The 70,949-nt window shown below is 46.0% G+C and overlaps 3 protein-coding genes and 1 long non-coding RNA gene across 12 annotated transcripts in view; all 4 read right to left on the reverse strand.

The window, feature by feature from the left end:
- Nucleotides 1-3,984: 3,984 nt before the first annotated feature.
- Nucleotides 3,985-7,296, reverse strand: LOC121841172. The gene is made up of 2 exons (XR_006080174.1): nucleotides 6,973-7,296; nucleotides 3,985-6,523 (listed from the first exon to the last, which is right to left on the reverse strand). It is a non-coding gene; the product is annotated as an uncharacterized LOC121841172 (long non-coding RNA).
- Nucleotides 7,297-10,701: 3,405 nt separating this feature from the next.
- On the reverse strand, nucleotides 10,702-24,924 carry LOC112236966 (aryl hydrocarbon receptor nuclear translocator). 6 transcript variants are annotated; one of them, XM_042307831.1, is made up of 19 exons: nucleotides 24,644-24,924; nucleotides 23,658-23,751; nucleotides 23,428-23,475; nucleotides 23,272-23,316; nucleotides 22,390-22,603; nucleotides 21,123-21,336; nucleotides 20,555-20,657; nucleotides 20,407-20,472; nucleotides 18,720-18,805; nucleotides 16,714-16,790; nucleotides 16,488-16,622; nucleotides 15,807-16,033; nucleotides 15,291-15,413; nucleotides 13,336-13,417; nucleotides 12,901-13,097; nucleotides 12,626-12,800; nucleotides 12,003-12,174; nucleotides 11,749-11,885; nucleotides 10,702-11,631 (listed from the first exon to the last, which is right to left on the reverse strand). In XM_042307831.1, the coding sequence occupies exons 1-19, from the start codon at nucleotides 24,678-24,680 to the stop codon at nucleotides 11,548-11,550; spliced, it is 2,316 nt and encodes a 771-aa protein (XP_042163765.1). In that variant the 5' UTR covers nucleotides 24,681-24,924; the 3' UTR covers nucleotides 10,702-11,547. The 6 variants fall into 6 exon arrangements, with proteins under 6 accessions (XP_042163765.1, XP_042163757.1, XP_042163774.1 ...); XM_042307823.1 differs by having other exon boundaries at nucleotides 12,003-12,177; XM_042307840.1 differs by lacking the exon at nucleotides 15,291-15,413.
- A 6,146-nt stretch (nucleotides 24,925-31,070) lies between these two features.
- Nucleotides 31,071-55,520, reverse strand: LOC112236968 (ceramide synthase 2). 2 transcript variants are annotated; one of them, XM_042307845.1, is made up of 11 exons: nucleotides 54,945-55,520; nucleotides 42,117-42,290; nucleotides 41,028-41,145; nucleotides 38,559-38,677; nucleotides 37,585-37,642; nucleotides 37,070-37,120; nucleotides 34,351-34,443; nucleotides 33,522-33,650; nucleotides 33,112-33,218; nucleotides 32,760-32,913; nucleotides 31,071-31,228 (listed from the first exon to the last, which is right to left on the reverse strand). In XM_042307845.1, the coding sequence occupies exons 2-11, from the start codon at nucleotides 42,287-42,289 to the stop codon at nucleotides 31,097-31,099; spliced, it is 1,134 nt and encodes a 377-aa protein (XP_042163779.1). In that variant the 5' UTR covers nucleotide 42,290; nucleotides 54,945-55,520; the 3' UTR covers nucleotides 31,071-31,096. The 2 variants fall into 2 exon arrangements, with proteins under 2 accessions (XP_042163779.1, XP_042163782.1); XM_042307848.1 differs by lacking the exon at nucleotides 54,945-55,520 and adding an exon at nucleotides 50,509-50,587.
- A 14,322-nt stretch (nucleotides 55,521-69,842) lies between these two features.
- LOC112240948 (CUGBP Elav-like family member 3) overlaps nucleotides 69,843-70,949 on the reverse strand; it is a 71,089-nt gene continuing 69,982 nt past the window's right edge. For all 3 annotated transcript variants that reach the window (XM_042307870.1, XM_042307861.1, XM_042307865.1), the window contains one exon: nucleotides 69,843-70,946. The gene's annotated coding sequence lies outside the window, so the exon portion shown is untranslated. The remainder of the gene's footprint in view (nucleotides 70,947-70,949) is intronic.

Here is a 70,949-nt window from a genome sequence, read left to right on the forward strand (position 1 = left end):
CTCCACATATGGCCCTCTATTTCTAGACGTCCCTCACACAGTGCATGTGTGATAGAGAAGCTGGACCTGAGTGGCCTATAGAACAAGGAAAGGGGTCACAGTGGAGCCCTGAATAGCCCAATAGTTCAGAATTGTCTAAACCACAAACAAACTTCCTCTTTCACATTCTATTCCTGTTCAATTGCCCATTGAGCAGAACTAGGCTAAAAGTGAATGCTGTCCACCCTATAGAAACACTGAAGAATGCCCACATTCCATCTCAGTACTAAGTTCTTCCTGACCACGGCACTGCTCTGATACTTTCACAATGCATCCTTACGTGCTCCTATCCTTGTGATGGAAGTTTTAGACTACATATTCTGCAATTCTACACATTTTGCAATAGGGTGAAGAGAAATGTTTGCAGTTTTTAATATGATATCTAAGTGAGAGTGACTAACATAATCAATAGGGCCCCCCGGTCCATGATTACTACAAGTTTAGATAGCTGGACACTAGACTAACTTACCAATCTAAAAAATGTTAGCAGACATGGCTAATTGAGTGAATGTCATTGACTGACATAACAAGAGAAAAACTACTGTTGCACAATCAGAGTTCAAAATTGCACCTTGTCTATTCTACTAACTTTATTTAACTTTATTTAACTCTCTGCAAACTGGAAACGATTTATCCGGAGGCTGCATTCATTGTAGCTGGGGATTTTAACAAGGCTAATCTGAAAACAAGACTCCCTAAATTTTATCAGCATATCGATTGCGCAACCAGGGGTGGAAAGACCCTGGATCATTGTTACTCTAACTTCCGCGACGCATATAAGGCCCTGCCCCGCCCCCCTTTCGGAAAAGCTGACCACGACTCCATTTTGTTGCGCCCTGCCTACAGACAGAAACTAAAACAAGAAGCTCCCACACTGAGGTCTGTCCAACGCTGGTCCGACCAAGCTGACTCCACACTCCAAGACTGCTTCCATCACGTGGACTGGGAGATGTTTCGTATTGCGTCAGACAACAACATTGACGAATACGCTGATACGGTGTGCGAGTTCATTAGAACGTGCGTTGAAGATGTCGTTCCCATAGCAACGATTAAAACATTCCCTAACCAGAAACCGTGGATTGATGGCAGCATTCGTGTGAAACTGAAGGCACGAACCACTGCTTTTAATCAGGGCAAGGTGTCTGGTAACATGACTGAATACAAACAGTGCAGCTATTCCCTCCGCAAGGCTATCAAACAAGCTAAGCGCCAGTACAGAGACAAAGTAGAATCTCAATTCAACGGCTCAGACACAAGAGGTATGTGGCAGGGTCTACAGTCAATCACGGACTACAGGAAGAAACCCAGCCCAGTCACGGACCAGGATGTCTTGCTCCCAGGCAGACTAAATAACTTTTTTGCCCGCTTTGAGGACAATACAGTGCCACTGACACGGCCTGCAACGGAAACATGCGATCTCTCCTTCACTGCAGCCGAAGTGAGTAAGACATTTAAACGTGTTAACCCTCGCAAGGCTGCAGGCCCAGACGGCATCCCCAGCCGCACCCTCAGAGCATGCGCAGACCAGCTGGCCGGTGTGTTTACGGACATATTCAATCAATCCCTATACCAGTCTGCTGTTCCCACATGCTTCAAGAGGGCCACCATTGTTCCTGTTCCCAAGAAAGCTAAGGTAACTGAGCTAAACGACTACCGCCCCGTAGCACTCACATCCGTCATCATGAAGTGCTTTGAGAGACTAGTCAAGGACCATATCACCTCCACCCTACCTGACACCCTTGACCCACTCCAATTTGCTTACCGCCCAAATAGGTCCACAGACGATGCAATCTCAACCACACTGCACACTGCCCTAACCCATCTGGACAAGAGGAATACCTATGTGAGAATGCTGTTCATCGACTACAGCTCGGCATTCAACACCATAGTACCCTCCAAGCTCGTCATCAAGCTCGAGACCCTGGGTCTCGACCCCGCCCTGTGCAACTGGGTACTGGACTTCCTGACGGGCCGCCCCCAGGTGGTGAGGGTAGGCAACAACATCTCCTCCCCGCTGATCCTCAACACTGGGGCCCCACAAGGGTGCGTTCTGAGCCCTCTCCTGTACTCCCTGTTCACCCACGACTGCGTGGCCATGCACGCCTCCAACTCAATCATCAAGTTTGCGGACGACACAACAGTGGTAGGCTTGATTACCAACAACGACGAGACGGCCTACAGGGAGGAGGTGAGGGCCCTCGGAGTGTGGTGTCAGGAAAATAACCTCACACTCAACGTCAACAAAACTAAGGAGATGATTGTGGACTTCAGGAAACAGCAGAGGGAACACCCCCATCCACATCGATGGAACAGTAGTGGAGAGGGTAGCAAGTTTTAAGTTCCTCGGCATACACATCACAGACAAACTGAATTGGTCCACTCACACAGACAGCATCGTGAGGAAGGCGCAGCAGCGCCTCTTCAACCTCAGGAGGCTGAAGAAATTCGGCTTGTCACCAAAAGCACTCACAAACTTCTACAGATGCACAATCGAGAGCATCCTGGCGGGCTGTATCACCGCCTGGTATGGCAACTGCACCGCCCTCAACCGTAAGGCTCTCCAGAGGGTAGTGAGGTCTGCACAACGCATCACCGGGGGCAAACTACCTGCCCTCCAGGACACCTACACCACCCGATGCTACAGGAAGGCCATAAAGATCATCAAGGACATCAACCACCCGAGCCACTGCCTGTTCACCCCGCTGCCATCCAGAAGGCGAGGTCAGTACAGGTGCATCAAAGCTGGGACCGAGAGACTGAAAAACAGCTTCTATCTCAAGACCATCAGACTGTTAAACAGCCACCACTAACATTGAGTGGCTACTGCCAACACACTGTCAATGACACTGACTCTACTCCAGCCACTTTAATCATGGGAATTGATGGGAAATGATGTAAATATATCACTAGCCACTTTAAACAATGCTACCTTATATAATGTTACTTACCCTACATTGTTCATCTCATATGCATACGTTGATACTGTACTCTATATCATCGACTGCATCCTTATGTAATACATGTATCACTAGCCACTTTAACTATGCCACTTGGTTTACATACTTATCTCATATGTATATACTGTACTCGATATCATCTACTGTATCTTGCCTATGCTGCTCTGTACCATCACTCATTCATATATCCTTATGTACATATTCTTTATCCCCTTACACTGTGTATGACAGTAGTTTTTTTTGGAATTGTTAGTTAGATTACTTGCTCGTTATTACTGCATTGTCGGAACTAGAAGCACAAGCATTTCGCTACACTCGCATTAACATCTGCTAACCATGTGTATGTGACAAATAAAATTTGATTTGATTTGATTTGATTTGATTTATTGTAACTCTCAATAGTAAGTTGAGACCCCGACTGAGTTCCTAAAAATCTGTTTTATTTCTCCTTTTTTTTGCAGGCCTACAAAAGCCAATCCATGTTGTAGGCTGATGGGGTGTATTACATGTTTACATGCTCATAGTAAAGCACTTGCCTGCCAACTCGGAATGTGCTGCTTGTGTGTGACCTCTCAGATGAGGTCATGTGGTTTAACCCCTGCTTTAAGGCCTATGGTGCTGGCTGATGATGCTGGCTGATGATTCTGGCTGATGATGCTGCTCTTCAACATTCTACCAGATCAACCTTTATTGATAGTGCATATATTCAGCATGGTACAATACACTTTTTCAAATGAAGTACAAGGTAATGAAATGTTGACGCCAACATTAGGCTGGGGCCCACAGCCGTAGACAGATCCCTGACTGACACACAGGAACAGGCAACACCGTCCATAACATACATATGACAAAACAAATGACCAGTCTTTCAACTGTTCAGAATAGATGTCGTGAGAGAACAAAACATGGCAGTCTTTTAACTGTTGTGAGTGAAACGTCATAGCCCAGGACCAGACCTGTATACATGGCAGTCTTTTAACTGTTGTGAGTGAAACGTTATAGCCCAGGACCAGACCTGTATACATGGCAGTCTTTTAACTGTTGTGAGTGAAACGTTATAGCCCAGGACCAGACCTGAATACATGGCAGTCTTTTAACTGTTGTGAGTGAAACGTTATAGCCCAGGACCAGACCTGAATACATGGCAGTCTTTTAACTGTTGTGTGTGAAACGTTATAGCCCAGGACCAGACCTGAATACATGGCAGTCTTTTAACTGTTGTGAGTGAAACGTTATAGCCCAGGACCAGACCTGAATACATGGCAGTCTACACCCCCTAGAGTCGATGTCTGTGCCCCCCGCTGAAATCTAATTAGAATCATTTTTAAAAATCCCCATCAAAATCCCTCTGTTTAAAGATGTACTATTAAGAAATCACTCTGCCATTTCCTGGTTGATAAACTGAAATTAGGTAAACTATTAGAATTTTATGACAAAACAGGCAGTCATTGTGTAGAGAATCATAGTACCACCTAAACTGCTGTGTTTTATGACAAAACAGGCAGTCATTGTGTAGAGAATCATAGTACCACCTAAACTGCTGTGTTTTATGACAAAACAGGCAGTCATTGTGTAGAGAATCATAGTACCACCTAAACTGCTGTGTTTTATGACAAAACAAGCAGTCATTGTGTAGAGAATCATAGTACCACCTAAACTGCTGTGAAATATTTTTTCAATAACCAAAAATATTGCTTGTGTACAAAACTGAAAGTAAAAGACGCAAAAATAGCACACATAGAACAGATCTACAGCTTCTTAGACTTGATCTATAGAGATCTATATAGTTATTGATCTATATAAGATCTATAACTCATATCTCTATGTGAATTTGGTTGGGTTGCCCAAAAAGTTACATATTGTAGCTTTAAGCTAGAGATATGTAGCCTTTTGGATGGGCTGCGTCTCAATTCACCTCATGGCGTCCTTCCAACGGCGTCCTTCCGCATCTGTGGTGGAAGGTGACCAAGCTACTGTTTGTCAGACCATGAGACATGGCGGAAATCGTTCTTCTCACAAAAACGTCTGTAGCGTCCGAACGGTTTGGCCAACAAACTAATACGACCCCTCTATGGAAAGATGAGACTCTCACCAACATGATGCTGTTCTCAGTTTTCTACGACCCCCGCAAGTCGGTACCACCGATCTGCCAACTTCTGTCTGTAGCTTCAGAACAGTTTGGGCTACTCACCAATGAATGGTAATATATATGGAAGTATACGGAACAAAAATATAAACGCAACATGCAACTATTTCAAAGATTTTGCTGAGTTACAGTTAATTAAGGAAATCTGTCAATTGAAATAAATAAATTAGGCCTAATCTATGGATTTCACATGACTGGGCAGGGGCGCAGCCATGGGTGGGCCAGGGAGGGCAATAGGCCCTCCTACTGGGGAGTCAGGCCCAGCCAATCAGAATGAGTTTTCCCCACAAAAGGGCATTATTACAGACAGAAATACGCCTCATTCTGGCTATGGATACGGAGAACATCAACACAATAACATCAACACGCCAGAGGATATACTTCCATTGGACTTCCACTGGACTTGGGGCTCTGCTGGGAGTTTACCTCATATTTAGATTTTATTATTCTGCTTTTGCCACTACAATCATAATAAACACTGAGAACAATAAAATATTGTGTTATTGTTGTTTTTGTTATTACCTTTATTAATAATAGGGGAGAGGGGTCGTTCAAAAAATGTACCCCAAAGGTTCTTCAAAAGGTTCTCTGAGGATCCATTAAAAGGGGTTCTTTGAAGAATTCATAGCGGTTCACCCACACATTACATTTGAAGAACCCCTAAAGGATACTCCAGGAACATTTTCTTTTTAGAGTTTAGGACAGACACTTTAAAACAAACTTCCTTTTGATGTATTGTTTGACTATCTGCCCCCCCATTAACTGTTCAGAAAAGGAGTTGTGAGAGAAACATGAGTATCAATGAAGATGCCAGCCACATTCCTGATACTTTGAAGCTTGAGCCCTTCCCTTTCTCCGTGCTGCCACATCCTGCAGCGTTATTGTCGGGCTTGCTCCCCTCGCGGTTCCCCTCGAAGTGGACCGGCACACACCTGTTCTCCAGCACCTCACATGCCAGGATCAAATGCTTGGTCTCTTCCCGCACACTGGACACACCGCAGGTCCCAGTCTCACTCCTCACTGTTAGAAATGTGAACGGGCTTTGGCTGATGCACAGGTTCCCCTGGTACCTCTTTCCCCCAGAGCTGGAGCAGACCGCGTCCACCCTCTCCCGGTCTTTGGGATGGAGGAAGGACTGCGTGGGTCTTGAGCAGTCATTTTTTTCACGTAGATACTTCTCCCACGCGTTGCGGTCCGTCGTTAGCGGGGTATTTGGACGCACATGCCGGTATAGGAACTTTTCATGGCAGTTATTGCATCGGGACCGTTGACAGGGTTCGACATCACTGTAGCCACTCACCCCCAGGTTGCCCAGCAACAGGCAGATGGAGAGAGAGAGGATGAGAAGTTTAAGGTTCTTCATCCTTTAGAAGTCTTGAAGCTGCAGAGAAACAAATAGCTCAGTGAGTGAAGTGGCTTGTAGCCCCCCCCCCCCTCATTTAAATATGCACTGGAACTGAATGGGGTCGTCCCTATCTGATCCTCGGCTCCCTGTCATTCTCTGACCCCGTTAACACTCAGAGCTTCTACAACTGTTCTACAACCCATTGGTTATTCAATCAAAATGAAATATATAATGTGAACAGGATCTCTCTTCCTCCCATCTACAATCAAACAGGGTTCCAAAACAGGCCATTGTTTACACGTGCACATTTAATCTGGCCATATTAGTCAGGCAGGCTGTCTGCACTGAGGAAGGTATTCACACACAGGAAGGGCTTGAGTCTGACTCACACACAGTTCTCTCACACACAGCTCTCTCACTACTATTTACACACGTATCCCTCTCTAACACACAGAGATATGGGTATACATGAAGTTGTACATTACCTGGTTATGGATCCGTAATGTCTGCTGCAGTGTGTCTCTGTAATGGAACTCTGTTCCAGATTGGTGGAGAAGAACTTCAGCCCTCAGCTCACACGTCTCATTCTTTTATTTTCCTTACTGGACTGTAGACGGGTGTGTCCCCATGTGTACGTAACGTCCTGCTGCGTGTCTGCGTCACAGTGTGCATGTCTGCATGTCAGAACGGGTTAGTGTGTGTGTCCACGGAGCTAGTTAAAGGCAGGGGTTTTGCAGGGTTGCCTTTATTCTCTGTTGCTGAAGGGATCAGGTTTCAGCTAAAAATACTGTCCAGTGAGGAATATGGGTGGGGCTAGCATATGTAGGATGCATGTGTGCCTGTGTGTGACTAAGATTTGTCACTACATGCTCTTCAAGACCTGAATGAGTTAGTGTATGTTAGTGCTGGGCTAGAACAAAAGCCTGTTCACCCTGTATCTCTCCATGGTTGGTGACGCTGATGGTGTTTTTTAGCCATCTAGTTCATTGGTACTAAACACATCTAACGACAGAGTCTGTGGAACAACTAGCCTATGATGAGCCAAACGATGAGGGAGAATGAGAGAGAAGCTTATTCTAAAAAGAGCAACCTTTCACTACGTATGTTTCCTATCCTTCTCTCTGTTCCTCTCTTACGTGGTGAAACCATCTGTGTTTCTATAGATGGACAGAGGATGGATGGATTTATGGACTGTCTCTGTTCCTCTCTTACATGGTGAAACCATCTGTGTTTCTATGGATGGACAGAGGATGGATGGATTTATGGACTGTCTCTGTTCCTCTCTTACGTAGTGAAACCATCTGTGTTTCTATAGATGGACAGAGGATGGATGGATTTATGGACTGTCTCTGTTCCTCTCTTACGTAGTGAAACCATCTGTGTTTCTATAGATGGACAGAGGATGGATGGATTTATGGACTGTCTCTGTTCCTCTCTTACGTAGTGAAACCATCTGTGTTTCTATGGATGGACAGAGGATGGATGGATTTATGGACTGTCTCTGTTCCTCTCTTACGTAGTGAAACCATCTGTGTTTCTATAGATGGACAGAGGATGGATGGATTTATGGACTGTCTCTGTTCCTCTCTTACGTAGTGAAACCATCTGTGTTTCTATAGATGGACAGAGGATGGATGGATTTATGGACTGTCTCTGTTCCTCTCTTACATGGTGAAACCATCTGTGTTTCTATAGATGGACAGAGGATGGATGGATTTATGGACTGTCTCTGTTCCTCTCTTACGTAGTGAAACCATCTGTGTTTCTATGGATGGACAGAGGATGGATGGATTTATGGACTGTCTCTGTTCCTCTCTTACGTAGTGAAACCATCTGTGTTTCTATAGATGGACAGAGGATGGATGGATTTATGGACTGTCTCTGTTCCTCTCTTACGTAGTGAAACCATCTGTGTTTCTATGGATGGACAGAGGATGGATGGATTTATGGACTGTCTCTGTTCCTCTCTTACGTAGTGAAACCATCTGTGTTTCTATAGATGGACAGAGGATGGATGGATTTATGGACTGTCTCTGTTCCTCTCTTACATGGTGAAACCATCTGTGTTTCTATAGATGGACAGAGGATGGATGGATTTATGGACTGTCTCTGTTCCTCTCCTATATAGGTAGAGACCATGTGAACATACTGAACATTCTAAAGACTGTTGAGGACAAAGTCATGGGTTTTATGCATATGACTCAGACCTCATTTCAAATGTGAATTTGAGTATGTTATTTAAATGTTTTTTTTCTGTGTATTTTGGTATTTCCAAATACACAACCTAAAACAAATACTTTTATTTGAACGTTTATTTGTAAAAAACCAAGTAGTTGACCAAATTGTATTTGAAAGTGTTTTCAAATACTATTTAAATACCTGGGAGTGTATTTGAGTCAGCGTATTTGAGTTCTTCAAACACAATCCCATATTAAACTACTTGTTTTTTCAAATAAAAGGTTATCTGAATACTTGTTTTGAAATGTATTGAAAAGTAATTGAAATACCTGAAAGTGTTATAACCCAGGTCTGATGACTAGGCCTACACATAGGAGTGACGTTGTACAATCATCATATTTCTCAAAAGGAACAGTTCCAGTGTTACAGCCCCCAGAACCCTAAAATAAACAAATATCTACCCACAACTTCTTGACAATATAACAATTTAATAGAAAAACCAAACACTTCACTTTCTCTTGTTTAACATTTCATATACATTCCTATATTTGTGTATCTGTGTGCGCTATATAAACTGCAGCTCACGTCATTGTAAAAACCTGGACAGGGAACAACCAAAGTGGTTTAAAACAATAACAAGACAACAGTCATCAAACTGCCATTTTCATCGTGTGACTATTGACACATGATGGGTTTACATACAATTCACATGTTTCGGCAAGTCTGTGAATTACACTCACAGACATGTATACATTATCAGACTTAAAATGAAAGACCTACACAATAACAAAACAAGTATTTCAGAACCTTAAAATTCACAGCCCTCTGTTGCCCAATCAGAATTCTTAATTCCCTGTAGAAGAGTGTTATAGTGACTTACTAAACATCACAATCGATTTCAGAAAACAAATGTTTGATTCAGATCATATTTATGAATGTCAAACTATCTCGATATGGATGAACTTTGATTGAATCTACTGCAAAAAAAGAAAAAGTGTATTTATTGCCAAACTCACAATCAACATCTACAGCTTAATTGATTATTGGGTCATGTGTTTGGAACATGATTAGGATGACTTGAATTTCAGGCCAAACATCATGGCATGATTCTGTGTCATATTGAATGAGGAATCTTGTCAGTTCTAAACAAGACCTTTCTGTCCTGAACAAGATGCCCTGATCAATATACATCAAAAACAACCTATCACGAAGTAGCAATGGAGATGGCTACAAAACAGGAAGAGCCAATCAAAAGGCCAGAAAATAAAAACATCAGTTGGGGAAAATTTCAGTCAATCAAATCATTACTATTTCCTGTGTATTTCCATATTCAAGAACAATAACATGTAGGACAACAATAAAGAATGGCTTTAAAAAATAACATAATTCCTGCTCATAAATTATTGCTTTCCAATGTCTTCTTTTCATTTTCCTTTTCCTAGTGTAAGTAGAAAAAAAAGCACACTTGGGAGGGTGATTGAGGAAGAGCGTGAGAGGAGGAAGAGTGTGCTGGGTAACCCTGGGCAACAGAGGAAGGAATACAAACGAGTGAGAAAGGGACCCTGGGATTGCTGTGCATTCAGGTTGAGATCAATAAAGTTATACAAACACCTCAGTAGACATATAACTGTATATGTAGGAATACATCAGGTTGTAGTTTCATATCCCCCTCTTCCCTTTACTAGTCACAGACATCTCTCTCCCCCTCTTCCCCTCACTAGTCATAGACATATAACCGTATATAAACACTTGACTTATATACGGGGTATATGTAGGAATACATCAGGTTGTAGTTTCATATCCCCCTCTTGCCTTTACTAGTCATAGACATCTCTCTCCCTCTCTCCCCCTCACTAGTCATAGACATCTCTCTCCCTCTCTCCCCCTCACTAGTCATAGACATCTCTCTCCCTCTCTCCCCTCACTAGTCATAGACATCTCTCTCCCTCTCTTCCCTTTACTAGTCATAGACATCTCTCTCCCTCTCTTCCCCTCACTAGTCATAGACATCTCTCTCCCTCTCTTCCCCTCACTAGTCATAGACATCTCTCTCCCTCTCTCCCCCTCACTAGTCATAGACATCTCTCCCTCTCTCCCCCTCACTAGTCATAGACATCTCTCCCTCTTTTCCACCTGAAACCAACATAACCACATTCATAGGTGACATCGTCAATGTACAAATATAAAAGTGTTTGTACAGTGTTCGTATAAACCTGCCTGCGTGAGGACAGTGTCCTTTTGAACATGCTACGGGTTGCTAAGCTAAAACAGCGAGGGGAGCAGATAGAGGATATTCACAGGCTTCAGATCAGAATATTCCCATATATATATTCCCACATATTCCCCCAAAGCTATAGATCACCTGAATTGCCTGAGACTTCAAGTGAATGATTGGACTGATCTATCCATATGATGTACAGACCAGTGGAGCAGCATAGATCTAAACACACAGCTGACTCGGTTAGTGAAAGGCCATGTTTGTGTGTTACTGGTGAAGCAGTGTCTGCCTCAGGGCCTTGTGCATGTTCAGGTGGGATTGTGTGTTACATCTCTACAACAAATCCACTGGCTGTGGAGCTTGGGCAGTGCTGGCTACAGATGTCATTTTACATTTGCCCAACTATCACTGAACCCTGAATCTCTTCTCTCTCTCCCTTCCACGTGTTTATTGAACCTGCATTTGAATACCGATACTTGATTTCACTCTCTCTTTTCCCTGATTAACTCGCCTTCTCCATCCTGGCAGTGCAATCATCTGAGCGATAATTAGACATGCTCTCGTTGGATCACGAAAGGCGAAGAAAGAGAGCAAAAGTGCACCAAATGAGAGAGAAGGAGACATTTGAGAGACAGAGGAGGTAAGTGGAAGAGTGTATGCGGGGTCACTCGTTGAAAGAGGGGTAGATGGGAATCTCAAAGTCATCGTTGTTGAAGTTGGCCGGCTGGTCCAGCATGGCGAGAACATCCTAGAGAGAGAGAAAGATTTAACTTCAAAGCAACATGACAACACATAACAAAAGGTACAGATGGAGACATGGGGAAGAGAAAGGCAGATTGATATAGGTAGAGGGAGAGAGACTTACAGGGAAGATGTCAGGCTGGTTGTTCTGTGTGTGGGGGTGCTGCTCTGCCCTGTTCTGAGCTTGCTGCTGGCCGTGCCACTGGGGCCACACTGCCTCCGCTGCCCTGGAGGGGAACTGCTGCCCCGACCCCAAGCCATCTATCAGAGACAATGGGCGATTCAGTATCTAACTACACCAGCATACACAAACACATAAAAACACTGTACTGTAGATGACACACACACACACACACTCTCTCTCTCAGGGTCACGTACCATATCCGTTGGTATTGAGGCTGGCGCGGGGGTTGATATTTGGGTAGTTAGCCCCCGTGGTGGGGTTCGGAGCGGCAGTGGTGGGCATCGCCCCAAATGAGGAGGAAGAGCCCCCAACAAAACTCCCCATGGCAAACTGGGGAGACAGGGCCTTCCCTGCCTGGGGCACCACCTGCTGGGCAGGTGGTGAACAACACCATGTTATTATTCACACTTTATAAACGTACAAGGTTTCTGTTATACATTTACTGTTGAAACTGTCTGGGTGTGATACTCAAAACACAGATTACACAGGAATAAAATACAAGGTCCTTTACAATGCTAAGATACAGAGATGCAAGAACCTCAGAGCACTCATCCCCATCACGCCAGCTACAGATGTAGGATTTCAATTTGATAACCCTGTTCAAGGAAAACTGTCCTGCAATGCAGACAATTTTAAACTTGTATTGTATTTGAGGTTTAAAAAAAGCTTCTGACAATTGTAATTTCCACAAACAAATTATAATAATTATAATAGTCTTAAATTAAGATTCTACATCTGTAGCACTTTGGGCAACAACAGAGGATCTAAACTTCAGGCTGTTTGGACAGCTTCTACCTGCAGCTGCCAGCTGTCTCACCTGGTTGTTGAAGGGGGGTCTAGCCCCTGCTGCTGGCCCCGGCCAGCTCACCGCTGCCCCTCCCTGTAGGGGGCTGCTGTTGGAGGGGGGTGCCCCGTTCTGACGGGACATCTGAGCCAGCACCTGGCCTGCGGAGTGGGATGGCTGCACCATCTGAGGGGCCATCCCTACTGACCTGGAATTAGTTCATAACAACAGGAAATTACAATCTCTTATTCAGTATACATGGCCCTTAGATCAGTTGAAAACAGTACAACAGAGGCTAGTGGTCATACCTGCTGTATGTGTCGTTGGAGCGGTTGGCAGTTGTGTAGTTGTTGTTGTCCTGAGGGTAGATGGGTACTCCGGGGGCAGAGGTGGAGGGCAGGAACTTGGCCTGGTCTGGGTTGGGGTACATGGAGGGGTGCATCTCTGCCTTGTCCCTGGTCTTACTATGGTCAGTTCCAGCTGCGGTCACGGCCTGGACAGGCATCTGACATGGACAACGGTCAACAAGCGGTCAATACTCACTAAAGGCTTGGAGGTAGGAACAACAATACAACTTTATTGTCCATGTTACAGTGAACAATAGAACGATCTCGTCCCCAAGACATCACACATACAGTGAGATAAGCACAGGATCAAGCTGCAGTGCAGCACCACTGGATGGGGGGCTTGTTGTGGGGTTAAGGCCCCAGTTAGGTCTGTGTTTTAGTCAGTGCTAGTTTTACCTGTGGAAGTGTAACCTGTCCTGCCTCGTACAGACCATCTCTCCCTCCTCCCCCCAACTCTGCTTGCTGCTGCTGCAACTGTCTGGAAAGAGGGGGAAAGGGAGAGAGACAAAAAAGAAGGAGAAAATAGGGGGTGGTAGAGAGTGGTAGAGGGAGAAAAGAGGGTGTGGTAGAGAGTGGTAGAGGGAGAGTGGTAGAGGGAGAAAAGAGGGGGAGTGGTAGAGTGGTAGAGGGAGAAAAGAGGGGTGGTAGAGAGTGGTAGAGGGAGAAAAGAGGGGTGGTAGAGAGTGGTAGAGGGAGAAAAGAGGGTGTGGTAGAGAGTGGTAGAGGGAGAGTGGTAGAGGGAGAAAAGAGGGGAGTGGTAGAGTGGTAGAGGGAGAAAAGAGGGGTGGTAGAGAGTGGTAGAGGGAGAAAAGAGGGGGTGGTAGAGAGTGGTAGAGGGAGAAAAGAGGGGGTGGTAGAGAGTGGTAGAGGGAGAAAAGAGGGGTGGTAGAGTGGTAGAGGGAGAAAAGAGGGGGTGGTAGAGAGTGGTAGAGGGAGAAAAGAGGGGGTGGTAGAGAGTGGTAGAGGGAGAAAAGAGGGGTGGTAGAGAGTGGTAGAGGGAGAAAAGAGGGGTGGTAGAGAGTGGTAGAGGGAGAAAAGAGGGGTGGTAGAGTGGTAGAGGGAGAAAAGAGGGAGTGGTAGAGAGTGGTAGAGGGAGAGTGGTAGAGGGAGAAAAGAGGGGGAGTGGTAGAGTGGTAGAGGGAGAAAAGAGGGGTGGTAGAGAGTGGTAGAGGGAGAAAAGAGGGGTGGTAGAGAGTGGTAGAGGGAGAGTGGTAGAGGGAGAAAAGAGGGGGAGTGGTAGAGTGGTAGAGCGAGAAAAGAGGGGGTGGTAGAGAGTGGTAGAGGGAGAAAAGAGGGGTGGTAGAGAGTGGTAGAGGGAGAAAAGAGGGGGTGGTAGAGAGTGGTAGAGGGAGAAAAGAGGGGTTGGTAGAGAGTGGTAGAGGGAGAAAAGAGGGGTTGGTAGAGAGTGGTAGAGGGAGAAAAGAGGGGGTGGTAGAGAGTGGTAGAGGGAGAAAAGAGGGGTGGTAGAGTGTTAGAGGGAGAAAAGAGGGAATGGTAGAGAGTGGTAGAGGGAGAAAAGAGGGGGTGGTAGAGAGTGGTAGAGGGAGAAAAGAGGGGTGGTAGAGAGTGGTAGAGGGAGAAAAGAGGGGGTGGTAGAGTGGTAGAGGGAGAAAAGAGGGGGTGGTAGAGAGTGGTAGAGGGAGAAAAGAGGGGTGGTAGAGAGTGGTAGAGGGAGAAAAGAGGGGGTGGTAGAGAGTGGTAGAGGGAGAAAAGAGGGGTTGGTAGAGAGTGGTAGAGGGAGAAAAGAGGGGGTGGTAGAGTGGTAGAGGGAGAAAAGAGGGAGTGGTAGAGAGTGGTAGAGGGAGAAAAGAGGGGGTGGTAGAGAGTGGTAGAGGGAGAAAAGAGGGAGTGGTAGAGAGTGGTAGAGGGAGAAAAGAGGGGGTGGTAGAGGGAGAAAAGAGGGAGTGGTAGAGGGAGAAAAGAGGGGGTGGTAGAGAGAGAAAAAAAGAAGTGTTAGCAGTGACAACAGAAAATATAATTTTCGTCAAGGCCCTCCACCGCTGCTTGGGAAACCAAAACACCTGCCGACCAACAGCACTTGCCCCACCACCAGTCACTATGGTAACCAAGACGAAAAGAGGAGAGGGGGTTCATTACCAACACCGTGGTCATGATGGATATCTTACTGCTGTTGAGGAGGGAGAGGGAGACGGGGAATCACCCAAAAACAGAAAGGCCCGGTCAAGTCAAGTAACAATCCACAGCCCTTACCAAGGGGTGAACTCTGAACCAGACCAGAGAGAACAAGAGAATAAAGGGAACAAGATAGAAATAGAGTTGTAGTATCCAGTGAAGCAGCAGCAGCAGCCACAGCTGACCCATGCCAGAGGGGGGGGTTGAGGGGGTCTCACCTGGCAGCCACCTGCCCTGGGCTGTGGGATACAGGGGGGAAGTTAGGACTGGTCTCCCCCAGCGAGGGGGGCAAAGACACCCCTGGGGACGAGAGGGGGGTGAGGGTGTCCTGAGTCGAGGTTCTACTGGCCCACAACAAAAACAAGGGGTGAGGAGGAAAGGAAGGGAGAGAAAGATATGTAGGGGAGGTGAACATACTGACAAACACACATCCTGGAAGAGATGACATCACATTTCCTAAGGTGGCTCAACAGATTGGTTAGACAGAGTGGAGATGTTCAGATGTTGAGGTGGAATAGAGTTGTGGTGTCTATGTGTTGTAGGCGTCTCACACTCAGGTGACTTGCGTTGGTGCAGATAATACGTGTGTGCGTGTTGGTACTTGAAGTTTGAGTTGTTGCAGATGTGTGTGTGCGTGTGTACCTACTTGGCGTTGGTGCAGGTGTGTGTGTATGTGTGTACCTACTTGGCCTTGGTGCAGATGATGTGTGTCTGTGTGTGTATACAGCACCTACTTGACGTTGGCGTTGGTACAGATGATGTACTCTATCTCCTCAGAGAAGGGGTTCTGGAAGGTGAAGGAGCTGGTCCTGATCCAGAGCCAGTCTCTGGTCTTGGACAGGAAGCGGAACATGACGGACAGCACCTGACCCTTCAGCTTGACCACCTGCTGGAAGCTGTCTCTCAGCAGTTCCTGGTCCTCAAGGTGGGCCAGCTCCAAGATGTTCTTACCCAGCAGTTCCTGGGGAACACACACACACACACACAACACTGAAAAAGGTAGATCAAGCTTACAGCTGTCACACAGTTTAAACACATACTGTATCCTGGTACACAGTTTAAACACACACTGTATCCTGGTACACAGTTTAAACACATACTGTATCCTGGTACACAGTTTAAACACATACTGTATCCTGGTACACAGTTTAAACACATACTGTATCCTGGTACACAGTTTAAACACATACTGTATCCTGGTACACAGTTTAAACACATACTGTATCCTGGTACACAGTTTAAACACATACTGTATCCTGGTACACAGTTTAAACACATACTGTATCCTGGTACACAGTTTAAACACATACTGTATCCTGGTACACAGTTTAAACACATACTGTATCCTGATACACTATGAAATGCGATGCTGGGTGTTTGTCCTACTCTAGCCCCAGGCTGTGAGTGAGGCCTACCTGAGGCTGGTAGCCCACTGTGGCCATGCAGCGGTGGTCTACGAAGGTAAAGAGGCCCTGGCAGTTGTGACGAGAGATGAACTCCACCGGAACACTGATGCTGTTCATGTCTGTGTCGCTCGGGCAAGAGGTCACCTAGACAACAAGGGGGCAGGCAACAAGTGTCTGCAAGATGGTGGTTCCATGAGCCCATCCAAAAATTGGACATTGAGTTTTCCCATCTTACCTGAAGTCTACCGATGGCGACTAGACAGTAGCGACTCCCCTGAATATTGTCTGCTTCCTCATCTGTTAGATTCACCCCTGAAATGCGAGCAGGCAAACACACACGACTCAGTATGCAGCAGTAGTGTATACATTGGATATATGCCGGTACAAAGTGGAGTCGCACTTCAACGGCTCAGACACCAGACGTATGTAGCAGGGTCTACAGGAAATCACGGACTACAAAAAGACAACAAGCCTCGTCACGGACACCAACATCTTGCTTCCAGACAAACTAAACACCCTCTTTGCCCGTTATGAAGATAATACAGTGCCACCGTCGCGGCCGACGTGAGTAAAACTCTTGGAAGGCTGCTGGTCCAGATGGCATCCCCAGCCGCGTCCTCAGAGCATGCACAGACAGGCTGGTGTGTTTACGGACATATTCAATCTCTCCCTATCTCAGTCTGATGTCCCCGCTTCAAGATGGCCACCATTGTTCCTGTACCCAAGAAGGCAAAGATAACTGAGCTAAATGACTATCGCCCCATAGCATTCACTTCTGTCATCATTAAGTGCTTTGAGAGACAAGTCAAGGATCATATCACCTCCACCTTACCTGCCACCCTAGACCCACTTCAGTTTGCATACCGCCCCAACAGGTCCACAGATGATTCAAGCGCCATCACACTGCCCCAAGAGGAATACCTATGTAAGAATGCTGTTCATTGACTACAGCTCAGCATTCAACACCATAGTACCCTCCAAGCTCAAAATTAAGCTTGAGGCCTTGTGTCTCAACTAGAGGTCGACTGATTAATCGGAATGGCCGATTAAATAGGGCCGATTCAAGTTTTCATAACAATCGGTAATCGTTATTTTTGGACACAGATTGGCCGATTAATTTTTTTACACCTTTATTTAACTAGGCAAGTCAGTTAAGAACACGTTCTTATTTTCAACGGCCTAGGAACGGTGGGTTAACTGCCTTGTTCAGGGGCAGGACAACATATTTTTACCTTGTCAGCTCGGAGATTCGTTTTTGCAACCTTCCGGTTACTAGTCCAACGCTCTATAACCACCTGCCTTACATTGCATTCCACGAGGAGACTGCGTGGCAGGCTGACTACCTGTTACGCGAGGGCAGCAAGAAGCCAAGGTAAGTTGTTAGCTAGCATTAAACGTATCTTATAAAAAACAATCTTAACATAATCACTAGTTAACTACACATGGTTGATGATATTACTAGTGTATCTAGCGTGTTCTGCATTGCATATAATCGGATGCGGTACCTGTTAATTTCTCATCGAATCACAGCCTACTTCGCCAAACGGGTGATGATTTAACAAGGGCATTTGCGAAAAAAGCACTGTCATGCACCAATGTACCATAAACATCAATGCCTTTCTTTAAAATCAATACACTGCCTGCCCTCCAGAACACCTACAGCACCCGATGTCACAGGAAGGCAAAAAAGATCACAACCACCCGAGCCACTGCATGGTCACACCGCTACCATCCAGAAGGCAAGGTCAGTACAGGTGCATCAAAGCTGGGACCGAGAGACTGAAAAACAAGGCCATCAGACTGCTAAACAGCAATCACTAACTCAGAGAGGTTGCTGCCTACATTGAGACCCAATCACCGGACAATTTAATAAATGGATCACTAGTCACTTTAAACAATGCCACTTTAAATAATGTCACTTCAGTAATGCTTACATATCTTACATTACTCATATCATATGTATATACTGTATTTTATACCATCTATTGCACCTTGACAATGCTGCTCGGCCATCGCTCATCCATATAATTATATGTACATATTCTCATTCACCCCTTTAGATTTGTGTGTATTAGGTAGTTGTTGGGGAATTGTTAGATGACATGTTAGATATTGCTGCAGTCGGAACTAGAAGCACAAGCATTTCGCTACACTCGCATTAACATCTGTTAACCATGTGTATGTGACCAATAACATTTGATTTGATATAAGAGCTATGCCATAGGTTAGTTAGTTAGTTACCTGTGGGGGGCCAGGACTTGATGTATCCAGTGCAGTGGACCACCACATACTGAGGCTCTCCATCCTTGGGTGGGCCCAGACCATTCCTACAGGGGAGAACACTACCAGTCAAGGCATAGTTCACTATACATTGCATTTGGGAAAGTATTCAGACATCTTGACTTTTTCCACATGTTGTTAAGTTAAAGCCTTTTTCCTCATCAATCTACACACAATACCCCACAATGACAAAGCAAAAACAGGTTTTCAGAAATGTTTGCAAATTTATTAAAAAAACTGAAATATGACATTTACATAAGTATTCAGACCCTTTACTCAGTTGTTGAAGCCCCTTTGGCAGCGATTAGAGCCCAGAGTCTTCTTGGGTATGACGCTACAAGCTTGGCACACCTGTATGTGGGGAGTTTCTCCCATTCTTCTCTGCAGATCCTCTCAAACCCCGTCAGGTTGGATGGGGAGCGTCGCTGACCAGCTCTTTTCATGTTTCTCTAAAGATGTTAGATCGGGTTCAAGTCCGGGCTCTGGCTGGGCCACTCAAGGACATTCAGAAACTTGTCCCGAAGCCAATCCTGCATTGTCTTGGCTGTGTGCTTAAGAGTCATCGTCCTGTTGGAAGGTGAACCTTCGCCGCAGTCTGAGCTCTCAGGAGCAGGTTTTCATCAAGGATCTCTCTGTACTTTGCACTGTTCATCTTTCCCTCGATCCTGACAAGTCTCGTAGTCCCTGCCGTTGAAAAACCTCCCCACAGTATGCTGCCACCACCATGCTTCACCGTAGGGATGGTGCCAGGTTTCCTCCAGGCGTGACGCTTGGCATTCAGGCCATAGTTCAATCTTGGTTTCATCAGAACAGACAATCTTGTTTCTCATGGTCTGAGAGTCATTTAAATGCCTTTTGGCAAACTCCAAGCGGGCTGTCATGAGCCTTATACTGAGGAGTGGCTTCTGTTTAGCCACTACCATAAAGGACTGATTAGTGGAGTGCTGCAGAGATGGTTGTCCTTCTGGAAGGTTCTCCCATCTCCACAGAGGACCTGTCAGTGTTCTTGGTCACCTCCCTGACCAAGGCCGTTCTCCCCCGATTACTCAGTTTGGCCGGCTCTAGGAAGAGTCTTGGTGGTTCCAAACTTCTTTCATTCAAGAATGATGGAGGCCACTGTGCTCTTGTGGAACTTCAATGCTGCAGAAATATTTTCCACAGATTTGTCTCTGGTACCTCTAGACAATCCTGTCTCTGAGCTCTATAGACAATTCCTTCAACAACGTGGCTTGAATTTTGCTCTGACACGCACTGTCAACCGTGGGACCTTTTATAGACAGGTGTGTGCCTCTCCAAATCATGTCCAATCAACTGAATTTACCACAGGTGGACTCCAATCAAGTTGTAGAATCATCTCAAGGATGGTCAATGGAAACAGGATGAACCTGAGCTCAATTTCGAGTCTCATAGCAAAGGGTCTGAATACTTATGTAAAGGTATTTGTTTTTTATTTTAATAAATGTGCAAAAATGTATAAAAGCCTGTTTTCGATTTGTCATAATGGTATTGTGTGTAGATTGATGAGGAAAATGTATATTTAATACATTTTAAAACAAGGCTGTAACATAACAAAATGTGGAAAAAGTCAAGGGGTCTGAATACTTTCCGAATGCACTTTTTACAGTAAAATATACAAGAATGATCTCACCTGTTTCTGCTCCGCAGGAAATTCAATCTGTTCATAGACATGGGCTCCACCGGACACGAACCACATCTACAAACACACACATTTCAGAATACACATGCCCAACACAGGTGCATACAGCCATATACACATGCAAGCTCATCACACACACCTCATCCTACATATAAAGGATCGTCTGGCTCCCATACACATCCTGACGGAGGACTGCTGTCCCTCCTTCTTAACTGTTCCTGTCTTCAGGTCTAACATCCTCCCTGAGAAAGAGAGAGAAGTGTCGTTACCCACAGTCATTAGTGTTGTGTGTGTCTCCTACCTGTATTATAACTCTGCAGTACAGAGCTGCTTCTGTAGTTCATCTGTACCACCTGTATTATAACTCTCTGCAGTACAGAGCTGCTCCTGTAGTTCATCTGTACCACCTGTGTGTACCTGTATTGTTACTCTCTGCAGTAGAGAGCTGCTCCTGTAGTTCATCTGTACCACCTGTATTATAACTCTCTGCAGTACAGAGCTGCTCCTGTAGTTCATCTGTACCACCTGTGTGTACCTGTATTGTTACTCTCTGCAGTAGAGAGCTGCTCCTGTAGTTCATCTGTACCACCTGTATTATAACTCTCTGCAGTACAGAGCTGCTCCTGTAGTTCATCTGTACCACCTGTATTATAACTCTCTGCAGTACAGAGCTGCTCCTGTAGTTCATCTGTACCACCTGTGTGTACCTGTATTGTTACTCTCTGCAGTAGAGAGCTGCTCTCGTAGTTTGTTTCCGTCGTCCGGGTGGAGCTGGTCGTAGAGTGAGGAGCCTAGCCAGTCGGACTGTGATTGATTAAGAACAGGGGTCAGGGAGTCTGACACGTAGACGACCCGCCCACTCTCACACGACACCACAAACAGGAAGCCATCAGCAGCTTCCAGGATCAGGTGCTTCAGCTCCTACAAAGAGAGGGATGGGGAGAGAGAGGAAAGGAGAGGTAGAGGAGAGAGAGAAGAAAGGAGAGGTAGAGGAGAGAGAGAGAAGAAAGGAGAGGTAGAGGAGAGAGAGAAGAAAGGAGAGGTAGAGGAGAGAGAGAGAAGAAAGGAGAGGTAGAGGAGAGAGAGAGAAGAAAGGAGAGGTAGAGGAGAGAGAGAGAAGAAAGGAGAGGTAGAGGAGAGAGAGAGAAGAAAGGAGAGGTAGAGGAGAGAGAGAGAAGAAAGGAGAGGTAGGGGAGAGAGAGAGAAGAAAGGAGAGGTAGGGGAGAGAGAGAGGAAATGAGAGGTAGAGGAGAGAGAGAGAAGAAAGGAGAGGTAGAGGAGAGAGAGAGAAGAAAGGAGAGGTAGGGGAGAGAGAGAGAAGAAAGGAGAGGTAGGGGAGAGAGAGAAGAAAGGAGAGGTAGGGGAGAGAGAGAGAAGAAAGGAGAGGTAGGGGAGAGAGAGAGAAGAAAGGAGAGGTAGAGGAGAGAGAGAAGAAAGGAGAGGTAGGGGAGAGAGAGAAGAAAGGAGAGGTAGGGGAGAGAGAGAAGAAAGGAGAGGTAGGGGAGAGAGAGAAGAAAGGAGAGGTAGGGGAGAGAGAGAAGAAAGGAGAGGTAGGGGAGAGAGAGAAGAAAGGAGAGGTAGAGGAGAGAGAGAAGAAAGGAGAGGTAGGGGGAGAGAGAGAAGAAAGGAGAGGTAGGGGAGAGAGAGAGGAAATGAGAGGTAGAGGAGAGAGAGAGAGGAAATGAGAGGTAGAGGAGAGAGAGAGAAGAAAGGAGAGGTAGGGGAGAGAGAGAAGAAAGGAGAGGTAGGGGAGAGAGAGAAGAAAGGAGAGGTAGGGGAGAGAGAGAAGAAAGGAGAGGTAGAGGAGAGAGAGAGGAAAGGAGAGGTAGAGGAGAGAGAGAACGATGGAGGGAGAGATGACATGGAAGATACACTCAGTTATTATTGTGCAACAAACACACATGATAACATTTTCCCCTTTTCATCTCTCAGCCCCCCGCTCCTCCCTCTCCTTCCTGCCTCTCTTTCTCTAACCTGGTCGGTGAGGAAGGATGGTTTGTATGTCCCGTCTGCTGCAGTGTTGCCGCTCCCTCTCAGAGACTTCATGTGGGACACGGCCATGCGCAGGATGGTCAGCTTATCTGGTTTCCGTGCCAACGCGCTGCAGGTGGGAACCATGTCCGACAGCTCTGTGATGTAAGCAGTCATCTTGTTCCTCCGCCGCCGCTCAATCTCACTGTGATTCTCCCTGGAGCGAGGGAATGAGGGAGGAGAGGAAGAGAGGAGAGTAGGAAGGACAGAGATGGGGTAGAGATGGGGGGAGAGCAGCAACAGACATGGAGTCGGAGGAGGGACAGGGATGGGGTTGAGATGGGAAGAAATAGGAAGGGCAGAGAGGAAGAGGTAGAGAAGGGATGGGGTGGGGTAGAGAGAAAGAGGGAGGGATATAAATGGGAAGAGGTGGGCAGGTAGGTGGACAACATGGAGTAGAGTTTAGTGTTGGCGTAACCAAATGATATTTGCAGATTAGGATGAGGTAGGTGGAACAAGCATGGATTGATAAATATAACAAGGAGTGAATGATCCATCAATACGATAGATAAATGTAGAGATCGAGATAGAGAGAACCTGGTCTTTCAAAGCGAGACGGAGTGATAGAGGAGAGGAAGTGCTGAAAGAAAAAGACTTCAGAGATCCTGAGAGAGAGAAGCAGACAGGGAAGGAGGGAGAGAAAGGGGTTGTGCTCAGAAGAAAGGGATTGATAGGAGTGAACAGGTGTCCCTGAGCTCAGGGGTTAGTAGTAGTGACAATAATCACAGTGGTGTGATAGGGAATCTGGTGTCTCGGGATGTGTGCATGCAGAATATCTGTATTATACACACGCACAAACACGCACCAACAACCTCCTTATTCTACCTGGCAAATCGCTCTTTGTCTCCTCCTCCTCCATCGTCATCACACCTGGTCAAAGACAGAGAAGATCTGACATCAAAACAACCAACACAGTACAGTCAGATCAGATAGAGAGATGAGAGAGAGCAAGAAAGAGCGAGAGACAGGTGTCAGTCCTACCTGAAGAGCTTGCTTCCATCATCATCATCATCATCATCGAAGTCTGGCCTGTGAGGAAGTAGACAGAATCCATGTTTGTAAAGTTAACACACAAGAATGGATCAACAACTTATCGGTGTGATTCTGAACCTATGGACAACTTCTACCCTGTGCTGTCATAGCTATAGACAGTCTGTTAAAGTTGTGACATAGTGATTGACTGATTCATTGGCATTGTATACTATACTTACGCAGCTCGTCTCTTATTGGACCCTTTTGGCACAACAGCACTGCTGCTTGCCTGGGCCCCACCGGCTCCCAAACCCAGAGAGTCATCTGGTATGTCTGCCACACACACACACAGGCAGACAGACAGACAGACAGACAGACAGACAGACACAGATAAATGATGCAACGTAACGTTACACGATGCTACAAGTGTATCCACTTCAATCATTTATTTAGCCATAAACATATCTACCGGGACTTATGTTGCTCCAGACAGCCATGTAGTAACACACCTGAGTCAACTAACGTTAATCAACCAATCGTAAGAATTGATTAGACGAATAAAATGAAAGTGTGTGAATGCTGGATTGAACCATGCAGCTCTCCAAGCCAGAGCGTGTGACCACTGCAGTTGTGAGTATAGCGAGCTAGCTATTGCCTCTCTGGTAATGAAACTGGCTATGCGTTAACTTACCTAGCCACAAAGCTAGCTAGCTAACAAATACTGTAGCTACAACTAACTCGCTAGCTATGCTAAGTCAAGCAGAACAAGCTAACTGTCAGCTGGCCAAAAAAGCTAATCATTAGTTCAAAATAACACTGTTTTGATGAAATATTGACACAAACTAGCTAGCTAGTTAATAGCTAACTTATCTGAGCATAACCTACGCAAGTCTGTCACCTAGCAAGCTAGCTAAAAATGATAACTAGCTAAGCTAACATGGCGAGAACTTGCTAACTACGCTGTTGCAAGACAGAAACGTCAATAGCTAGCTAAGTAGTTAGCTAGTTAAATTATTCAATTCAAAGTAAAATATTCAGTTAGCTTGCTTTCGCTGGCCAGTTAGCTTAGCCTCAGCTGAGCTACCTAGCTCCCTAATGCTGTCATCAGACGCAATCTGGAGAAAGTGACAGATTCGGTCAAAGGGCCACGGATCGCCAATTTTCCATCTGCATTATCACCTGTAACATTTGAACTTATTCCCACAAGTTTAAAACATTACTGTACCTGGGTTAGAAGAGTCCATGTCCGGGTTGAATAACATAAACAAACCAAGTTACAGTAAACTGCGGAAATTTCCTCAACCACAATCCTCTCAGATTTACCGATTTTAACTATATCAGCAAATAAAGAGGCGACGTCATGACTCGTGTTTCTTCATCATCAGCCAGTGGGGGAAATTACAAAATAAGAACGAAAGTATCTATTTTCCTGTTTTCCCCGTTTAGAAACCTTCTAGATCCAAGATGGCGTTCACGGCTAATAGCAATAACAGTATAGGCTCTAGCTATGTAACACTTTTCTTCAATCACGAGTGGGATACAAGTGACATCCAATAAGAGGGCAACCCCAATGTTTGACCACTTACACAGAATCACAGGCCAGTACAATCTGTATAATATTTTGAGTCAAAGCAAGATCTTAACCTTTAAGATTATTTGAGTGATATGTTATACTCACATTATAATGTAATAAACCTACTACTCCTATTTCAGAAACGTATTGTATGTGTGTACACTAAAATAAAGTGCACAATATACAATCCCTGTGTTTATAGAAGGTTATAGGCCTCAGTACCTAAACCAAGACATAGGAAACCTATAGATACTCTCCCCTTATCCATCAGTGAGGAGAACTTCATAATTTGAGTGTGTAAAACAAACATTGGAGTAGACAGGTTTGGCGTAGTGATTCATGATCGTTGTTTTTATTATTAATGATAATACTTAAGCATCATAATACACACAAAAAAATAACACTGTAATTACGTGACTGTTGTTTTTCCAAAGCGACGGGGGAAGAGAGGAAGATTGGTCAAGGTTAGTACAAATGAACGAGGGTTGGAATGGGGATGTGAAAGGCTGTGAGGGGAGGATCTCAGAATGAGGGAGGAGATGGATGAGTATGAGTGGGGAACAATAAGAAGCAGAAGAAAGAGGGAGAAAGGATGAATGAGGATGAGAGGAGCTGAAGAAGGTAGAAAGGTGAGAGGGTAGGCTATCCCATACATTACAGATAAGGCACTTAACATACAACAATTGAAAATATATAATGATAAAAATACAACACTTCCATTGTTCCATGTATCATATTTTTGCTTACTGAGCAATTGAGTTGCTAAAATCCAAACTCAAGAAAAATCCTAACTTTTCTGAAACAATGATGTCAAACATGAAACATGACTGTAAACCTGTTTCTCATAGGAATCATACCTCAAATCACTCTAGAATAACAGAAAAACACATACCACACACACGGGATAATCTAATCCGGGGCAGTATGGCCTAAAAAATCTGCCCTAAATAAAGCATAAATTACAATGGCCCTTTCCAGTCTCCTGAGAAGAAATGTCCTGTTCTGACCAACCAATCCAGGCCCCCGATGAATATCCATCATGATGCATGATATCATCAGTGTGGGTCAGGATTCTACTGGATCATTGTGCCCAGAAACAGATTGGACTGGACCAAACCAGACTGGCATTCAACTCTGCAAACATTTGCAGAAAACTTTAGTCCTTACAAGGTCATTGTTGGAAGAAAGAGTACACAATCAAGTGTTTTCAATAGAATAGAACAGTTCGCTCCTGTTGTCGAACATTCTTGGTGAATTGGATTGTTGGTGGGCGCTCAGAGTTGGGAGCTTCATAATCATTAGCGGAGTTGAATGCATCTCTAGTCGATGACATGCATCATACCACACTGGAATGAAACCACAACTGGTCCATACTGGTCTAACAGTTATTATATTGCTTTAAAAAAAAATCTGAATTATTGACATTCTATTTGGGATCCTGACTGGCTGGACTGTTGTTTTTTGCCTTTACATTTACAATGGCAATTTTTGTTTTGCAAAAACTATTGAAATATACTGAAAATAAAGTTCTGCCTGTGTGACCTTGGTAACATGTCAATGACACTCAGAAGATATACTGAAAATAAAGTTCTGCCTGTGTAAAACTGTTTGATAACAAGTCTTTTCCTCTCCAATGTCAACGGAGAGTGTCTACAGACAGAGCGTTACCACTGGCACATAAACATGACATCAGCAGAGGAAGGAGAGCATCATTCAGAATCAGCAGAATCTCAATATACCCCCAAAACGATTTAACACTTTGTTTGAAGGACTGCTTATACGCTGCTTATAAACATGATTACATCGTTTATGAACCAGTTCACATTATTACATTGTTTATTAACCATTCAATAAAGCAGTTTATAAACAGGCCCTCAAATCAAGGTCCATACAGTGCAGTATTTAAACCCATGCTACCAGTGAGGGAGACAACCAGACTCCCTCACTATCTTACTGCATGGCTTCTACAAGCTTAGAGGTGTCCCAAACAATGCCCATTCAGATGCACTACAGGAGCTGAGCAGAAAAAAACATAATTGCATAGAATCATAAAAACCAGGGCCGGCGAATCTGTATGTCAGCCCCAAATCAAAATTCACACAAGGACACATTCACACGATTGTGTATTTGTGTGTCATTTTAAATCTTGTTGTGTCTCTTTTCTAAAGTCTGTCTTTCATGGCAACTGGATTATTGGACATAAAGGCACATGGACAAAACATGCTTATAGCAGGTTGAGCAACAACAAAGTAAGTGAAAAAAAACAGAATAAGGTAAAAGCACCATAGTCTGTCTGTAAGGCACATGAGTACAGTAAGAAGAGCCATACTAGAAGCAGCATCACACTTTCTCCCCTTCCTTCTCCCCTTTCTTCTCCTCTTCCTTCTCTTCTTCCTTCTCCCCTTTCTTCTCTTCCTTCTCCCCTTTCTTCTCTTCTTCCTTCTCCCCTTCTCTTCTCCCCTTTCTTCTCTTCTCCCCTTTCTTCTCCCCTTCCTTCTATTCTTCCTTCTCTTCTTCCTTCTCCCCTTCCTTCTCCCCTTTCTTCTCTTCTTCCCTTCATTCTGTCCTCTCTTCCATTCACATAATTTTGAACACTCTTTCAGAGGGACTGAAATCACACAGACGTTCCCAAAGCTATTCTTTAACTTGTGTGTGTGTGTGGGGAGGTATTCTCATGAAACCAGTTTTAAAATGTCTGGAACAAATTGAGTTACAAAACTATGATGCATCTGCAAAAATCAACTATCATTCTTAGGACTAAGATGTCTAGTTTTAGGGGAAAATGTCATGTAAAAAAAATAAAAATACATTTTCATTACTGAAATGCCTCCTGATTAAATTCATGGTAATTTTATAAAAATACATATTTAGAAAAACCTAACTTATTTAAATAAAACAAAATATGTTGCTGTAGTTTCTCCATAAATTATAAAAATGGTATACTAGTTGAAGTTTACATTAAACTATAATATTTATTACATACAAGCAGTGTCTGTGGATATGTCTCATTACCATTTTTTTTTTAAAGTTCCTATAAAACTCCAGCTTTGAAATAAACATTTCTTCACCCATGATGCATCATCTAGAGTAGTCCTTAGAAAACAGCTAAAGAGCTCAAATTGGGGAAAAGTCTGATTTTCATTTTATAATAATTGTAATTAAAAATTATTTGTCTCAGGCATTTTCATTAGGGAAGCAATGTTAAAAACTGATTTATAACTTTTTTGGACAAAAACGAATGATAATTTTATGAAAATGTTAGTATAATATCTGATTAAAAAAACGAATAATAATTATAAAAAATTGATACGTATAGATCCTAATCTGTTATTGAAGAGGACATTTTGTGAAAAATGACAAAATGTATTTTTTTAATTACAGTTTCGTGAGAATTACCTGTGTGTGTGTGTGTGTGTGTTATTAATGGACTATAATAACAGGTCCATGCCAATTAATGTAGCATATCCAAAATTGTGTGTGTGTTTGAGTGTTTATAATGTAGAACAGTGTATCTAACCACAGGTACAGGTCTACCTGTAGTTCTCAGGCTTTAGGAATGCCTTTCCTTCTCCTTCGTCCATTTTCCCTACCACTCTGTCCCTTTCCTCTTCCCTACCACTCTGTCCCTTTCCTCTTCCCTACCACTCTGTCCCTTTCCCCTCCCCTACCACTCTGTCCCTTTCCCCTCCCCTACCACTCTGTCCCTTTCCCCTCCCCTACCACTCTGTCCCTTTCCCCTCCCCTACCACTCTGTCCCTTTCCCCTCCCCTACCACTCTGTCCCTTTCCCTCCCCTACCACTCTGTCCCTTTCCCTCCCCTACCACTCTGTCCCTTTCCCTCCCTTCTGTCCCTTTCCCCTCCCCTACCACTCTGTCCCTTTCCCCCCCTCCCCTACCACTCTGTCCCTTTCCCCTCCCCTCCATCTCTCCCTTTCCCCTCCCTCCATCTCTCCCTTTCCCCTCCCTCCATCTCTCCACTCCCCTCTCCTCCATCTCCCTTTCCCCTCCCCTACCACTCTGTCCCTTTCCCCTCCCCTACCACTCTGTCCTCCCTTTCCCTCCCCCCCTACCACTCTGTCCCTTTCCCCTCCCCTCCATCTCTCCCTTTCCCCTCCCCTCCATCTCTCCCTCCATCTCTCCATCTCCCCTCCCCTCCATCTCTCCCTTTCCCTCCATCTCCCCTCCCCTCCATCTCTCCCTCCCTTCCATCCTCCCTTTCTTCCCTCCATCTCTCCCTTCCCTCCATCTCTCCTTTCCCCTTCCCTCCATCTCTCCCTTTCCCCTTCCCTCCATCTCTCCCTTTCCCCTTCCCTCCATCTCTCCCTTTCCCCTCCCTCCATCTCTCCCTTTCCCCTTCCCTCCATCTCTCCTTTCCCCTCCCTCCATCTCTCCCTTTCCATCTTCTCTCCCTTTCCCCTCCCCTCCATCTCTCCCTTTCCTTCCCTCCATCTCTCCCTTTCCCCTTCCTCCATCTCTCCTTTCCCCTTCCCTCCATCTCTCCTTTCCCCTCCCTCCATCTCTCCCCCCTCCCCTCTCCTCCATCTCTCCCTTTCCCTCCCCTCCATCTCTCCTTTCCCCTTCCCTCCATCTCTCCTTTCCCCTCCATCTCTCCCTCCCCTCCATCTCTCCCTTTCCCCTTCCCTCCATCTCTCCCTTTCCCCTTCCCTCCATCTCTCCTTTCCCCTCCCTCCATCTCTCCCTTTCCCCTTCCCTCCATCTCTCCCTTTCCCCTTCCCCTCCATCTCTCCCTTTCCCCTCCCTCCATCTCTCCCTTTCCCCTCCCTCCATCTCTCCCTTTCCCCTTCCTCCATCTCTCCCTTTCCTTTCCCTCCATCTCTCCCCCCCTCCATCTCTCCCTTTCCCCTCCCTCCATCTCTTTCCTTCTCCATCTTCTCCCCCCTTTCCTCCCTTTCCCTCCCTCCATCTCTCCCTTTCCATCTCTCCCTCCCCCATCTCTCCCTTTCCCCTCCCCCCTTCCCTCCATCTCTCCTTTCCCCTCCCCTCCTCCATCTCTCCCTCCATCCCCTTTCCCCTTCCCTCCATCTCTCCCTTCCCCTCCATCTCTCCCTTTCCTTCCCACATCTCTCCCTTTCCCCTTCCTCCATCTCTCCCCCTCCATCTCTCCCTGGTCCATTCTCCCCTCCCTCCATTCTCCCTTTCCCACTCTTTTCTTCCTCCATCTCTCCCTTTCCCTCCATCTCTCTCCTTTCCCCTCCTCCTCCATCTCCTACCCTTTTCCTCCGTCTCTGCCCTGGTTGTTCCCTTGACTCCATCTCTCCAGCACTCTTTTCCCTTCTCTTCCCCTCCCCTCCATCTCTCCTTTCCCCTCCCCTCCATCTCTCCCTTTCTGTCCATCTCTCCCTTTCCCCTTCCCTCCATCTCTCCTTTCCCCTCCCCCATCTCTCCTTTCCCCTCCTCCACTCTCCTTTTCCTGAATCTCTTTCTCCTCCTCCCATCTCCCTCTCCCTTTCCCTCTTCCCAGATCTCTCCTTTCCCCTCCATCTCTCCCTTTCCCCTCCCTCCATCTCTCCCTTCCCCCATCCCACCACTCTCCCCCTCCCCTCCATCTCTCCCATCTCTCCCTTTCCTCCCTCCATCTCTCCCTTTCCCCTCCCCCCCTCCATCTCTCCCTTTCCCCTTCCCTCCATCTCTCCTTTCCCCCCTCCATCTCCACCCCTTCCTTCCACCATCCTCTTTCCCTCCCCTCCATCTCTCCCCTTCCCACCATCTCTCCCACCCCTTCCCTCCATCTCTCCCTTTCCCCTCCATCCTCCTCCCACCCCTCCATCTCTCCTTTTCTTCTCCCACCATCTCTCCTTTCCACCTCCCACCCTCCTCTCCCAGTCTCCTTCCCTCCATCTCTCCCTTTCCCCCCCTCCATCTCCCAGTCCCCTCCCTCCATCTCTCCCTTTCCCTCCCATCTCTCCCTTTCCTCTCCCAGTCTCCCTTCCCTCCTCCTCCCTCCCACCCTCCATCTCTCCCTTTCCCCTTCCCTCCATCTCTCCCTTTCCCCTCCATCTCCCCTTTCCCACCCCTCCTCTCTCCCACTCTGATGAGTGAGGAATATGAATTCTTCACACTCTTACTTCCTGGCACACGTTTTCATTACTCCGTCTTGCGGTGGTTGTTGTGAGCGGCATGACCATTCTGCACCGCACCTTTCTTCTCTTCCCACTCCTCTTCCTCCCCTGACTCGTCTGTCTCTTCTTTATCGCTCCTCTCGTCCTCCACCTTTTCCTGAAGCGAAAGGAGGGAAAGAAAGAGAGGTGTGTTTAGAAACAGGTCATCCGTCCAGAGACATTACTTTTCCTTTCGGCAAACTGAACCCAAACCAGACTGCTACTCTTTATCAGCTGGGCTTTCCAACACATATCAACGTGTGATTTCTGAATAAACTTTCTCTCTCCTCCACCCACCCCTCCTCTCCCAGTCTCTCTCCTCCACCTACCCACCCCTCCTCTCCCAGTCTCTCTCCTCCACCCTCCCACCCCTCCTCTCCCAGTCTCTCTCCTCCACCCTCCCACCCCTCCTCTCCCAGTCTCTCTCCTCCACCCTCCCACCCCTCCTCTCCCAGTCTCTCTCCTCCACCCTCCCACCCCTCCTCTCCCAGTCTCTCTCCTCCACCCTCCCACCCCTCCTCTCCCAGTCTCTGTCCTCCACCCTCCCACCCCTCCTCTCCCAGTCTCTCTCCTCCACCTACTCACCCCTCCTCTCCCAGTCTCTCTCCTCCACCTACTCACCCCTCCTCTCCCAGTCTCTCTCCTCCACCCTCCCACCCCTCCTCTCCCAGTGTTCCACCCTCCCACCCCTCCTCTCCCAGTCTCTCTCCTCCACCCTCCCACCCCTCCTCTCCCAGTCTCTCTCCTCCAGGATGCATGTTCAGTGCTGTAATGGTTGTATATGTAGTGTTGTCAGGATGTGTGTTCAGTGTTGTCAGAATGTGTGTGTGCAGTGTTGTCAGGGTGTGTGTGTGTGTGCAGTGTTGTCAGGGTGTGTGTGTGTAGTGTTGTCAGGGTGTGTGTACAGTGTTGTCAGGGTGTGTGTGTGTTGTTGTCAGGGTGTGTGTGTGCAGTGTTGTCAGGGTGTGTGTGTATGTGTGTGTGTGTGTGTGCAGTGTTGTCAGGGTGTGTGTGTTGTCAGTGTTGTGGGTGTGTGTGTGTAGTGTTGTCAGGGTGTGTGTGTGCAGTGTTGTCAGGGTGTGTGTGTGCAGTGTTGTCAGGGTGTGTGTGTGCAGTGTTGTCAGGGTGTGTGTGTGCAGTGTTGTCAGGGTGTGTGTGTGCAGTGTTGTCAGGGTGTGTGTGTGCAGTGTTGTCAGGGTGTGTATAGTGTTGTCAGGGTGTGTGTCAGTGTGTGTGCAGTGTGTTGTCAGGGTGTGTGTGTGTTGTCAGGGTGTGTAGTGTTGTCAGGGTGTGTGTGTGTAGTGTTGTCAGGGTGTGTGTGTAGTGTTGTCAGGGTGTGTGTGTGTAGTGTTGTCAGGGTGTGTGTGTGTGTAGTGTTGTCAGGGTGTGTGTGTGCAGTGTTGTCAGGGTGTGTGTGTGTAGTGTTGTCAGGGTGTGTGTGTGTAGTGTTGTCAGGGTGTGTGTGTGTTGTCAGGGTGTGTGTGTGTAGTGTTGTCAGGGTGTGTGTGTGTAGTGTTGTCAGGGTGTGTGTGTGTAGTGTTGTCAGGGTGTGTATGTGTGTAGTGTTGTCAGGGTGTGTATGTGTAGTGTTGTCAGGGTGTGTGTGTGTAGTGTTGTCAGGGTGTGTGTGTGTAGTGTTGTGTACATACATCGCTGCTCAGGAAGCGGACGGCCATACGCAGAATGAGGATGGCCCAGAAGATATGGAGACACTGCAGCACCATCATAAGGAAATTCAGGAAGTAGTATCCAAAGAACGGAGAGTACATAGTCATTGGATAAATGTACGTAGAATAAATGATGCTGAGAGAGAGGAGGGGGGGGCAAGAAGAGCAATAACATCAGTAACAACCAACAGACCATTAACAGACATGTATGATGCTAATCAGAATGTGTTGTTCACTGACTTGCCTAGTTAAAGGTTACATAAGTAAAACAATCAGAATGGCTGTGAGAGACAGATCATTGGTGTGTGGTGGGAGTGTTCAGGTGTCATCTCACTAGAAGGGGAAGATATAGAGTCTAGTGAAGATGAAGACGGCAGCGAAGAGGAAGAAGACGTAGTTACTGGTGTTTCTCCATCCAGCATAGATGAATATCTTAGCGGACTATCAGAGAGAGAGGGAGAGAGAGAAAGGTTGTTGTTGTTAGAAAATAATTGTAATGTCATATTTCTTCCACCAGGTGACAGTACTAAATCTCTCCATATCTCCGCTTCTCCAATATCAGTAGTACTTTATCCACTTCCTGGTTTATTAAATAAAATGGGATTTCCTTGTGGGTGATTCCCCTGTGGGCCCCACCTACAAACTACATGTGCTAACTGTATTATTGTGTTTATTATCGTATCATGGCAGTGATATTATTATCATGTTATGTTGGTGACCCAGCTCTCCTGTAATTGGTTGTACCTCCAGTAAATAGTCGGAGGAGTCGTGCAGCAGCATGATGAGTGTGCCCGCTCTGATGTAGTTGACACACCAGGAGAAACTGATGAGGAAGATGGTGGCCATATGGTGAACCATCTGCTCCTTAAAGTCCTACAGAGAGGAAGGGAGGAAGAGAAGGAGGGAGAGAGAAATGCAGGGAGGGAGAGAGAAGGTTAGAGTTTGTGTTTTGTTACCTTGATAACATGATAACATTCTGATCCTTCACACACACACACCTGCACATGCGCAAACACACACACTATAGTAAATCATGCCAGAGGGCCATCAGGTGACTTTATTTAGCAGGTACACACGGTCTGTACTGACCTGACCCTAGTGGAGTAGAGTCCACTGACAAACTCCCCTTTAACCTCCGGCTCCACACACACAAACACGTCATATCAGTCCAACGTCCACCTCCTGCAGTTGCCCCCTGGCCCCTGTCCCTATACACACTGACACTTACATCAGTGCCATGACAGTAACCCCTGGTCGTCAGTACAGGGGCAACACCATGGCGACAGCAGGAGAGGGATCGGAAAGACTTGCTTACTGTTTTCAATGAATCACTTGTAGCTAACAGAGTGTGCAGCCTTGGTTAACCACTATCCCTGATCTTGTCAACTGCACTCCCCCATGTATGGAAGAATCTTCGGGTGATCTGCGTGCTGTAATTGATTGACTCTTAAAGTGAATAGGACTGTAAGTAAAGGGATTCTGTGCCACCATTTTTAGTGGTTGATTTGTATACTGTATTCTTGATTGTTACAAGCATAGTGTGCTTCATAGAGCAGGCACGGTGCACACTTACTTTCCGTTTGACGTCTGATGCCACACTGAAGATTAGAGAGACGTAGAAACCCAGCTCTATCATATAGTACCAATACTGAGACGGCAGGAGAGTCTGGGGGAGAGATGAGGGATGGAGAGGAACAGATGAGGGATGGATTGATGGAGAGAAATTGATGAGAGATGGAGGGATAGAGGGAAATTGATGAGAGATGGAGGGATAGGGAGAGAGATGGGATGGGGAGAGAGATGGGAGGGATGGGGAGAGAGATGGGAGGGATGGGGAGAGAGATGGGATGGATGGGGAGAGAGATGGGATGGGGAGAGAGATGGGATGGGGAGAGAGATGGGATGGGGAGAGAGATGGGATGGGGAGAGAGATGGGATGGGGAGAGAGATATGGGATGGGGAGAGAGATATGGGATGGGGAGAGAGATATGGGATGGGGAGAGATATGGGATGGGGAGAGAGATATGGGATGGGGAGAGAGATGGGATGGGGAGAGAGATGGGATGGGGAGAGAGATGGGATGGGGAGAGAGATGGGATGGGGAGAGAGATGGGATGGGGAGAGAGATGGGATGGGGAGAGAGATGGGATGGGGAGAGAGATGGGATGGGGAGAGAGATGGGATGGGGAGAGAGATGGGATGGGGAGAGAGATGGGATGGGGAGAGAGATGGGATGGGGAGAGAGATGGGATGGGGAGAGAGATGGGATGGGGAGAGAGATGGGATGGGGAGAGAGATGGGATGGGGAGAGAGATGGGATGGGGAGAGAGATGGGATGGGGAGAGAGATGGGATGGGGAGAGAGATGGGATGGGGAGAGAGATGGGATGGGGAGAGAGATGGGATGGGGAGAGAGATGGGATGGGGAGAGAGATGGGATGGGGAGAGAGATGGGATGGGGAGAGAGATGGGATGGGGAGAGAGATGGGATGGGGAGAGAGATGGGATGGGGAGAGAGATGGGATGGGGAGAGAGATGGGATGGGGAGAGAGATGGGATGGGGAGAGAGATGGGATGGGGAGAGAGATGGGATGGGGAGAGAGATGGGATGGGGAGAGAGATGGGATGGGGAGAGAGATGGGATGGGGAGAGAGATGGGATGGGGAGAGAGATGGGATGGGGAGAGAGATGGGATGGGGAGAGAGATGGGATGGGGAGAGAGATGGGATGGGGAGAGAGATGGGATGGGGAGAGAGATGGGATGGGGAGAGAGATGGGATGGGGAGAGAGATGGGATGGGGAGAGAGATGGGATGGGGAGAGAGAGATGGGATGGGGAGAGAGATGGGATGGGGAGAGAGATGGGATGGGGAGAGAGATGGGATGGGGAGAGAGATGGGATGGGGAGAGAGATGGGATAGGGAGAGAGATGGGATGGGGAGAGAGATGGGATGGGGAGAGAGATGGGATGGGGAGAGAGATGGGATGGGGAGAGAGATGGGATGGGGAGAGAGATGGGATGGGGAGAGAGATGGGATGGGGAGAGAGATGGGATGGGGAGAGATGGGATGGGGAGAGAGATGGGATGGGGAGAGAGATGGGATGGGGAGAGAGATGGGATGGGGAGAGAGATGGGATGGGGAGAGAGATGGGATGGGGAGAGAGATGGGATGGGGAGAGAGATGGGATGGGGAGAGAGATGGGATGGGGAGAGAGATGGGATGGGGAGAGAGATGGGATGGGGAGAGAGATGGGATGGGGAGAGAGATGGGATGGGGAGAGAGATGGGATGGGGAGAGAGATGGGATGGGATGGGGAGAGAGATGGGATGGGGAGAGAGATGGGATGGGGAGAGAGATGGGATGGGGAGAGAGATGGGATGGGAGAGAGATGGGATGGGGAGAGAGATGGGATGGGATGGGAGAGAGATGGGATGGGGAGAGAGATGGGATGGGGAGAGAGATGGGATAGGGAGAGAGATGGGATAGGGAGAGAGATGGGATGGGGAGAGAGATGGGATGGGGAGAGAGATGGGATGGGGAGAGAGATGGGATAGGGAGAGAGATGGGATGGGGAGAGAGATGGGATGGGGAGAGAGATGGGATGGGGATAGAGATGGGATGGGGAGAGAGATGGGATGGGGAGAGAGATGGGATGGGGAGAGAGATGGGATGGGGAGAGAGATGGGATGGGGAGAGAGATGGGATGGGGAGAGAGATGGGATGGGGAGAGAGATGGGATGGGGAGAGAGAGAGAGATGGGATGGGGAGAGAGATGGGATGGGGAGAGAGAGAGAGATGGGATGGGGAGAGAGAGAGGATGGGGAGAGGGGGATGGGGAGAGAGAGATGGGATGGGATGAGAGAGAGAGAGATGGGATGGGGAGAGAGAGAGATGGGATGGGGAGAGAGAGAGAGATGGGATGGGGAGAGAGAGAGATGGGATGGGGAGAGAGAGAGAGATGGGATGGGGAGAGAGAGAGAGAGATGGGATGGGGAGAGAGAGAGAGATGGGATGGGAGAGAGAGAGAGAGAGATGGGATGGGGAGAGAGAGAGATGATGGATGGGGAGAGAGATGGGATGGGGAGAGAGAGAGAGATGGGATGGGGAGAGAGAGAGGAGAGAAAGAGCAAGATAATATCAATAACATACATTGATACTTCCATAATATACTTTCTGAACACAGTCAAACACTGGACATAACATGATATGATTGATTATGATATATGCCTTCCAATGACTTTCCTATGTTACAATGTATTAGTTACCACTCATCAATAACCAGAGGGACATACCAGAATAGGGAAGCCCTGCCACATCTCCTTAAAGTCATACAGCCAGGGTTTCTGAGAGAGGGAGAGAGTCATACATAAATCAGACACTTCAGTCACAGAGAAATACAGCATTGAAACAGAAGAAGTGATAAATCATTTTCACACCCTCTTTTATTTTATTTTTTATATATTCATTTGTCTTTATAATTCTCTTCCAGTGTCATTCGTAACTTCTTTATTAATCATGTTAGAAAAACATCAAATTGTATAACATTTGTTTTGGATACTCCGTTGTCCCTGATATAACCAGCACCTTTGTTGACAAGGCTTCTATTCTATCTTAGTATCCTGTAACACATTAATGCTGTCAGTGAACAGGCTCTGTTTCTCCCATCAATGGTTTAACTAGGATCTAAAGTTTAAACTATGAGTTACGACAGAGGTCAGATGACATGAGTGACCAATGAGGGTGCAGGGAGATTAGCTTGGAGACAGGCAAGAGTTTTAAAGGTCAAAGGTGAAACAGCAGTACTCACGTCAATGAGGGCAGCCAGGCCAGCAATGAAAGCAAGAAGGTAAAAGGTGAATCTCCAACTGCAAGAGAACACACAAAATCGTTGGACAACACACACACAGACCTCCAGTACTGTACCACACAACAACCTGCTGACTACAGATAGAGACCTCCAGTACTGTACGACACAACAACCTGCTGACTACAGATAGAGACCTCCAGTACTGTACAACATCAACCTGCTGACTACAGATAGAGACCTCCAGTACTGTACGACACAACAACCTGCTGACTACAGCTAGAGACCTCCAGTAATGTACAACAACCTGCTGACTACAGATAGAGACCTCCAGTACTGTACTAGTACAGTACTAGTGATTGTGATATTAACTACAGGTTGCTATCTACACTAGTGATTGTGATATTAACTACAGGTTGTCTCTACACTAGTGATTGTGATATTAACTACAGGTTGTTATCTACACTAGTGATTGTGATATTAACTACAGGTTGTCTCTACACTAGCGATTGTGATATTAACTACAGGTTGTTATCTACACTAGCGATTGTGATATTAATGTCAGTATTAGTGTAACACAGCCACTGTCTCAGTCCAATAACAATGACACACACTGTTGGGATATAAATTGATTCTGCTGATAGGGCCAAACTGTCTCCTGGGACTGGTGAGGGATGTGAGGGGCGGGCGGCGTATGTGTGTGTGTGGGGCCCGGGGGGTAGGAGGAGCCTTGATAAAACCCGGCTGGCAATATAATGAGTGTCAGATATACTGTAAATAGACTCATGCTTTAACACTCAGACATGTGCTCACAGCACGTGTGTGTGTGTGTGTGTGTGTCTGTGCATAGGGGTGTGTTGGTGACAGATTGGCATTAAGCAGCTTTTTGTGAAGCAGCTGTGTTGTTGTCTTGTTTTGTGCCTGTGTTCATGCATGTGTGTGTGTGTACATGTGTGGGAGTGTGTATGCATGTGTACCTGGCCTCTTTGAACTTCTTCAGTAGACTGGGTCGGTCCTGGTTCCTGCGTCTCCTGAACCATCTCTGCACCTGTCTCTCTGAACAACCTGTCTGCTTACACAGACTGTCTATAGAACTCTGTAGGAGGGAGGGAGAGCGGGGGAATAGAGGGAGCGAGAAAGGCAGGAGGGAGGGAGAGTGGGGGATAGGGGGAGAGAGAAAGGCAGGAGGGAGGGAGAGCGGGGATAGGGGGAGAGAGAAAGGAGGAAGAGAGAGCGGGGGATAGGGGGAGAGAAAAGGCAGGAGGAAGAGAGAGCGGGGATAGGTGGAGAGAGAAAGGCAGGAGGGAGGGAGAGCGGGGGATAGGGGAGAGAGAAAGGGAGAGCAGGGGATAGGGGGAGAGAGAAAGGGAGGAGGGAGGGAGAGCGGGGGATAGGGGGAGAGAGAAAGGGAGGAGGGAGGGAGAGCGGGGGATAGGGGAGAGAGAAAGGGAGGAGGAAGAGAGAGCGGGGGGATAGGTGGAGAGAGAAAGGGAGGAGTGAGGGAGAGCGGGGATAGGGGGAGAGAGAAAGGGAGGAGGGAGGGAGAGCGGGGGGATAGGGGGAGAGAGAGCGGGGATAGGGGAGAGAGAAAGGCAGGAGGGAGGGAGAGCGGGGGATAGGGGGAGAGAGAAAGGCAGGAGGGAGGGAGAGCGGGGATAGGGGGGAGAGAGAAAGGCAGGAGGGAGGGAGCGGGGGATAGGGGAGAGAGAAAGGCAGGAGGGAGGGAGAGCGGGGATAGGGGAGAGAGAAAGGGAGGAGGGAGGGAGAGCGGGGATAGGGGAGAGAGAAAGGGAGGAAGGAGAGAGAGCGGGGGATAGGGGGAGAGAGAAAGGGAGGAGGAAGGAGAGAGAGCGGGGGATAGGGGGAGAGAGAAAGGGAGGAAGGAGAGAGAGCGGGGGATAGGGGGAGAGAGAAAGGGAGGAGGAGGGAGGAGAGCGGGGGATAGGGGAAGAGAGAAAGGGAGGAAGGAGGGAGAGCGGGGGATAGGGGAGAGAGAAAGGGAGGAAGGAGAGGAGCGGGGGATAGGGGAAGAGAGAAAGGGAGGAAGGAGAGAGAGCGGGGGATAGGGGGAGAGAGAAAGGGAGGAAGGAGAGAGAGCGGGGGGATAGGGGGAGAGAGAAAGGAGGAGGGAGAGAGAGCGGGGATAGGGGGAGAGAAAGGGAGGAGGGAGGGAGAGCGGAGAGAGAAAAGGAGGAGGGGGAGAGAGCGGCAGAGAGAAAGGGAGGAGGGAGGGAGAGCGGCAGAGAGAAAGGGAGGAGGGAGGGAGAGCGGCAGAGAGAAAGGGAGGAGGGAGGGAGAGCGGGAGAGAGAAAGGGAGGAGGGAGGGAGAGCGGGGGATAGGGGGAGAGAGAAAGGGAGGAGGGAGAGAGAGCGGGGGATAGGGGAGAGAGAAAGGGAGGAGGGAGAGAGAGCGGGGATAGGGGAGAGAGAAAGGGAGGAGGGAGGGAGAGCAGGAGAGAGAAAGGGAGGGGGTAGGGAGAGCGGCAGAGAGAAAGGGAGGAGGGAGGGAGAAAGGGAGGAGGGAGGGAGAGCGGGGATAGGGGGAGAGAGAAAGGGAGGCGGAAGAGAGAGGGGATAAGGGGAGAGAGAAAGGGAGGCGGAAGAGAGAGCGGGGATAGGGGAGAGAGAAAGGGAGGCGGAAGAGAGAGCGGGGGATAGGGGAGAGAGAAAGGGAGGAGGGAGAGAGAGCGGGGATAGGGGGAGAGAGAAAGGGAGGTGGAAGAGAGAGCGGGGATGGGGGAGAGAGAAAGGGAGGAGGGAGAGAGAGCGGGGGATAGGGGGAGAGAGAAAGGGAGGGGAAGAGAGAGCGGGGGATAGGGGAGAGAGAAAGGGAGGAGGGAGAGAGAGCGGGGGATAGGGGGAGAGAGAAAGGGAGGCGGAAGAGAGAGCGGGGGATAGGGGAGAGAGAAAGGGAGGAGGGAGGGAGAGCGGGGGATAGGGGGAGAGAGAAAGGGAGGAGGGAGAGAGAGCGGGGGATAGGGGGAGAGAGAAAGGGAGGAGGGAGAGAAGGGTAGAAAGGGATACAGTTTAGCATAATGATTTGTGTGGTGCTGTATACAGATGTAGGATCTTAATTTGAGTCAGGTTGTGTGGTGCTGTATACAGATGTAGGATCTTAATTTGAGTCAGTTTGCTACAGCAGGAAAATAATTCTGCAGCAACGGGATATGTGAATTATTATATGGATTATAATTAGGGATTGATACATTTTTCGTTAGGGCAAATCAAGTCTGAAATGACAAACTTTAGAAACCTTTTTAAAACTCAAATACACACGTTTACATTTCCTGCTGTGCAGAATTTTTTTTGCAACAAAAGACTGAACAAATTAAGAACTGTAGCAATTGTGTAGTGTTAATGTGTTCATGTGTGTGTGTGCATGCGTACCTGTGTGCATGTGTCTCTGTGCATGCGTGCATTGGTGTAGTCTTTTTTAGTTGTGTTACCTGTGAGGGGTTCTTGGTTGTGTTACAGTAGAAGGACTCCAGTGTGGGGTTGTGTGAGACTATGAGCCGAACTTTCTCCTCCACCCCCATGACAGCAGCCAGTGGGGTGGCCACTAACCTGCACACACAGAGAGGGGGGAGAGAGGGATGAGATGGGAGGAAGAGAGAGAGACGGCATGAGAGAGGTATGAAGGGAAGGAGAGAAAGTGATAGAGAGAGAGTGACAGAGAAAGGTTGACTTATTGCTAAGCTAACACACAACATACAGGTGGGTGAGAGAAGAGAGGGAGGGAAAGGACACAGAGGAGAAGAGGAAGCAGAGATATGATCAGAGTGACTCAGTGAAAACAGACCGAGATTAAATTACAGATTGAAGGTAAAATAATGTAATTAAAGATTAGCGGTGGAGAGGACAAGATGGACAGAGGAAGGGAGGGAGGGAGAAAAAGGGTGGAGCATGTGGAGGAGGGGGGGGGCGTAGGAATATAAACATGTAGACAGATGGGGGAAAGAGAAGAGGTATTAACATGTAGACAGATGGGGAAAGAGAAGAGGTATTAACATGTAGACAGATGGGGAAAGAGAAGAGGTATTAACATGTAGACAGATGGGGAAAGAGAAGAGGTATTAACATGTAGACAGATGGTGAAAGAGAAGAGGTATTACATGTAGACAGATGGTGAAAGAGAAGAGGTATTAACATGTAGACAGATGGTGAAAGAGAAGAGGTATTAACATGTAGACAGATGGGGGAAAGAGAAGAGGTATTAACATGTTGACAGATGGGGAAAGAGAAGAGGTATTACATGTAGACAGATGGTGAAAGAGAAGAGGTATTACATGTAGACAGATGGTGAAAGAGAAGAGGTATTAACATGTAGACAGATGGTGAAAGAGAAGAGGTATTAACATGTAGACAGATGGTGAAAGAGAAGAGGTATTAACATGTAGACAGATGGGGAAAGAGAAGAGGTATTAACATGTTGACAGATGAGGAAAGAGAAGAGGATTAATCTTATGAGGGGTGACAGCCAGACAGTCAGCCAAACAGACAGACAGACGGACAGAAGAACAGATGGACAGACGTACCTCTCGAAGATCTGTCGTATTACGAGGAAGGCTAGGGCGATGGGTAGCACCACCCAAAGGTCGCTGGCCTTGGCGTAGACACGGCCATCTTTGTCCTCCAGGTCAGCCCAACCCAGCCCCTCAGGGAACCACAGCCGCTCATTCCAGAACCACTCGCTCAGACTGGACACCATACTGGGGAGAGAGCAGAGAAGACGGTTAATATACTGACATTTACACACACACACACTCAAAGATACACACACACATACACAAACACACACAGCTGGCAGCATGCTGCCTCAGAGGGATGGGAGAAAGGAGTGGTTACATCATCCTTTGTGGTTATTTGAATTGCCAGTTAATGAAAGGATGTGACCAGTTGTCCCATGTGTAGCCTACTTCCTGGTCTCTTTTATGACACAATGTCTGTCTAATCCTTCTCTATCTCATCCTAGCCAGACACAGGAGGAATAGAAAGGGTTAAAATCCCTAACTGAATGAATGTTTAGTTATCCATTTCTCTCACCGCAGTTAAACAACAGGAACCATCCCAATCAGAGGAAATGTTCATACCTCAACAATCGTCTGAAGTCAGATCCATATTATAATCTATACCATCTGCTGTGTAAACTCCACATAACACGCATTGGGAGAAATCTGCAGGCCATTTGAATAGGAAAGATTGGCACCAACTAATTAGATGTAATGCCATTGTGCAAATATTCCCCATTCAATTACAGATGTAGGATCTTCATTTGATCACCCTGTTGTAGGAGAACTGTCCTGCAATGCAGGAAATGTAAAACTTGTTTGGTATTTGAGGTTTAAAAAGGCTTCTGAAGTTTGTAATTTCCATTTAGAAATTTCAGACTTAATATTCCCTTACGTAAAATGTATCAATCCCTACGAAAATGTAAATTAATTATAATCTACATAATAATCACATTCATGTTGATGTAGGATTATTTTCCTGCTGTAGCAAACTGGCTCAAATTAAAGATGGAATCCAAAGGTCGCGGGCAACCTCACTCTGCCCCCACTTGTTGTGTCGTTTTCTCACTTTCAACGAAGACAAGGGGGTTGAGCTAATAAAGTTGGTTAATAAAGTCTGATTTTATATGATATACACTGCTCAAAAAAATAAAGGGAACACTAAAATAACACATCCTAGATCTGAATTAATTAAATATTCTTATTAAATACTTTTTTCTTTACATAGTTGAATGTGCTGACAAGAAAATCACACAAAAATTATCAATGGAAATCAAATGTATCAACTTGGAGTCACACTCAAAATTAAAGTGGAAAACCACACTACAGGCTGATCCAACTTTGATGTAATGTCCTTAAAACAAGGCAAAATGAGGCTCAGTAGTGTATGTGGCCTCCACGTGCCTGTATGACCTCCCTACAACACCTGGGCATGCTCCTGATGAGGTGGCGGATGGTCTCCTGAGGGATCTCCTCCCAGACCTGGACTAAAGCATCCGCCAACTCCTGGACAGTCTGTGGTGCAACGTGGCGTTGGTGGATGGAGCGAGACATGATGTCCCAGATGTGCTCAATTGGATTCAGGTCTGGGGAATGGGTGGGCCAGTCCATAGCATCAATGCCTTCCTCTTGCAGGAACTGCTGACACACTCCAGCCACATGAGGTCTAGCATTGTCTTGCATTAGGAGGAACCCAGGGCCAACCGCACCAGCATATGGTCTCACAAGGGGTCTGAGGATCTCATCTCGGTACCTAATGGCAGTCAGGCTACCTCTGACGAGCACATGGAGGGCTGTGCGGCCCCCCCAAAGAAATGCCACCCCACACCATGACTGACCCACCGCCAAACCGGTCATGCTGGAGGATGTTGCAGGCAGCAGAACGTTCTCCACAGCGTCTCCAGACTCTGTCACGTCTGTCACATGTGCTCAGTGTGAACCTGCTTTCATCTGTGAAGAGTACAGGGCGCCAGTGGCGAATTTGCCAATCTTGGTGTTCACCTGTGGACGTCGGGCCCTCATACCACCCTCATGGAGTCGGTTTCTGACCGTTTGAGCAGACACATGCACATTTGTGGCCTGCTGGAGGTCATTTTGCAGGGCTCTGGCAGTGCTCCACCTGCTCCTCCTTGCACAAAGGCGGAGGTAGCGGTCCTGCTGCTGGGTTGTTGCCCTCCTACGGCCTCCTCCACGTCTCCTGATGTACTGGCCTGTCTCCTGGTAGCGCCTCCATGCTCTGGACACTACGCTGACAGACACAGCAAACCTTCTTGCCACAGCTCGCATTGATGTGCCATCCTGGATGAGCTGCACTACCTGAGCCACTTGTGTGGGTTGTAGACTCCGTCTCATGCTACCACTAGAGTGAAAGCACCGCCAGCATTCAAAAGTGACCAAAACATCAGCCAGGAAGCATAGGAACTGAGAAGTGGTCTGTGGTCACCACCTGCAGAACCACTCCTTTATTGGGGGTGTCTTGCCTAATTGCCTATAATTTCCACCTGTTGTCTATTCCATTTGCACAACAGCATGTGAAATGTATTGTCAATCAGTGTTGCTTCCTAAGTGGACAGTTTGATTTCACAGAAGTGTGATTGACTTGGAGTTACATTGTGTTGTTTAAGTGTTCCCTTTATTTTTTTGAGCAGTGTATTTGGCTGTTTTTACTGAATAATATTTAGAAGTAGCCCCTTTTCACGTTTTGAAGACGTAACTGCTAAATGCTACATCTTTAAATCTAAATCCAACATCTTTAGGTTCGGGGCCTGCAGACTTGTCCTAACTAGTGGTCAACATACTATCAACATAACATTTAGGACCGAGACCTGCAGGCTCCTAACTAGTGGTCCACATAGTATCAACACAGCATTTAGGACCGAGACCTGCAGGCTCCTAACTAGTGGTCAACATACTATCAACAACATTTAGGACCAAGACCTGCAGACACAACAGGTGTAGGAGAGGCCCAGTGACCCACAGAGGGGAAGTACAACTGAACATAAATCACTTCTTCATTCATCCACCACATGGACATGGCATAGCAATGCCTATATACAGCCAGCACAGGCGAAACACAGTTTCTTTTGTGTGCATATGTTTTCACCACGGCCTGTAGGTCCAGGTTACTGGCCCAACTGTTTTCTATACTGAGTATTGCCAACCCAGACAGTCTTTCCTGTGACATTATATGTCCATTGCGCTGCACACAATTGAAACAGTCTTGAATGATGTATGCCAAGGTATACCTGAGATAAGGCACTGTTGAGTTTGCAACACCACAACTCAAATGCCGGTTCAGCAGTATGAACGAAATAGCAAACAGCTTTTTTGTTCAAGCCCTCAAGAACTGTTGGCCGCTAAAGATGATCATCTGTTTGCATCTGCCAATGTATTGACTGTAAAGTATCCAGACGACCTGTCCCCAGAGCTTTCAATAGGCTACAGTTCATCTCTTTCCGTAACCTGTTGAGGCCGGCAATTAAGGAGAATCAGAGGCTAAATTAAAGATGTTGCGAAACTGCTGTATTTGAACTCTTCTGCCCAGTTCCCCGGATGTTGCTATGGCAATAAAGATGTTTTTACCATCCCTGTAAAACTGTCGCTTTTGTGGAGAGATCGTTTTCAAAACTAAAACTCCTTAAAAAACTCCCTATGAAGCATTAGGCTCTCGGTCTCATATTGGGGTGGCAGGGTAGCCTAGTGGTTAGAGCGTTGGACTAGTAACCGGAAGGTTGCAAGTTCAAACCCTCGAGCTGACAAGGTACAAATCTGTCGTTTTGCCCCTGAACAGGCCCCCACTGTTCCTAAGCCGTCATTGAAAATAAGAATTTGTTCTGGTAAAATTAAAAAAAAGTGTTTTTGAACAGCTCCACTCATTGCCCTGGCGCCTTCGTAGCTGTTACCACAGCATTTGTTGTTCACTGATATCCCAGTCTGGTCTCATAGCCTAGACGTAACATAGTAAGCATAAATCCAGAACACTAAAATGAGTATGATATGTTATATTTTGTATGCTTACATAAGATATTAGGTTACTTAAAGCAAAAACGAAAGGAGGGTGGTTGTTAGGTGTGGGAATATAACGCAAACATCTACCAACACGAACATCTAGAAACCCAAAGGTTACGTGTTTCAATCTCAGACAACTTTAGCATTTTAGCTAATTGCCAACTTTGCAACTACTTTATAGCTCCTTTGCAACTAAACTCAAAAAAAGAAAAAAGAGAAACATCCTCTCACTGTCCACTGCATTTATTTTCAGCAATCTTAACACGTGTAAATATTTGTATGAACATAACAAGATTCAACAACTGAGACACAAACTTAATAAGTTCCACAGACATGCGAGTAACAGAAATGGAATAATGTGTCCCTGAACAAAGGGGGGGGTCAAAATCAAAAGTCAAAGTCAGGATCTGGTGTGGCCACCAGCTGCATTAAGTACTGCAGTGCATCTCCTCCTCATGGACTGCACCAGATTTGCCAGTTCTTGCTGTGAGATGTTACCCCACTCTTCCACCAAGGCACCTGCAAGTTACCGGAGATTTCTGGGGGGAATGGCCCTAGCCCTCACCCTCCGATCCAACTGGTCCAAGACATGCTCACTCAGTGGGATTGAGATCCGGGCTCTTCGCTGGCCATGGCAGACCACTGACTTTCCTGTCTTTCAGGAAATCACACACAGAATGAGAAGTATGGCTGGTGATATTGTCATGCTGGAGGGTCATGTCAGGATAAGCCTGCAGGAAGGGTACCACATGAGGGAGGAGGATGTCTTCCCTGTAACGCACAGCATTGAGATTGCCTGCAATGACAACAAGCTCAGTCCGATGATGCTGTGACACACCACCCCAGACCATGACGGACCCTCCACCTCCAAATCGATTCCGCTCCAGAGTACAGGCCTCAGTGTTTTTGCCAGTCCTGTCTGGTCCAGCGACAGTGGGGTTGTGCCCATAGGCGACATTGCTGCCGGAGATGTCTGTTGACAATCTTCCTTACAACAGGCCTACAAGCCCTCAGTCCAGCCTCTCTCAGCCTATTGAGGACAATCTGAGCACTGATGGAGGGATTGTGCACTCCTGGTGTAACTCAAGCAGTTGTTGTTGCCATCCTGTACCTGTCCCGCAGGTGTGATGTTCGGATGTACCAATCCTGTGCAGGTGTTGTTACACGTGGTCTGCCACTACGAGGATGATCAGCTGTCCGTCCTGTCTCCCTGTAGCGCTGTCTTAGGCGTCTCACAGTACAGACATTGCAATTTATTTGCCCTGGCCACATCTGCAGTCCTCATGCCGCCTTGCAGCATGCCTAAGGCACGTTCACGCAGATGAGCAATTCTTTTGATGTTTTTCAGTCAGTAGAAAGGCCTCTTTAGTGTGGTAAGTTTTCATAACTGTGACCTTAATTGCCTACCGTCTGTAAGCTGTTAGTGTCTTAACGACCGTTCTACAGGTGCATTTTCATTAGTTGCTTATTGTTCATTGAATGAGCATGGGAAACAGTGTTTAAACCCTTTACAATGAAGATCTGTGAAGTTATTTGGATTTTTACAAATTATCTTTTAAAGACAGGGTCCTGAAAAAGGGACGTTTCTTTTTTTGCTGAGTTTATGTAGCATGTTAGCTACCCCTTCCCCTTTCAGCCAACCCTTCCACTAAACCTAACCTTAACCGCGTTAGCCACCTAGCTAATGTTAATGAGCATTTCTCCTTTGCCAAGATAATCCATCCACCTGACAGGTGTGGAATATCAAGAAGCTGGTTAAAAAGCATGATCATTACACTAGTGCACCTTGTGCTGGGGACAATAAAAGGCCACTCTAAAATGTGCAGTTTTGTCAAACAACACAATGCCACAGATGTCTCAAATTTGGAGGGAGCGTGCAATTGGCATGCTGACTGCAGGAATGTCCACCAGAGCTGTTGTCAGAGAATGTAATGTTAATTGCTCTACCATAAGCTGCCTCCAACGTCGTTTTAGAGAATTTGGCTCACAACCGCAGACCATGTGTATGGCATCATGTAGGCGAGCGGTTTGCTGATGTCAACGTTGTGAACAGAGAGACCCATACTGGCAGTGGGGTTATGGCATGGGCAGGCATATGCTACGGACAACAACACAATTGCATTTTATCGATGGCAATTTGAATACACAGAGATACCGTGATGAGATCCTGAGGCCCATTGTCGTGCCTTTAATCTGCTGCCATGTTTCAGCATGGTAATGCTCTATGTCGCAAGGATCTATACACAATTCCTGGAAGCTGAAAATGTCCCAGTTTTTCCATGGCCTGCATACTCACCAGACATGTCACCAATTGAGCATGTTTGGGATGCTCTGGATTCCAGTTCCCGCCAATATCCAGCAACTTCTCACAGCCATTGAAGAGGACTAGGCCACAGGCCACAATTAACAGCCTGATCGGGAGATGTGTCGCGCTGCATGAGGCAAATGGTGGTTTTAAGGTATCTGTGACCAACAGATGCATATCTGTATTCCCAGTCATGTGAAATCAAATCTTTGAAATTGTTGCTTGTTGCGTTTTTATATTTTTGTTCAGTATAAATGGAGTGTTTGGATTTACGTACAGAATAATACAAAATGCTCTGAGACCACGTTGCAAGATGATATCACCTTACTTTCAATCAGTTATTTTCTTCTTTTTCAAGGCCTGAGGCACTTCTTCAGTTACATTCCTGAAGCCCAAGAAACAAACACTTGGCTTCCTGATTTATGACAGGCGCTTTGTGGTTTCAGAGAGAGAAAAGTAGAGAGAAGCTTTACTTTGACTGTGATTTGGGTGTGGTAGGATGGGGACGGGAGTTGAGTGGGGGACGGTATGAATCATGGCTGAATATTTTGCTGTGAATCATCTATCTGTGCTGAGTCAGAATGTCCTCCCACACACCACTCAACCCTAAACCCTGCTCCCTAAACCCAGCACCTAAACCACTACACTAATCCTCTCTGACGCCACCCTCCTACACCCTACCCAACCCACTCCCCCGATTCTCCTCAGCCCCCAAACCCCTCCCCTATCCACTCCCCCTCCCTGATCCCTCCAGGACTTGCCTCATTGAGTAGGTTCCCTCCCCAGCTGACAGAAGCTCAGAGGCAGAGCGAGGCCTCCCTCCATGCCTACCTCGCTGCCTGCCTCCCTCCTTTCTTCCCTGCCTAACATTACCCAGACCCAGAGCAGGCCTGGCTCTCTTTCAACTATGCAGCTGGATTTACACACACATTAAGGACTGATATACAGCCAGGGAAGGGAGTGCCGCTGACACCCAACGGTAGCATACACTGAGATAAACTGGACTTTTCACATTGGTTAACATTGAAACGGATAGGAGCTACCGGCTAATACAGAACTGACCCTTTGAGCTTCAATAAAAATGTTAGCTAACGCTAGGCTAGCTTTGGATAGCTTAGGTTACGTAGGCGTGGATCCCCATACACCAGGCACACTAACAAGATGGTAAATGAAGTTACAACACTAAGTTACGTCTACAGAAGCCTTCCCTTCTCACACACACTCTCCCCTGAGACACTGTCATTGTTCAGTTAATTCCACATCTTAGCAGGTTACTCATCAACACCAGACACATTTCCTGTCACAACTCAGAGTGCATCTCAATCGTCTTCCCCTCCTCATCTCCTTTCCTTCATCAGGTGTGTATCTCAATACTCTAAAATGCCTTCCTCTCGTCATCTCATCTCCTCTGTCAGCACTGATCTGATAGAAGCGGACAGGACAGCTGGACCTCTGCTATAAAGCTTCCACCTATCCAGTCTATTGAGATCAGTGCAGGTGATGTTAAAAACAAGAAATGGTGAGATTGACACATCAACATGTGTCTAAAGTAGTTTCTCCAACGTGAGCTATAGGATGCAGGTTTTGGCAAACCCCTGCACCCTGTTGTAGAAACGCTGCAAGGTTGATGACACTGAGTCCTGGGGGGTTGCTGCTGCTATTGAGACAGCATTAGTGCTATTGTTTCACCCGTCACTCCTCTGCAGCATAGCATTCCTGCTAGCATCATGGGATTACTGATACAACATCATCCTGCTGAACTCAGAGGCAGGGAGGAAGGGAGGGAGGGTCCATGTATTCACTGGGAAATCAACACCTCCACAACACAGACAGGAGGCGGGGGGGGGCTGGACAGGTGAATAACCCTGTTGACTTTCTGTGAGCACACTAGCAGAGGTATTGAACTCTTCTACTTTCCATGCCTTTAGGGCACATCACCCAGATTGCCTGCTATTCTAGAAATGTAGTACGGAACTCTGTAAAATGCTGTTGAAGATCACAACACTAACGAGCAGATGTACACAGAGCAAAGAGGAGGGTAGGACACAGTACATTGCTTACAACTACTGCACACTCCTAAGAAGACAATTCTTAAAAGCAACATACATTGTAGATATAGAAATTCCTCTGTCCTACTGTGTTTTAGGCAGTTGATTCTTGTATAGGTGAGTCTTCTAGGCAGAGTTAACCACAACAGCACAGATACAGGGATCTTCCCTGCTACAAAACAGAGCCACAGAGCAGTCCAAAGATCATAACACATCACACACAGCAGAGAAGCAATAAAGGCCGGACTCACTTCCCTGTGTGATAACCACTGGTCCCAACTCACAATATCATGTGGACGTAAAGCAGCCGTACCTGCAGTAAACAGTAGAGTAGGCCTGGGGGTGTCAGTATGCTAACGTATGGTCTAGAGGTCTCTCTCTCCATGGGAGGAATCACAGATTTCATTTAGATAAACATTAGAAACATGGTGGTGACATTTCAGTCAATACCAGTGTTCTTGAGTCTAAGAGCGCCAGTGTGTGTGTGTGTGTGTGTGTGTGTGTGCGCATCGCAACAGATCAAAGAAAAAAACTTTTTCAGGTCAGCCAGAGGATCCAGCCTGCTACAGCACTTTTCCTGACAGAAGCCCAACTCCCCTTCCTATTGGCTGACAGGATCATGTGACCGGACTCTGGCCATTTTTCTGAGCCAATCAGATGGAGGATGTCTCTCTGGCTGGATGGGAGAGTGGAAGTGCCATCTCTCTCCCTCCCTCTGTTTCTGTGGGGCTGTCTGACAGGAGAATGTGAGTCATAACGCATATCATACATCCTCTGGCACACAGAGATGACCAGGATAGAGTAGAGAAGTGTGGAGCTATATATATATATATATATATATATGAGAGAGAGACCTGTCTAGTTTCAGTGACCTTAATTGTAATTTGAGATCAGCGTTCATAACTGAGACTGCCATGTTGTAAATCATGCTTCCAGTCAATGGGAGGTTTGCGTGACAGGCAGACATCAAATTAGGATTTGGCCTACTGAGATAAAATCTCTTGAACTATATAGACTTTGTCCAACAGTGGGTCTAAATTATGTCAGGTTAAATTATTTAGAGTCCGTGTAATTTCAACATAAAGTAATATAATTCACAACCAGATTAAAGTCCACATTCTGGTTTGGTTAATCTCAAACTAAAAATGTGATTTCATGACCTCGGATTACAAGGTTTAGAGATCCAGAGCGTGACCCTCTGTATCCTCACCAGTCACACACACACACTGATGTTATATTATTATGACTGAAAATTCACTTTAATGCAGGTCATGCCTGCAACATTTTTAACAGCAATATTCTGTTCTGTCTGTCTCCTTCTCCAACTGGCAGAGGGAGAGGATGTTGGACTGTACTCCTTGCTGTGACCCTGTAAAAGAGCACTTTACTGAAATTAGAGGGCCAAACACAGACAGACATGCAATAAAATGTACACATAAAAACTACAAGTTATTGAAGGAGTAAAGCCTAATGGATAGATGCAGGGTAGAGAGTTAGGACTCAGATCTTTGATGTGTTAACAGTCAGCTATTGATCCATCAGTGTGTTTAAGATCAGTGACATCATGCTGTCTGTGTGACATCATGCTGTCTGTGTGACATCATGCTGTCTGTGTGACATCATGCTGTCTGTGTGAGCACCTTACTTTTTACCTGTTCTTTTTAATAAGGATGCATTTGACAGTCAAAAGTTTAAGATATAGTTTAAAATATAAGTTATGAAGAGTAAATATGATCTTATTCATTGCTACATGCCACTCCATATGCTTCCCATTCCTGTTTTTACCACTTTTACCTTCGCTTTTGTACACCTGCTTCAAACAGCTGAAAAATCTATATTTTGGGTTATTGAAAATGTATTTACTTCACAGTGGTTTGGATTGTGAAATGATTATCTACGCTTGTTTTGTCACATAAACTTAAATTAGGCAAAGTATTAGAATTTTAGCAACCAAGAAATGGCTGAGCGATTTCTGCATATTGTACGTTTAAGCTTTTTTTATTTTACCATTTGTCAGAAGGACCCAAACACAATATACCTTATTCAAAACATCTATGAACTCGGAAATCTCAGACTTCTGAGCGTTCAAAACAACTGATAACTCGAGAAAAAAAAAAGAAAAAAAAAGTTCCCACTCTGAAAAATAACCCAACTTCCAACTCAGGAACTCGGACCACTTTGTAGAACTCCGACTTTTTGACCTGAAGATCACCGACGTCATGATTTGACTTCATATTTTTCCGAGTTCACAATTATCAAATCATATATGGAACAGTGTTTGGGTCTTTGCGTGTCAAAAAAGATACATGTCAAATAACACTATTTGACGCATCAAATGATACTATTTGACACATTAAATAAGCTTTTAATTTGACACGTCAAATAACACAATTCTATTATAGAATGTTGTGTGTGCTGAATTTGCATGTGTAAACCAAGCGCCACCACTACTGTCAGTAGCACTGTCAAAGCTGTACATAAAAAGTCTGCAAACAAGCGCACACCGGCCACGAACGATATATTTACAATACTGCTTTAATTATAAGGCATTATTTGTTCGACAGCAACTTCTAGGGTAGCTAGCTAGCTTTAACTTGGTACCTAGCTAGCACCAATACAACCAGCCTGAAAACAATGATCAGTCGAAACTGCAGTCATTTTCATTATTCTTAGCAATGATTTAGGAATCCTTGCGAGTAAGTATTAGCTAGGTAGTCACTTGTTGTTCGCCTATTGAAATTGAACTTCAGTTCATGGATATAAATAGCTAGCCAGCTACTTAACCCTGTTGCCCAAAACTAACGTTTTAAGCAGCCAGCTAGCTTCATCAGAGGTCCAGCTGTCCTGTCCACTTCTATCAGATCAGTGCTAATCAAATGGCTACCCAGATTATTTGCATTGCCCCCCCACGCTGCTGCTACTCTCTGTTATTATCTATGCATAGGCACTTAAATAACTCTTACCTACATGTACATAATTACCTCAATTACTTCGACCCCGGTGCCCCCCCGCACATTGACACATTGACTCTGTACCGGTAACCCCTGTATATAGCACGGCTATTGTTATTTACTGCTGCTCTTTAATTTGTTGTTATTCTTATCTCTTACCTTTTGGGGTATTTTCTTAAAACTGCATTGTTGGTTAAGGGCTTGTAAAAGTAAGCATTTCACTGTAAGGTCTACTACACCTGTTGTATTCGGCGCATGTGACAAATAACATTTGATTTGATTTGCTGACAGAGGCGTGATGCTTGACTGGAACGATTATGTGTTGTGAAGCTAGCCACAATAAGGATTAGGCACAATAGTGGAATTTACGGGTTGCCTTCAAAATAAAAGTACCTCTTAGAAAGTGATGCAGAAGGTTACTGGTGGAATCATGCCATATTTAGACTAGATCATGTTATGAAATGGGGTATCAGTCTACTCGGTGACACCCAGAGAACACAGTGAAATAAGTATGCCCCCAGTGCAATGCTAAAGTCTAATATATCCAGTGTAATTTCAACGCTTTTTTTAATGTACAAATTATAATATTTTTTTACATTTTATATAACAACATTCCAAACTCGTTTAGCATGATGTATTTAACTATGGCATAATTGACAGCGATTTGCGTCACTGTCAATGACATACTTTTATTTTGAAGGCTAACCTCAAAGTCCAGTATTGTGGCTAATTCTTATTGTGGCTAGTTTCACATAGATGGGTCCGTCCACCATTAATCAAATAAAAGCTGTTATAAATTAGGGTCCTTTTAAATTATGACACCTAGCTATATAGTTAATTGTCTAACTATAGCTACTGAAACAGATGTTGTTTTGCTATGTTTTTGGGGAAGAACATTGTTTGCATCCATCAGCTAGCTAGCTTTTTTTATGACCAGCGTTGTAGGTGCGCGAGACAACTTTACCAGCATCATAGCATACGTGTCGGTGAATCGTTGTAACATATGACATACGAGTGATAGTGTAATCAATGTGTAATACCTACGTAAAAGCTTTATGAACGCGTTAAATGATTATGTGACGTGCAGTCATATTCAGGTCCAACAAGCTTATTTGACACATCAAATAGTGTTATTTGAAGTGTAGATTTTTTGACACGAAAAGACCCAAAGGGCGTTCCTTAATCATAGGATAAACGTACGTGTCTTGCGTAATGACGCGTGTCCAAGTGATCGCGCTTCATTGTGGGCTGCATGCCTAGATAACCGAAAGGTTAGCGCAGCAACAAAGTCAAAATTGGCTATTGTAGAAAATCATGAAAAAGAAGAAGCCGTTTGTTAGTAATTTAATGTTAGGGTTAGGCATAAGGTTAGCAGTGTGGTTAAAGTTAGGGTTACGGGTAGGATTAGGTTGAAAATCTTCAACACTTGAACTGACAACAGAGTACTGACTATTGTAGAAACACTGCATATTCAGACGAAACCGTTATTCAGTTTATACCACAATAACAGTCTTATTGATGTGATTGAGATAACGGTACTTACTTTGGTCCCAATCCCCTCTCACTGAGGTTCAAGGCGATGTATGAGACTTTGAGTTAGAGCACACAGAACAGACAGCGGTAGCCTATATGCAATTTTCAGAAAGTTCGACCGCTGAGCAGAAAATCAATCCAACCGGAGAAAGTATAGCTCCGTCCTGTTGAATATATTCTGCCTGCTGCGTTCGTGACGGCCCGGGTGTCTCGTTGTTTTAGATTAGGGTCCGACCTGACCACTTCCGCCGTTTATCCACATCTTTCCATCCAGTCAAAAACAATTTTAATAGAAAGAAGGATTGAGATAAAAAAGAAAGAGTAGGTGGGAGAAGTTGAGAGACCGCGAGACGAGTAAAGGCGGGGTTTCTTTCTGTGTCGATGGATATCCGCTCTGATTGTCCTGGATAAATCTAAACTACAAACTAGGATAATTTATCTTTCGTTGTGTCCCATGTATTCTCTCTCTTCTCTCTGGGGGACAGGGGGGTTGGCCGGGAATAGGCGTATACTAGCCGAGCTGCTGCGTCTGGAGAACGGACCGCGAGAGGGGTGAGACTAGGAGTGAAATAGAAAATAACTGGGAGGAAGAGTCACAGATGACGTTTAGGCACACGAGAACACTTGGCTGACACACACACATCCGCATTTTGTTTCCGGTGCGATTAATGGTGCGATTAAGGCTATTTACATGACCAACTATTAGTGCGTAAACGACCAAAAAATACAATATAGGCTAACCTAAAAAAAATACAATATAGGCTAACCTAAAAAAATACAATATAGGCTAACCTAAAAAAAACAATATAGGCTAACCTAAAAAATACAATATAGGCTAACCTAAAAAATACAATATAGGCTAACCTAAAAAATACAATATAGGCTAACCTAAAAAATACAAAATAGGCTAACCTAAAAAATACAATATAGGCTAACCTAAAAAATACAATATAGGCTAACCTAAAAAATACAATATAGGCTAACCTAAAAAATACAATATAGGCTAACCTAAAAAATACAATATAGGCTAACCTAAAAAATACAATATAGGCTAACCTAAAAAATACAATATAGGCTAACCTAAAAAATACAATATAGGCTAACCTAAAAAATACAATATAGGCTAACCTAAAAAAAACAACAGGGCCCAGGGTTCCCCAACTGGCAGCACACAGGATGATTTTATTTTGCTGAGTTTTCATTGTTGGACATTAAAGACTGTAAGAACACCAGGAAATTAGCTCCAAGTGATTTTCAAGTATTTCCACGTGTAATAGAGAGACATATTAGATCGTATTCCAATGTAATGAAGGTTTGTTTTGGTCAAATATTATATATGTTTGGACTTCTTGTGGTCTATTACAGTGTACAATGTTATTTGTAATTATGTTCCGGCCCCCCAACCATCCGCTCAAGAAAAAAATTGTCCGGCAGCTGAGTGTAGTTTGGGTCCCCTGCAAGAGGCCATCTAAATACATGCAATTATGAACAAATAGTAGTCTAAAAGTGACTTTTTTTATGGGTTTGGACTTTAGACATTATTTGGTGACTTGAATGTAGGCCTATCAGTAGCTGTGTGTGTATAAAATCAGTGAGGCAGCCAAGCCAGTAAAAAGCCATATTACAACCTATGTTGTGATAATTGCATTGTTTGCTCTATAACCCATTCGTTCATACCCCACCGTGATATTCAGTAAGGCTGTGACAGCACAAATACGTCACACATTGGTGGAATAAATTCAACAACACATACGTTTGTTTCATCATAAAATAGGATCGCAACATCTGTCTAGTGAAGTCCACAAAGCAAATATTGCATACAATCAGTTTTATCACCTGCAGCAGGGTCAAGCAAGTTCGTGCTTTCGACAGTTTACTAAGTGACTACTGATTTAGAACCATTGAGTTACTGCAAGTCAGCACAAAGACAACAGGAACACTGCCTTCACTATTCCAGCACTATTTAAACATTAACATTTAAACATCAAATCAACAAGGCTATATATACTTAGTTTAAACAACAAACTTAAAGATACCAAAATAAATTTAGTCCAATCAATAATGCTAAACATCCTGTGGCTGTCCATGGTACTGATTTATGTGTGTATGTGTGTCTGTAAAACAATAAATGTTGACTCACCCTACTTGAAGACTAGTTGAAAGCCAATGCCATCCTCCTCTCTTTCATGTTGACTTATTTCCATTGTGGTCCTCTTGAGACAAGATGGCTAGACAAGATGGAACACAGTATGGCAGTGAAATAGTAAAACAATAACAGAGGAGAAGAACACCTATCTCATCATTCCAGTTACAGGGGTTATTCATATGGGCACAGAAGACATCAAACATATTTTGACTTTATTTTTATAGCTGCCCAGAGAGGATGTTTTTTTGTGTTTTTTTTTTAAGGTAGTCTATGGCTCTGTCACACAGTACAGTTTTTGTTTTTGTTGTCATAGGCTACATAGCTAAAATGCTTGCTAGCCTGACTTCCTTGCATGGACAATGAACCAGTTAAGTTCAATCAATCAATCAATCAAATGTATTTATAAAGCCCTTCTTACATCAGCTGATGTCACAAAGTGTTGTACAGAAACCCAACCTAAAACCCCAAACAGCAAGCAATGCAGGTGTAGAAGCACGGTGGCTAGGAAAAACTCCCTAGAAAGGCCGGAACTTAGGAAGAAACCTAGAGAGGAACCAGGCTATGAGGAGTGGCCAGTCCTCTTCTGGGTGTGCCGGGTGGAGATTATAACAGAACATGGTCAAAATGTTAAAATGTTCATAGATGACCAGCAGGGTCAAAATAATAATAATCACAGTGGTTGTAGAGGGTGCAACAGGTCAGCACCTCAGGAGTAACTTTCAGTTGGCTTTTCATAGCCGATCATTCAGAGTATCTCTACCACACCTGCTGTCTCTAGAGAGTTGAAAACAGCAGATCAGGGACAAGGTAGCACGTCCAGTGAACAGGTCAGGGTTCCATAGCAGCAGGCAGAACAGTTGAAACTGGAGCAGCAGCACGACCAGGTGGACTGGCGACAGCAAGGAGTCATCAAATAAAAGTACTCAAAAATATAAATAGTAAAGTACAGATACCCCAAAAAACAACTTAAGTAGTGCTTTAAAGTATTTTTACACCACTGCCGCTGAGACATATAGGCACATGTAGGCGATACCAAAAGTCGCGCGTAATTGGAATAGCATTCTGAATTATGTCACCACTGGTCCCCCATAGCTGAGGGGGCGGGACAGATGGGGACAAGAGTTAAAACATCACTGACTTCTATGCAACCAGATAGTAAGTGGCTGATCGGGCAATTTGCACGTGAAGCTGAACATCGGGTTCAAAGGGAGGATGAGATGAGACCAGACAAGCACAGTGCTGAACATTGCGGTAATTCATGTAAAGTCCTCTATATGCTCAAATCACTGTTTATTGGTCACATACACAGTTTAGCAGATGTTATAGTGGGTGCAGTGAAATGCTTATGTTACTAGCTCCTAACAATGCAGTAAAATGTCAAACAAGTAGGCTCCACAAATAATAAAACATTATAAATAAATCTTGAAATGTCGGAATGAATCCAGTTAACCCAAATGGCCCTGTAACAGTTATCCAAATGCAATCTATAAGGATATATACCAGATGAATTTACACAAGATATACTAAGAATGACATGTACAGCCAACACAACACTGTACACCAGTAGATATATTACAGTGAGCTACTCTATGTCAAAAATCTAGTATATAAGTAAATATGTGGGGTGCATAAACGGTGTAACCAAAATGCTACATTAGTAGAAATAATAGAAGGAGCTATTTATTTATTTTATTTTTTATTTCACCTTTATTTAACCAGGTAGGCTAGTTGAGAACACCTTTATTTAACCAGGTAGGCTAGTTGAGAACACCTTTATTTAACCAGGTAGGCTAGTTGAGAACACCTTTATTTAACCAGGTAGGCTAGTTGAGAACAAGTTCTCATTTGCAACTGCGACCTGGCCAAGATAAAGCATAGCAGTGTGAACAGACAACACAGAGTTACACATGTGGAGAATACAGTATTTAAATACACAGCACATAATCCCATGGCAAAATGGATAGAATTGCAGGAATGTAGCTTCCGGACCAGAGTCTGGAATATAAAAATACAGTAGGCCTATATGCAGGGGGAATTTGGAATAGGTGGGACACTGTCACGTTCTGACCATAGTTCTTTTGTGTTTTCCTTGTTTTAGTGTTGGTCAGGACGTGAGCTGGGTGGGCATTCTATGTTGTGTGTCTAGTTTGTCTATTTCTATGTTTGGCCTGATATGGTTCTCAATCAGAGGCAGGTGTTAGTCATTGTCTCTGATTGGGAACCATATTTAGGTAGCCTGTTTTGTGTTGGGATTTGTGGCTGGTTGTTTCCTGTCTTTGTGTTTTATGCCCCAGTTAGGACTGTTTCGGTTTTCACGGTTATTGTTTTGTATCCTGTTCATGTTTGAGTTACCTTATTAAATTAACATGAACTATAACCACGCTGCGTTTTGGTCCGCCTCTCCTTCCCAGGAAGAAAGCCGTTACAGACACGTTTTGCATTTATGTCTCCTGTAACCTTTTTTGACATCTATCCAGCACATTATCCCAAAGCCACATAATACATTTCTGAAATCCTCAATACGTTTCCTTATCACACACACACACAACATATCATATTCACTGGAGACATAAGACACACATTTGTGTACGCTGAGTCAAAACCATATTTTCAGTTTGTATTGTTAGACTGGGACAGCAGGTCAGGTGAACTAGAACCCATTGTTGTAGTGTTAATTGTAACCCAATGACAATTAGATTTTGTGTGATTAGGAGACATCTGAGGATTTCAGAATGTATCATGTGTAGGGCTAATTTGTTGGCTAGAGGTCTGAAGAGGTTACAGAAGAGGGAAATGCAAAAAGGGTCACACTTTTTCTGAATGGACTCAAATAGCAGTACTAATAACAGTACTACAAGAGAACATGAACAGGATATAGTTATACAACACCAGAGCCCTGTCTAGCCTAAGTACAGGAGGTCCCTAATGTAAACTGGAACTCTTTCCTCCATTGGAAAAGCCTATAAGACTGTCCCACTTCAGCTACTCCATGCTGTCCCACTTCAGCTACTCCATGCCGTCCTACTTTAGCTACTCCATGCCATCCTACTTTAGCTACTCCATGCTGTCCCACTTCAGCTACTCCATGCTGTCCTACTTTAGCTACTCCATGCCTTCCTACTTTAGCTACTCCATGCCGTCCTACTTTAGCTACTCCATGCTGTCCCACTTCAGCTACTCCATGCTGTCCCACTTCAGCTACTCCATGCCGTCCTACTTTAGCTACTCCATGCCGTCCTACTTTAGCTACTCCATGCTGTCCTACTTCAGCTACTCCATGCCGTTCTACTTTAGCTACTCCATGCCGTCCTACTTTAGCTACTCCATGCTGTCCTACTTTAGCTACTCCATGCTGTCCTACTTCAGCTACTCCATGCAGTCCTACTTTAGCTACTCCATACCGTCCTACTTTAGCTACTCCATGCCGTGCTACTTTAGCTACTCCATGCCGTCCTACTTTAGCTACTCCATGCCGTCCTGCTTTAGCTACTCCATGCAGTCCTACTTTAGCTACTCCATGCCGTCCTACTTTAGCTACTCCATGCAGTCCTACTTTAGCTACTCCATGCCGTCCTACTTTAGCTACTCCATGCCGTGCTACTTTAGCTACTCCATGCCGTCCTACTCTAGCTACTCCATGCCGTCCTACTTTAGCTAGCTATGGTTGAAAAACAATGACTGAATTACAAAATGGAAACATAATATTAGCAACTTTTGAATGTATTTTGATGCACCAGTACATAGTATGCACATTTACATCACCATTTGGCACAGTGCATTATTTATGACAGTTTTATACCTTAACATCAAAACAGAAAAAAACATTTGAAGTTTGCTCTGAACCCCTTGATGAGGTGACACCAATGAATTGATGTGATTTGGATCATGTGGTTTCTCAGCAAGGATTTAGTAACCAAGACCAATAAATAAACCCTTATGATTAAGCTGTGCCAGTTGATATGATGTCCCACTCTTTCTGAACTCACCCTAAGTGAATGGTGTGTGTAAAGACAGTATGGACAGTATGTGAATAGAAAAGGTGTGTACAGCAGTAGTTATATAAGATAAGCCATCACTAGAATACAGTATAACAATGCATTCGGAAAGTATTCAGACCCCTTGAATTTTTCCACATTTTGTTACATTAGTCTTATTCTAAAATATATATATTTTTAAATTCTCATCAATCAACACACAATACCCCATAATGACAAAGCGAAAACAGGTTTTTAGAAATTACTTATGTAAATATCTTACATAAGCATTCAGACCCTTTGCTATGAGTCTCTAAAATGAGCTCAGGTGCATCCTGTTTCCATTGATCATCCTTGAGATGTTTCTACAACTTGATTGGAGTCCACGGGTAGTAAATTGAATGTATTGGACATTATTTGAAAAGGCACACACCTGTCACAGATGACAATGCATGTCAGAGCAAAAACCAATCCATGAGATTGAAGGAATTGCCCGTAGAGCTCCGAGACAGGGTTATGTCGAAGCACAGATCTGGGGAAGGGTACCAAAAAATGTATGCAGCTTTGAAGGTCCCCAAGAACACAGTGGCCTCCATCATTCTTAAATGGAAGAAGTTTGGAACTACCATGACTTCCTAGAGCTGGCCACCCGGCCAAACTGAGCAATCGGGGCAGAAGGGCCTTGGTCAGGGAGGTGACCAAGAACCCGGTGGTCACTCTGACAGAGCTCCAGATTTCCTCTGTGGACATGGGAAAACCTTCCAGAAGGGCAACCATCTCTGCAACACTCCAACAATCAGGCTTTTATAGTAACAGACGGAAGCCACTCCTCAGTAAAAGGCACATGACAGCCCACTTGGAGTTTGCAAAAAGGCACCTAAAGATTCTCAGACCATGAGAAACAAGATTCTCGGGTCTGATGAAACCAAGATTGAACTCTTTAGCCTGAATGCCAAGCATCACGTCTGGAGGAAATCTGGCACCATCCCTACGGTGAAGCATGGTGGTGGCAGCATCAGGCTGCGGGGATGTTTTTCAGCGGCAGGGACTGGGAGACTAGTCAGGATCGAGAGAAAGATGAACGGAGCAATGTATAGAGAGATCCTCGATAAAAACCTGCTCCAGAGAGCTCAGGACCTCAGACTGGGGCGAAGGTTCACCTTCCAACAGTACAACAACCCTAAGCACACAGCCAAGACAATGCAGGAGTGGCTTTGGGAGAAGTTTCTGAATGTCCTTGAGTAGCCCAGCCAAAGCCCGGACTTGAACTCGATCGAACATCTCTGGAGAGACCTGACAATAACTGTGCATCGATGCTCGCTATCCAACCTGACAGAGCTTGAGAGGATCTGCAGAGAAGAATGGGAGAAACTCCCCAAATACAGGTTTGCCAAGCTTATAGCGTCATACATACCCAAGAATACTCAATGCTGTAATCGCTGCTAAAGGTGGTTCAACAAAGTACTGAATAAAGGGTCTGAATACTTATGTAAATGTAATATTTCCGTTTTTTATTTTTAATACATTTGCGTTGTTATTATAGGGTATTGTGTGTAGATTGGTGAGAGAGAAAAAACAATTTAATACATGTTTGATTAAGGCTGGAATGTAACAAAATGTGGAAAATGTCAAGGGGTCTGAATACTTTCCGAATGCACTGTACATGTAAAGTGGGTAAAACAGTATGTAAACATTATTAAAGTGACCAGTGTTCAATGACTATGTACAGTAGATGGTGCATCAGTCTCTAAGGTGCAGGGTAGAGCACCGGATGGTAGCTGGCTAGTGATATTGTCTAAGTTTCAGGGCAGGGCACTGCTCATTTTTCAGTATAACATTTAGAATGTTGATTCAGGTGTTAACTCTCTAAGAGTGCAGTTAACACTCATTGGTGTAAAATAACCCCAGTGTTGGTGTTAATTACTAGTGTTGAGTGTGACAGTTTGTGTCATTTTTACTCAGTGGAGAATAAAACATTCCCATCAAAACCACGTCCATCATTATCATATTTCCCAGCATGCCTACTGCAACTAGATTTTTTTTAGGATTGTTTTTAATAACTGTGTTTTTGCATTACACTAATTGATTGATTAATCTTATGCAACACAAAGATAAACAACATATATATTTTTTAACTAATCCAATCAGTTAATTAGATTTATTATCAATGACTCTATGTACAGTAGATAGTGCATCAGTCTCTAAGATGCAGCCTGGTTCTTCTCTAGGTTTCTTCCTGAGTTTTGGCCTTTCTAGGGAGTTTTTCCTAGCCACCGTGCTTCTACACCTGCATTGCTTGCTGTTTGGGGTTTTAGGCTGGATTTCTGTACAGCACTTTGAGATATCAGCTGATGTACGAAGGGCTATATAAATACATTTGATTTGGATTATTTTTTGTTGTTGATTGAGTTACACCAATGAGTGTTAATTGCACTCTTAGAGAGTTAACACCTGAATCAACATTATAAATGTTATATTGAAAAATGACCAGTGCCCTGCCCTGAACCTTAGACAATGTCACTAGCCAGCTACCATCCGGTAGCCAGCTAGTTACATTGGTCACTTTAATAATAATGTTTACATACTGTTTTACCCACTTTACATGTACAGTGCATTCGGAAAGTATTCAGACCCCTTGACTTTGTCCACATTTTGTTACATTCCAGCCTTATTCAAACACGTATTCAATAGTTTTTTTCCCTCATCAATCTACACACAACGCCCCATAATGACAACACAAAAACAGTTTTTTTTCAGAGTTACTGAAATGGTTGTTTCAGTTTAAATGGTTTAGGTAGTCTCCTTTATCAATGTTCCTAACCTTGAAAGTTGTTCTGAATGCAGGTTGTGTCACGCCCGGACCTGAGTATTCTTTGTTTTCTTTATATGTTTTGGTTAGGTCAGGGTGTGACATGGGTGATGTATGTGTTTTTGTACTGTCTAAGTTTTTTTTGTAGGTTTATGGGGTTGTTTACCATCTAGGTGTTTATGTATGTCTATGGTTGCCTAGATTGGTTCTCAATTAGAGGCAGCTGTTTATCGTTGTCTCTGATTGGGAACCATATTTAGGCAGCCATCTTCTTTGGGTATTTTGTGGGTTATTGTCTATGTGATGTTGCATGTTTGCACTCAGTATTGATAGCGGTCACGTTTGTTTGTTTAGTGTACTTCGTGTTTTTTCGTCTATCATTAAAAGGATGTATTCACATCACGCTGTGCTTTGGTCTCCTCACTACGACGATCATGACAGGTTGCGTGTGAATAGAAATGTAAACTGTTGGATGTCCTAACTCTAGCTGGATTCCAATAGGAGTTACATGTCACTTTGCAAGCCAGAAAAATGGTGATATATTATTAGAAACAGTTTAGTATTAATGATAACATTCGCATACAGTAGAAACTCACTTTGTCAAGTCCATGGAACTGAAAATGAACGAATTCAACAACCATGTCTCTCTCACTAACAAATACAGTCATGGGCGGTAACTCTACAATTCACATAAAAAGGCAAGGCACACTGGATAATTATATTGGATTCGTGGGGGCGTGGCTTTCAAATCATTATTTTTGGCCACCCGTAAGTGGAAGTGATGTACCAGTTTTATGAGTCTATGTTTATGTTAATAAACATTTGAGCATCTCTGCTACCATTTCTGAAGTTTTTATTAACACATACATAAGAGCATGCGGGAAAAAAATACTTAAAATACTATATAAAGTGTTATTGCATAACACCATTGTTGTAAACTATATACACTTCATACTGATCAAAATACTATATGAGTTGTTATTGCATTTGACTTATTAGGATCCCCATTAGCCGATGCCAATGGTGACAGCTCGTCTTACTGGGGCCCGACATATAACGAGAAAGACATTACAGACAAAATACTTCACAATTTACATACATTTAAAAACATTAACTTATATGTATGTGCATAACACTGAAAGTGTTCAGTCCCAAACACTGACTCTAGCTCCGTTAATACATGGTTCTAACTTGCGTCCTTTGTCCTGATCTTATCCACATGCTCATTGTGCCCACATGTAGACAGGTGTAGACAATCAAACGATCCCATACACCTCCAGAGGTAGTCAGACACATATTCTGTCTGTATATCGTACAAGTGTAGACAGATCTGGACAGAGAAACCATTTCAATCGTCATTATCCTGCCCTATAAAAGCATTGACAGGTGGTACCATTAACTGATTACATCAATGTGTCTTACAATAAATACATAAATATTATTTTGAAAGAATAGCTGTGAAATCATTTGCATAAAAGAATGGACCAGGAAGTGTAACAGCGTCAACACTAGCACGGTAATAATTCAACACTCAAAAGTGTGGACCCGTATAGACACTGGCCAGCCTCAGACTTCAGAGCCAACCTTTGACTGTGATCTGATTACAATCACATAGCCATCATGCAGTAGCTTTCCCAACTATTTATAAACACCATACACACTCAGGCTCTCTTAAAGAATGAGTGATAAACTCTCTCACCCTTGAACACATCAACCTAGATAACTCCTGGTGGTTTGGGGCAGGGCTATAACCTACCTACCATATCTACCAGAACCTCTCGAGAGATAACTACCTACCGAGGTGGAGACTGGAATCTGTGCCTGTCTCGCCCTCTACTGGTCAATTACAATCTGTATTGTTCCTTCTCTCTCTCTCTTTTACATATTTGAATTGTTCCTTCTCCTCTCTGCCTCTCTCGCACGCGCTTCTCTCTCTCTCGCACTCTCCTCTCTCCCTCTCCCCCTCCCCCTCTCTCTCTCCCCCTCCACCTCTCTCGCACGCGCTTCTCTCTCTCTCGCACTCTCCTCTCTCCCTCTCTCTCTCCCCCTCCCCCTCTCTCTCCCCCTCCACCTCTCTCTCACACGCTTCTCTCTCTCTCGCACTCTCCTCTCTCCCTCTCTCTCTCCCCCTCCCCCTCTCTCTCTCGCCCTCCACCTCTCTCTCACGCACTCTCCTCTCTCCCTCTCCCCCTCCCCCTCTCTCTCTCCACCTCTCTCTCCACGCGCTTCTCTCTCTCTCGCACTCTCCTCTCTCCCTCTCTCTCTCCCCCTCCCCTCTCTCTCTCCCCCTCCACCTCTCTCGCACGCGCTTCTCTCTCTCTCACACTCTCCTCTCTCCCTCTCTCTCTCCCCCCCCCCTCTCTCTCCCCCTCCACCTCTCTCTCACGCGCTTCTCTCTCTCTCGCACTCTCCTCTCTCCCTCTCTCTCTCCCCCTCCCCCTCTCTCTCAATCCTCCACCTCTCTCGCACGCGCTTCTCTCTCTCTCGCACTCTCCTCTCTCCCTCTCTCTCTCCCCCTCCCCCTCTCTCTCTCCCCCTCCACCTCTCTCTCACGCGCTTCTCTCTCTCTCGCACTCTCCTCTCTCCCTCTCTCTCTCCCCCTCCCCCTCTCTCTCTCCCCCTCCACCTCTCTCGCACGCTCTTCTCTCTCTCTCGCACTCTCCTCTGTCCCGCACTCTCGCACTCTCCTCTCCCCCTCTCTCTCTCCCCCTCCACCTCTCTCTCACGCGCATCTCTCTCTCTCGCACTCTCCTCTCTCCCCCTCTCTCTCTCCCCCTCCACCTCTCTCGCACGCGCTTCTCTCTCTCTCGCACTCTCCTCTCTCCCTCTCTCTCTCCCCTCCCCTCCATCTCTCTCTCACGCGCTTCTCTCTCTCGCGCACTCTCCTCTCTCCCTCTCTCTCTCCCCCCTCCCCCTCTCTCTCTCCCCCTCCACCTCTCTCGCACGCGCTTCTCTCTCTCTCGCACTCTCCTCTGTCCCGCACTCTCGCACTCCTCTCTCCCTCTCTCTCTCCCCCTCTCTCTCTCCCCCTCCACCTCTCTCGCACGCGCTTCTCTCTCTCTCGCACTCTCCTCTGTCCCGCACTCTCGCACTCTCCTCTCCCCCTCTCTCTCTCCCCCTCCCCCTCTCTCTCTCTCCTTCACCTCTCTCACGCGCTTCTCTCTCTCTCGCACTCTCCTCTGTCCCGCACTCTCGCACTCTCCTCTCCCCCTCTCTCTCTCCCCCTCCACCTCTCTCTCACGCACTTCTCTCTCTCTCGCACTCTCCTCTCCCCCCCTCTCTCTCCCCCTCCACCTCTCTCTCACGCACTTCCCTCTCTCTCGCACTCTCCTCTCCCCCTCTCTCTCTCTCCCTCCCCCTCTCTCTCTCCCCCTCCACCTCTCTCTCACGCGCTTCTCTCTCTCTCGCACTCTCCTCTGTCCCGCACTCTCACACTCTCCTCTCTCCCTCTCTCTCTCCCCCTCTCTCTCTCCCCCTCCCCCTCTCTCTCTCTCCCTTCACCTCTCTCACGCGCTTCTCTCTCTCTCGCACTCTCCTCTGTCCCGCACTCTCGCACTCTCCTCTCCCCCTCTCTCTCTCCCCCTCCACCTCTCTCTCACGCACTTCTCTCTCTCTCGCACTCTCCTCTCCCCCTCTCTCTCTCCCCCTCCACCTCTCTCTCACGCACTTCCCTCTCTCTCGCACTCTCCTCTCCCCCTCTCTCTCTCTCCCTCCCCTCTCTCTCTCCCCCTCCACCTCTCTCTCACGCGCTTCTCTCTCTCTCGCACTCTCCTCTGTCCCGCACTCTCACACTCTCCTCTCTCCTCTCTCTCTCCCCCTCTCTCTCTCCCCCTCCACCTCTCTCGCACGCGCTTCTCTCTCTCTCGCACTCTCCTCTGTCCCGCACTCTCGCACTCTCCTCTCCCCCTCTCTCTCTACCCCTCTGCCTCTCTCTCTCGCACTCTCCTCTGTCCCGCACTCTCGCACTCGCCTCTCCCCCTCTCTCTCTCCCCCTCCCCCTCTCTCTCTCCCCCTCCACCTCTCTCTCACGCGCTTCTCTCTCTCTCGCACTCTCCTCTGTCCCGCACTCTCACACTCTCCTCTCTCCCTCTCTCTCTCCCTCCCCCTCCACCTCTCTCTCACGCACTTCTCTCTCTCTCGCACTCTCCTGTCCCTCTCTCTCTCCCCCTCCCCCTCTCTCTCTCCCCCTCCACCTCTCTCTCACGCACTTCTCTCTCTCTCGCACTCTCCTCTCCCCCTCTCTCTCTCCCCCTCCACCTCTCTCTCTCGCACTCTCCTCTCCCCCTCTCTCTCTCCTCTCCCCCTCTCTCTCTCCCCCTCCACCTCTCTCTCTCGCACTCTCCTCTCCCCCTCTCTCTCTCCTCTCCCCCTCTCTCTCTCCCCTCCACCACCTCTCTCTCTCCCCTCCTCCCCCTCTCCCCCTCTCCCCCTCTCTCCCCCCCTCCACCTCTCTCTCTCCCCCTCTCCTCTCCCCCTCTCTCTCCCCCCTCCACCTCTCTCTCTCACACTCTCCTCTCCCCCTCTCTCTCTCCCTCCCCTCTCTCTCTCCCCCTCCACCTCTCTCTCTCCCTCTCCCCCTCCTCTCCCCCCCTCCACCTCTCTCTCTCTCTCCCCTCTCTCTCTCCTCTCCTCTCCCCTCTCTCTCTCCCCCTCCACCTCTCTCTCGCCTCTCCCCTCTCTCTCTCCTCTCCCCCTCTCTCTCTCCCCCTCCACCTCTCTCTCTCGCACTCTCCTCTCCCCCTCTCTCTCTCCTCTCCACCTCTCTCTCTCCTCTCCCCCTCTCTCTCTCCTCTCCCCCTCTCTCTCTCCTCTCCCCCTCTTTCTCTCCTCTCCCCCTCTCTCTCTCCTCTCCCCCTCTCTCTCCTCTCCCTCTCTCTCTCTCCTCTCCCCCTCTCTCTCTCCTCTCCCCCTCTCTCTCTCCTCTCCCTCTCTCTCCTCTCCCCCTCTCTCTCCTCTCCACCTCTCTCTCTCCTCTCCCCCTCTCTCTCCTCTCCCTCTCTCTCTCTCTCCTCTCCCCCTCTCTCTCTCTCCTCTCCCCTCTCTCTCTCCTCTCCACCTCTCTCTCTCCTCTCCCCCTCTCTCTCTCCTCTCCCTCTCTCTCTCTCCTCTCCCCCTCTCTCTTTCGCACTCTCCTCTCTCCCTCTCTCTCTCCCCCTCCCCCACTCTCTCTCCCCCTCCACCTCTCTCTCTCGCACTCTCCTCTCCCCCTCTCTCTCTCCCCCCTCCACCTCTCTCTCTCGCACTCTCCTCTCCCTCTCTCTCTCTCCTCTCCCCCTCTCTCTCTCCCCCTCCACCTCTCTCTCTCGCACTCTCCTCTCCCCCTCTCTCTCTCCTCTCCCCCTCTCTCTCTCCCCCTCCACCTCTCTCTCTCGCACTCTCCTCTCCCCCTCTCTCTCTCCTCTCCACCTCTCTCATCTCCCCCTCTCTCTCTCCTCTCCCCTCTCTCTCTCCTCTCCCCCTCTCTCTCTCCTCTCCACCTCTCTCTCTCCTCTCCCCCTCTCTCTCTCCTCTCCCCCTCTCTCTCTCCTCCTCCCCCTCTCTCTCCTCTCCCCCTCTCTCTCCTCTCCCTCTCTCTCTCTCCTCTCCCCCCCTCTCTCTCCTCTCCCCCTCTCTCTCTCCTCTCCACCTCTCTCTCTCCTCTCCCCCTCTCTCTCTCCTCTCCCTCTCTCTCTCTCCTCTCCACCTCTCTCTCCTCTCCCCCTCTCTCTCTCCTCTCCCCCTCTCTCTCTCCTCTCCCCCTCTCTCTCTCCTCTCCTCTCTCTCTCCCCCTCTCTCTCCTCTCCCCCTCTCTCTCTCCTCTCCACCTCTCTCTGTCCTCTCCCCCTCTCTCTCTCCTCTCCCCCTCTCTCTCTCCTCTCCCTCTCTCTCTCCTCTCCCCCTCTTTCTCTCCTCTCCACCTCTCTCTCTCTTCTCCCCCTCTCTCTCTCCTCTCCCTCTCTCTCTCTCTTACACAAACACACAATAAATAAAACATATTTGATGTATAATACTTTTTATTTTAACTTAAAAAGAGATTGGATCAAAAACAGACTCAATAAATAAGAAATAAATATCATTGTTGTAATAATTCATTCATAATTATAATTACTCTGACAGAGTCTGACAGAAACAGACCCTTTTTTGCTCTAAAAAATTCTAAAATCAGAAACTGGTAACCCCTTTAAACCCTTCATCATTTCTCTCTATTAACAAAAATAATTGATAAATTAGTCAATAAATAAAAAATTGTTCAAATATTAAAACCTCTCAGAAAAGGTGCAGTCCCTCCCACCCACATTTATCCTAAAATCTAAGTAGAAATTGAAAATATGTTTGATTCTCCCCTTTCTTTATTTCTAATACAATATCCCCTAACGAAGATAATAATAATAATAACAATAATAATAATAATATTGTGTCATTTTTCAGTGATTTATCTAAAGTACTCTCTTTTTGCATTTTTTTGTAATTTTCTAAATGTTACTCTTCTTAAACTAAATTATTTACAGGCCATAAGGATCTCTCTCCAAAGTTTCTCTAAATTACTCATTTTTGTCTCAATATTTTTTCCTTGTTTTCCTTTTTTTATTACGAAATGGAGGCCTTCCTATTTGTATCATGTTATACACATGTAATAGCCATGTAATATGACATGTTATGGTCCAAAGAAGTGATATATCACCATTATTCATCATCTCATCATTGACTTTAGTAAGTACTTCCTGGGTCGTGTATGTGTGTGATCTTCACTGCCCTACACACTCCAGACAAACTCCTCACAAACCATTTTCAACTGAGTCCAGTTCAATGGGTACGATTACTGACATATATGTATTTGAAAGTATGTGAGTGTTTGTGTGTGTGAGGACTATAATATGTACATTGGTCAATATCTGTGCCTTGGTCCTTTTAGAGTGCAATGTGTGTGTGTGTGTGTGTGTGTGTGTGTGTGTGTGTGTGTGTGTGTGTGTGTGTGTGTGTGTGTGTGTGTGTGTGTGTGTGTGTGTGTGTGTGTGTGTGTGTGTGTGCTGTTCCCCGTCGCTCAAAAGAAAGGTAGTAGGTCTGAGGGCGCAATGCACGCTGGGATTCCACCATGGCCAGAGTCTG

Source organism: Oncorhynchus tshawytscha, linkage group LG03 (genome assembly GCF_018296145.1).
Source record: "Oncorhynchus tshawytscha isolate Ot180627B linkage group LG03, Otsh_v2.0, whole genome shotgun sequence".
In the NCBI taxonomy this organism is placed as follows: Eukaryota; Metazoa; Chordata; class Actinopteri; order Salmoniformes; family Salmonidae; genus Oncorhynchus; species Oncorhynchus tshawytscha.

Excerpts from the sequence above, each read along its gene's own strand:
- LOC112236966 (XM_042307823.1), bottom strand. The coding sequence starts at position 24,680 with ATGTTATTCAACCCGGACATGGACTCTTCTAACCCAG. Across the intron at positions 21,337-22,389 it reads CATCCTTCCTCACCGACCAG|GAGCTGAAGCACCTGATCCT; the intron begins GTTAGAGAAAGA and ends CTCTCTTTGTAG. Across the intron at positions 12,178-12,625 it reads GACCCCCCTTCAACAACCAG|CAGGTGGTGCCCCAGGCAGG; the intron begins GTGAGACAGCTG and ends CCACCTGCCCAG.
- LOC112236968 (XM_042307845.1), bottom strand. The coding sequence starts at position 42,289 with ATGGTGTCCAGTCTGAGCGAGTGGTTCTGGAATGAGCGGCTGTGGTTC. Across the intron at positions 41,146-42,116 it reads ATACGACAGATCTTCGAGAG|GTTAGTGGCCACCCCACTGG; the intron begins GTACGTCTGTCC and ends CTGTGTGTGCAG. Across the intron at positions 38,678-41,027 it reads CAACCAAGAACCCCTCACAG|AGTTCTATAGACAGTCTGTG; the intron begins GTAACACAACTA and ends TCCCTCCTACAG.